The sequence below is a fragment of the Pistacia vera genome, unplaced genomic scaffold, assembly GCF_008641045.1.
Source record: "Pistacia vera cultivar Batoury unplaced genomic scaffold, PisVer_v2 Contig591, whole genome shotgun sequence".
Taxonomy (NCBI): domain Eukaryota; kingdom Viridiplantae; phylum Streptophyta; class Magnoliopsida; order Sapindales; family Anacardiaceae; genus Pistacia; species Pistacia vera.
The window spans coordinates 231517-303605 of NW_022196436.1; the positions used below are offsets into that span (position 1 = coordinate 231517).

Sequence of the window (72089 nt, forward strand, 5' to 3'; positions counted from 1 at the left end):
CAATCACAAACATTTTATTTGTTCGGACAGGCGTTGATTAGCAATTGGCCACTTTTCAGATTCTAAATCTTCAAAAAGCAAAGGAAGATGCAAAGTAATGCCATGCCACAAGCACAAGTAGGCAAGCTTAAGAGTTAAATCAAAACGCAAAATACAAGTACAAATTTCTCTTAGAACATAATACTTTGAAAAATGATTCACAATTAAACATTTGCAACTACGATCGAGAGTGATCTAAAGAAAAATGTGCAAGTATTGTGTTGCTACAGTAAATCATACTATTTGATATCGTATAACTCGCAATACACATTCCAGCTATAACAGTAGGTAAATAATTCATAAAATTAAAAACCTAAATCTACAATTATCAATAAGAGTGGGCAATCCTCCCACTCAATAAGGCCTTTTGGGTGAGGAGTTAGGCCCAACTCCAAGAAATGGTATCAGAGCCAGCCCCATGTGAGTTGAGTGATTGACCAACGATGGGCTGCTAAATTACCTCCATTCATAGGCAAGTGGACCATATGGGCTTGACCNTTTTAATACCGAACCTCGTTAATTCCTGGTATTCTTTATTTTTGCATTTAATTTTGGCAATTTATTTATGCTTTATTACTTGTATTATTATATTCAATAAGCTAGCGTTAGAGTTTATGTTTCCGTTGCATAACACCCCAGTCACCTTGAAGAAGCTTTACGTCCTTTATTTTTTCAGGAATAATCTTGGGCATGAGCTGAACCTCATGCCTAAAGACATTATAAAACTTATCGGCGGAGGAATTCACCTCCGTTTGGACCTCCATCTACGACATTTTGACCATAGTTTTTTTGTTTTTTAACTTAGAAATCAAAGGAACAAATAGATTTGTAGAGGCCAAAGGATGAGAAAAAGAATTTGCAAGCTCTTAGCCTTATATAGAGAGGACGACGTAGCTTTATCCATCCTCATCTAAGCTTGCGTTTGTTGATTCTATGCCTTTATTCAGTGTTGCAAAAGCGCAAAATTTCGGATAAGATTCTTGAAGTTGTCCACAGAATAAGTACTTTATATGAATCATGAAATAAGATATTCACCTCATCTAAGTTTTTTAAATCCTGAACTTTTAGGGATTTTGTGATACAAATGTACTTTAATTTATTTATGGATTTGTTTGTTATATTCCAATTCTATACCTATCAATCACAAACATTTTATTTGTTCGGACAGGCGTTGATTAGCATTTGGCCACTTTTCAGATTCTAAATCTTCAAAAAGAAAAGGAAGATGCAAAGTAACGCCATGCCACAAGCACAAGTGGGCAAGCTTAAGAGTTAAATCAAAAAGCAAAACACAAGTACCAATTTCTCTTAGAACATAATACTTTGAAAAATGATTCACAATTAAACATTTGCAACTACAATCGAGAGTGATCTAACGAAAAATGTGCATGTATTGTGTTGCTACAGTAAATCATACTATTTGATATCATATAACTCGCAAACACAGTAAATCATACTATTTGATATCATATAAATCGCAATACACATTTCAGTCAATAATTCATAAAATTAAAAACCTAAATCTACAGTTATCAAAAAAGAAAATTCAAAACCTAAATCTACGTAAAATTCAAAAACTAAACATTCAAAGGCATGGAAGTCCCTTTTCTTTCAATTAATCTTAACGTTAAATCACATTAAATTGTTTTTAAGTTGTGATATTTATATTTTAGAGTTAATAACATTAATCCCCTTGAGTTATGATAGAAATAACAAAAAATTCCCTGTCATTAATGAATTTTTAATAAACCATAAAAATTTATATTATTATACTTTCTCCGTTTCACAATAATAATCATTTTAAGATTATTATCTTTTTCCAAAATAAAAGATGTTTGACCAACTCAACCATCTCTCTCTTTCTCAACGAATGACCCTTGTCTTCCCTCTTCTACTTTTTCTTTGGCCCTCATCTCCTCTCTCTTTTTCTATCTCTGCCCATCATCTCCTCTCTCTCATTCTCACTTGTATATAGCGGGAAAACCGAGAATTTCACACATGCAATTTCAGAGGGAGTCAATAAGAGGGGAGAGAAAATTGTTTTACTAAAAAATGTACATAGCCTCAAAACGTCTACTATTGTNGAGTTATGATAGAAATAACAAAAATCTCCCTGTCATTAATGAATTGTTAATAAACCATAAGAATTTACATTGTTGAAAGATGTTGTTGATAAAATTGTAATTGAACGAAAAATTGCAAAAAAAATCTGTTGAAAAGTGCAAATGGTTTTCTGTTATTGAAGAAGACAAGTACCAATTCTTTTATAGTTGGCGAAGACTGTAATCAAACGCAGCGTTTTGGTCAGACAGACACTAAAACGCTGCGTTTGATTTACTTTGAATCATTACAAAGTAAACCCTCCTTTCTTTACATCCTTACAGATTAATCCTACATCTTATCTAATATTCCCTCTTAAACTATACTTTCTAAACTTTTCTACACCTTATCTAATATTTCCTCTTAAACAAAAAACTTCTCTCCTAACATTTCAGATCAACTCCATTCTGACAAACAAGAAAAATTCTCCTGCACTATATCTAATATTCCCTCTTAAACAAGACTTCTTTCTTCTAATTACAACTTTCTTTTACGGTTGCATTTTCTGCTATATCAGTAAACTAACACATCTAGCGGCTGCATTGGTCTCTTATCAAACTAATATCCCATTTAGCTTTCTGCATTTTCTGCATTGTACTTCTATAGCATTCAGCTCACAGATTCACTTTTCTGCATTTTACAAACACATTCACCTTTTTGCATTTTCTACATTGAACATCGAGCATGACCTGCAATATCATTCTACTCCCACATTCATTCTATAAACACATTCAGTTTTCTGCATTTTCTGCATTGTTCTTCTACAACATTCTACTCACATATTCAGCTGTCTGCATTTACTAACACATTCACCTTTCTACATTTTCTACATTGAATTCCAGCATGACCTGCAATATCATTCTACTCCCACATTCAGTTTTCTGCATTTTTAGCTTTGTCCTGCTATATCAGTCCATTAACACAGTCAGCTTCGACATGTTTTTCTTAGTCAATTTTCTGCTGTGCTTCTACTGCATTATTTCTAAGTTAGTGCACTTAGGTAATTCTATAGTTATATTTAACTTCTCTCTCAACATTTGAAACCTAGCTCTAGACAAAGGTTTAGTCAGAATATCTGCTTTTTGGTACTTAGACGCAACATATTGCACTGCTACAACCTTCCTTGCAACTAGTTCTCGCACATAGTGAACCTCAATTTCTATGTGTTTAGTGCAAGCATGAAAAACAGGATTTGAGGAGAGAGCCCCTGCACTCATATTGTCGCACCAGATCACAGGAGCATGCTTGCTATCAACATTTAATTCTTGAAATAACTGCTGTATCCAGACAACTTCTATGGCAGTTTGACTGAGTGATCTGTACTCAGCTTCTGTTAATGAGAGGGACACCACTTTCTGCTTTTTGGAACTCCATTGAACAAGATTGTTACCAAGAAAAATGGCATAATCACCAGTAGATCTGCGGTCATTAATATCGTTTGCCCAATCAGCATCGGCATAAGCTTCGAGCTCCAGATGTGAGTGTTTTTAAAACTGCAAACCATGGTTCAGTGTTGCTTGAATATACCGTAACACCCTCTTGCATGCTACCCAATGTGCTATGGTTGGATGCTGAAGAATCTGACTTAATTTATTCATCGTGAAGGCTAAGTTAGGCCTGGACAGCGTTAGGTATTGTAAACCTCCAATTATGCTCCGATAAAATGTAGGTTGGTCAAACAACTCTCCCTTTTCTTTGCTAAGCTTAGTTCCAATAGCCATGGGAGTTGAACTAGGATTACACCCTACCATATTTGCCTTTTCTAGTAGATCTTTTGCATATTTGGACTGAGTAAGAAGTAGACCAGAAGCATTCCTTTTAACCTCAAATCCAAGGAAAAAATGAGCTGGACCCATCACCTTTAGTGCAAACTGACTGTTTAGCTCTTGAATCACCTTAGTTATAAGTTCATGAGCATTTCCAGTCACCAAAATATCATCAACATAGACCAACAAATAGACTACAACTTATCCAACATTGTAGAAGAACAGACTCACATCCGAAGTGCTGTTTTTAAAACCTCAAGACAGGAGGGCTGTTTTTAGTTTATCAAACTAGGCCTTGGGGGCTTGCTTCAACCCATATAAGGCCTTTCTAAGTTTGCAAACTTGTGTTGGATAAGTATGTTCAGAAAAACCTTCAAGGGGCATCATGTACACGTGCTTCGTAAGATCCCCATTCAAAAATGTGTTGTTCACATCCAACTGGTGAATCTTCCAACTGTGATGAACTGCTAGAATGAACATTATACGAATTGTAGCAGCCTTGACCACTAGTGAAAATGTATCAAAATAGTCTAGGCCAGGGGTTTGTTGAAACCCTTTAGCCACAAGCCTAGCTTTTTACTTCTGCAGAGTTCCATCAGAGTTAAGTTTAGTTTTAAAAATCCATTTGCAGCCAACTATGTGCATACCTTCCTCATATGGACCAACTTCCATGTTTGATTGTCAAGAAGAGCTTGATACTCCTTCTCCATAGCAGCCTTCCATATAGGAATAGACAAGGCGTCTTCAACTTGGTGAGGTTCTTTGAAAATGGTTTGAGTAGTGAGGAAAGCTTGAGCTGATGACTGTGCATTCTTGGACTTAAGTCGTGTGACCATAAGATATATATTAGTAGAAGAAACTCCAGGGTCTGGTGCTATTATAGGTAGTACGTCTTCTAGATTAATACCATGATGAGTATTAGAACTTATATCTGAAGCTATGACGACTATAGAGTGTGAAGGTTCAGCATGTACACATACTAGAGAGACAGAGGATGTTACAACCTGTTCATGTTCTTGAGATGCAGTAGGTAATTCTCCACTTATATCCTTCTCAGTAGCACTCTTGGAATACACTATGTTTTTATTAACATCTCTACTAGTACCTACTGGAAATTCAGTAGGTAAGTTTGCAGCTACAGTTAGGTCAACAGGTCTGCTAGAAGAGACTGTTGTACAGCCAGGAATGAACCATGCAGAGGATGATTTTAGAGGAACAAAATTAGACTGTATGTTTGGTACAGAACCAGAAGAATCAGATTCTGCAATACCATCAAAACCAGATTTGAAGGGAAACTCCTCTTCATTAAACTTCACCTGTTTGGCCACAAAAATTCTTCCAGATTTGATCATACATTTATAGCCTTTATGGGAAAGACTGTAGCCTATAAATATACATTTTTCAGTATGAAATGAGAGTTTATGTTTACTATATGGTTTGAGATATGGAAAACAGCTGCACCCAAAGACTCTAAGATCATGGTAATTAGGTTCATGCTGCATCAACACAGTGAGAGGAGACACAAAGTTGAGCACATTGGAAGGCAGTTTATTAAGCAGATAGACTACTGTGGAGAAGGCCAGCCACTAAAAATTGAGTGGCATGCTAGCATGAGCTAGGAGAGATAGGCCAAATTCAGTAATAGATATGTGCCTTCTTTCTATTCTTCCATTCTGCTGGTGAAAATAAGGGCAAGGATGTCTAAACATTATACCATGGTTGCTGAGATACTTAGAGAAAGACCGAAAATCCCCACCCCAATCAGTTTGTAGACTTTTAATCTTAGCATTGAATTGTTTTTCTACAAAAATATGAAACTGAGTAAATACTTCAAATGCTTCAGCCATGTAAATCTGCTGAAATTGTCCAAGAAAATTATATAATAACGATACCCTTCTCTGGACAATATTGGGGTAGGTCCCCATAAGTTAGAATGTATTAATTCTAATGGAGCCTTTGCTCATGATAAAGACATAGGAAAACTGCATTGTTTTAACTTCCCAAACAAACATGCTTCACAAACAGAATTTGCATTGTAATCAGACGAATGTTTTACATGCAGTTTATTTAATACAACTTGAAGTGACTTAGCACTAAGGTGCCCAAGTCGAGCATGCCACAATAATGAAGAAGCAGATAGATCATCAACACTATTGTAGGCAAGAATTTTATTTGATACAAATGATGAAATGACAGCCTTATTAACTACTGGACGTAAGACGACTTTTGAGTTATTATTAGAGTGCATTTGAGAACCAAATAGAACACCAGGATTGTCAACAATAAATAGAACACCAGGATTTGTAGTACAGTGGCAACATCAGCAGCAACTGTAGGACATTGAGATAGAACATCCAACTAGTACAAACCATCCTTAACCATACCTTGAAGTAGTATCAATTTGCTGCTTCTATCCTTTATCACACAATAATCATAATAGAACTCTACTATCACATTATTGTCCCGTGTTATTTGTGATATACTCAATAAATTCTTGGCAATGTTTGGAACACATAAAATGTTTTGAAGATGTACAAGTCTGTTTGAATTAAGTGATGGGAGTAATAGTGTACCTGTATGAGTAATCTGCAGAGATTCACCATTCCCAACCTAAACCTTGGAACCACCTGAATAGTTGGTCTTGTTCACCATTTGAGATGGATCAGTAACCATGTGATTGGATGCTCTTGAGTCCATGTACCAGGACTGATCCTTCACAGTCTGTGGTGTTGCCATATGAGAATGTGAGGCTAAGTTCACATCAAGGTTTGCAACAGGATTAGAATAGACTGTATTAACTGGAGAACCAGCAGAATGCGGTTGATGTTGATTAAACCTTTGAGAAAGATAAGTGGTATCAACAGCTCCAAGTGCAAACTGATTTCTTAGAGGACCTCCATAAGTAGTGTAATCATGATGAGCTCTAGCATCAATATGAAAAGACCTATCTTGAAAATTTGTTCCAGCAAAAAGAGCTTGTGCATGCGTAGGATCATTGGATGCTATTAGAAATGGGGAATGAGTTGAACCAGGTACTGAGTATGATTGATTATGCCCTGCATTAGGAAATCCAGTTGTAGAAATACCCTGATAATTCTTATCAAATCTATGGTAGCAGTGAAGAGCTGAATGGCCAGGCTTCCCATATACTTGACACATTAATCTTGGCTTACAAAAGCCTTTTTCCTCTCCCTCGGCCTCTGGGAAAAGGAATAAAACCTCCTGAGAAACCTTGAGGTGCACTGTTGTAAGCCATTAGATCATACTTAGTTATGTAGTGTCCTAGTTGATTCAGTCCTGAAACTCCATTGTAGTGTTGAAAATATCCTGGTCCGAAATTAACATTCTAAGGAGGTTGTGATTGTTGAACTATCATTCCACCTTGAGGATAGGCATTTGTTGCTAAATTTATCATACCAGGAGAGTGATTTACCACACTTCCTGAACTATTTTGAGCACTAGAGGTAGGTCCTTCAACTACACAACTTTTAGAGGCCATTAATGCTGATGACATTTGTTCATGAAAATGCAGCAATGCACTGTTCCGTTTCTCCAAACGCATTTCATGTTTATGGAGCAAAAATTGCGCTTCTTGAAAACTTGTATGACTTACATTGGATACAAGATTGGCTACTACTGCATCATACTCTGAGCCTAACCCATCCAATACATATAACAACAGTTCTTCATCACTAATGTGAACTCCACTATCATTCAATTCATCGCCTAACTCCTTCATTGTTAAAATATAGTCATTCATGCTTTGTGACTCTTTTTTAGTAACTTGCAATAAGTTTCTAAGGTGGAGTGTTCTAGCCTTTGAGATTGATTGAAAATTTAATTCAAGTGTATGCCAAATTTCATATGCACTATTACATTTCGATACATGTCTAAACATGGATTCTGAAATTGATGAGAGTAACCAACTTACTAAGAACTGATCAATTTTCATCCAATTAAAATACTTAGGGTTTGATTGTTTAATAGAATGTTCAGTACCTTCTACATTCTCCATTACAAACAGAGTTGGGCAAGGATTCATACCTAAAATGAAGCTATCTAGCTCGTGAGAGGCTAAAGTTGGTAAAATTTGAGAGTGCTAGTAGTTATAGTTCTTCTCTACCAGCTTTACGAAAAAATTTGGAACTGATGAGTGACCTGTGAATTGCTAAGATCTGCCATTACTTAGCTGTTCTGCTTCAATTTTGGATGAATTAACAAAGGATTCGGAGTTCATGTTCGCCATCGATGTTAGTCTTCGGCTCTGATACCATGAAAGATGTTGTTGATAAAATTGTAACTGAACCAAAAATTGCAAAAAAAAATCTGATGAAAAAGTGTGACTGGTTTTCTGTTATTGAAGAAGAAAAGTACCAACTCTTTTACAGTTGGCAAAGACTGTAATCAAACGCAGCGTTTTGGTCAGACAAACACTGAAATGCTGCATTTGATTTACTTTGAATCATTACAAAGTAAACCCTCATTTCTTTACATCCTTGCAGATTAATCCTACATCTTATCTAATAATTGTTATACTTTCTCTGTTTCACAATAATAATCATTTTAATGTTATTATCTTTTTTCAAAATAAAAGATGTTTGACCAACTCAACCCTCTCTCTCTTTCTGGACGAATGATTCCTGTCTCCCCTCTTCCACTTTTTCTCTGGCCCTCATCTCCTCTCTCTCTTTCTCTATCTCTGCCCATCATTTCCTCTCTCTCATTCTCAATTGTATGTAGCCGGAAAACTGAAAATTTCCCACCTACAATTTTAGAGGTAGGAGTTAGTAAGAAGGGAGAGAAAATTGTTTTACTAAAAAATGTGCATAGCCTTAAAACGTCTATTATTGTAAAACGGAGGGAGTAAATTAGTAATACAGTTAAACCTCTTTATAGTGATACTCTATATAAGAATAAACTCTACATAGTCATAAAAAATTCTATTCCCAATTTGGGATAGTTATAAATAAGAATAAACTCTATATTGTAATAAGTTATAATTTTTTTAATTCCTGTCTTAAGGAAAGTTGCCTCCACATAGCAATAATTATTTATATATTGCAAAAATAAAATTTATGCTATGTTACATTAAAGGTTCATGATGAAATAAAATATTTATCTAAAGTTGTTTGGGACAATGATTTATGCTTTAGAGTTGTTACCAAATCTTCTAACTTGCGGGTATGTAATAACTCGCTAGGATGGACACCTTCTTGTTAAAGTCAAAAAATTTCTAGCTTCTCAAGCATGTTTAGAGCTTCATGGCATGAAATTTTTTGCATTTCCATACTATCATCATTAGGATTATTTCCTTTCTCTTCTTGTCTAATTGCAGCAATGATTTCTTCTTTAGTTAAAGCATATACAACTTGTTGCTTATTTGGATGATCGAGGAAGACATTAATATCCATTCGATTAGTGTAGTGAAGTTGTCGAATCTGATCACTCAATTCTACAATGACTCTTCTATTCTCCTCATCCACTTCATTTGTAACTTGCAATTCATTAACATCGGGGGCCCTAATTTTGTAGTGCTTAAAACAATTGATAATTGTTTGTGGCTTCACATCAATTGACCATGTAGCAACTGCATTTACAATTACATCAAGGATACTTATCTTTTCTGGTTCCAATACATGATCTTCTATCCGTTTCAAAAGTAAGCGATTAAAGCATTGCCGATAATAACCTTTGAAATTTCTAATAATGCCTACATCATATGGCTGGATTTTGGAAGTGCTAGCTGGTAGTAGGAACAGAACAGTTGTGTGATGAAGTGGGGGGAGATTCTCCTTTTTGCCATGTGCGGTACAATTATCCAATATAAGCAAGACATTTCTATCCAAACGACTATCAAACCACTTAAGCCATTCCATAAAAAACAAAGATGTCATCCATGCATTTCAATTTGCTCGATACTTGCAATTGAGATTATCATGGTTAACATTATTAAAGCATCTTGGATTAAGAAACTTACCGATGACCCAAAGCGGAAGTTTGTCAGAGCCATCGCCATTGCCATTGGAACAAATAACAATTGTAATCCTCTCTTTGTTTTGCTTTCGGCCCTCCAACTACTTTGTTGCAAGAGAGTTATCAACTTGCATTCGATAAAATAAGACAGTTTCATCCATATTATAAATGTCCTTCCAAGCCCATTTGTCTAATTCCTCTCTTATTGATGGCAAACTAGCTTCAATTTTCTCCATATTAATTGAACCACTTTCCCCAAAACGATGAAAGGAATGAATTGCATGTCATTGCTTGAACTTTTCTAACCATCCATTTGAAAATTCAAACAAGGTAGCTTCGGGATAGAGTTTCTTAGAAAAATATTTCCCTTCTCTTTTAACAATTCACTATTCATATTGACATGCTCTTGATGGCATACAAACCATTCATAGAGGGCAGACTCCATTACTGGATACTTTACCTTCTTTGAACGTTTTGTGTTTGGGTTCAACAATACTTCTACTTGAAGGAGGTCAACTGATCGTTTGAGTGTCTTAGATATTGTTGCTTGTGATACCTTATAACCATGAGTATCTTCTAACCACTTCACAAGATCTTTCGGCTTCTAACTAGGGTTTGATTATTTCATTTTGCACAACTCAACATGAATACTTTCGGTCAATTGAGTTCGTGTATTAACTTTGGGTTTCATGATTGATTTGCTAGAGGAAGAAGAAAGGTATCACTTGAATTGGTGTTAGATTTTATTGAAAACTTGACTGAATAAGTTGAAACATAACAACCCTATTTATAGCAGGCTAATCATAATTCTACTAGGATAAGTAAATAAGAAATCCTAATATTACTACTAAAACAATGAATTGAAATCCTATTAATACTAAAACATGAATTGAAATCCTAGTGCTACCAAAACATGAATTTTAAAATCGGAAATCAAGTAATATTAAAAGTAAATAGGAAATCCTAATACTACCAAAACAATTGTTGTAGATTTACGCAAGTGTACGAAATCGTGCAAGTAATAAAGTGTATAAATACGGATATCGAACCCAAGGGAATTACTATTATCAATTACCAATTAAACTATCCTATTACTATTTGATCAATCCAAATTGTATCAAGAAAAACCTAAATTTAACAAAATTAACAATTGAAATTAAAAAGAGAATAATTAAAATAAACCTTTGGGTAAAAACAAGATGACTAGACCTAGGGCATAGACTTCACACCAACTCTTATTCATATGTATCGATCTCTCATGCTAATTTGATTAAGCTCTTCCTACAGGTCAAAGTCCCTAAATTTTCAATAACTTTCTCTCGAACAATTATCAAATTAACCCCTAATTACTAACCCGAATTATCTCTAATCAGATTTAAGCAATTGGGGATCATTACGCTCTATGGAATTTACCAAAACCTCACAAGTCGCGGCAACCTATCTCTAGCGTTCGCTTAACCTATGGTTTTACTACTGTAGACCAACTAAGTATCATCTCTCGATCTCAACTTAGTCCATTAGTTCATTCAATTCTTGGGCCCTCAAGAATCAAAAGCATTAGGAAAAATAGTAAAACTTAGGAAGAATTCTTAATAAATTTTAACAATCAAAGATCAATACATAATTAAGAGATTGGGCTACATCTTAGCCCTAGAGAATAAAGTTAGTTCATAATCAACATGAAAGAAACAATCATCTTTATTAAAACATTCATCATGAGTTTACAAGAAAAGAACAAGGAAAACTTCTCTATATTGTGAATCAAAGCTCCAGAATTTCTGTTACTTCTTTTCTCTATAGATTTTTCTCTCTTTCTTCTCACCTAAGAATCCCCAAAATAATGCTAAAAGCTTTACTTTTATATCCCAAAAGGGTTAAGGTTTGTTTTTTTCCTTAATTCTATTTGATTTGGAACCCTTAACCCTATTCTCCTAGCTAAAAACGAATAACAAGTTAGTGACTTCCGTGACTATGCCATGGCACTGTGCTGCGGCACAGTAGCTGCTAGAGAAAGTGTGCCGCGACACAGTAGCTGCTGTCATTCTTCCCGCATCATTCCAATGTTCTTCAGAGATGTTGATATTTGGACTTGATAACGATGGAATTTGGAAAAGTTTTAAACATATTAAATGTATACCTTTGAATCATCTTTCCAACGTCCAAGAATCGTCTAAATCCTAGTTCTACATCTCAAGATATTCTCAAAATACCGAGGCATGCGCAAGTTGGAACGTAATCTAGAATCTTCTCTTTACTTCAACTTCCATAACTTCTTCAATTCAACTCCGATTCTTGATCCGTTTGTTTTCACTCGTCACTCATTCTGTTTCCAAAATGATTCTTCATCTGAGCATAACATTTAAGCACTAGTAACCTAAAAAACACTCAAAAACACCCGTGATCTCGTAAAAGGCAATTATGAAAATATTAAGCAACTTTACCAAATTAACCCTAATTTCCCACAATTAATCCCCATAAACCACTAACAAAATGTGTAGTTTCAAGCTCTTATCACAAGCCCTAACCAGCTTCTTGCTAGTCCCTAGCAAGCTAAGCGATAGAACAAGTCTTTTAGCTTGAAAACACAAACAAAATAAAGTCTATATCTAAACTATCCTAAATCACTTATGTAGATGGTCACGGTTGCATTTAGCATATGCAACAAGCCTTTCAACCCTAGGCGGCCCTAGTTGGACAAGTTATAGTCTCGTGAGGGTTTCCAGCGATCCTTCCCACAAACATCCAAACCTAAACTCACATAGACTCAAAACTAAAGACTCAAACACGTACACATTTTAGGATTCATACATATGATCGTCTCAAAAATTGTGTCAATGTGAACAAATCGAATAATTAATAACACGCAAATGCAAAAAAAATAAGTGAATTTCAACTACACTTTTGTTATTGACTCTCTCATAATCATTCACAAACCATTCATCCAAAAACCCAGATGATTTTATGCATAGCTTCCATAGGCAAAGTACGAAAATAAAACAAATGTGCAATCAAACTCTATAGGCTCACTTTTCAAACCACTCTCTACTAATGTAGAATCCAATCACTACCTCGGATCATTAGGTCTTTTTCATGGTTGTAAGGTTAGGCTAGGGTAATGGTTTATGAAAGAACAGAAAGGAATTTTTAACAAAATATAAGAGACTTAATATTTTTCAGTAAATGACCATGAACCATCTCTTTCTTGCTTCCCTTCTCATTCACCCTCTACCCTTTCACATTGATTGAACTCTTCCTTCTGACTTTAGCACAAACCCTCATGTAATGTACCTCATTTCAAGTTCTTCTCCCCAGCTACTTCTTCTTATTTTTTTGCAATTTTCTTTTTTTTTCTTTTTTTTTTTTTTTAAGGAAGATAGTAACTCAACAAAAAAATTCGTCTACCCCATCTTGCTTCTACTATCATTATTTTTTTTTTTCTTTTCACAACCCCCAACCTATCTCATTGCACATACTCAGGTTGTGGTCCAAAAAAATATATTCATTTTCTTCTACACACTTCTTTTCATGAGTTTTTCTTATAAGGTCACCCTAAATTAAGTCTCTCACAATGAGATGGGTCGGAAAGTGTTTTAGGCTTCATCGTCAAGGTGAGATATAGTGGGTTTAAAAATAAAAAAATTAAGGTTTACCAAGTGTATATATAGGCTCAAAGGGTTAACTAGGGATAAAATAATATAGGTTGGCTTGAAAGGCTCAATCATTCCAAACAAAATTGCCTAAATCATATCCTAAGCAATGCAAATTCTAGGATTTCACCTCAAGTGGTTATCAAATGAGTTCTAGAGTTTATGCACAATTTTCAAAAAAAAATTATTGCCCATAAAGACACACATAAAACGTCTCTAAGTTTCTGAATTATTCAACCAATCAAACCCATTCCCAAGAGAGTCAAAACTAAATGCAATTGTCATCTACTATTATCTTTACACTACGCGAAAGTTAATCAAATCTCAATATTACAAATTCACTATCATGGTCTTATCATTGACTTATGTATGAGAACCATACCTAAAACTATTTCACCCAAAAGCTATTAAAGAGATAATTCAAAGCACAAAAACAATTTGACCTTTGACCATAAGAAAATATTCCTTACGCCCAATGTTAGAGATGATCATTGTCCTCAATGTGTAGAGAGAACAACTACACTACCTTTCGTGCGCAACATTTATGTGAAGATAATCTTGTGAAGACATGCATATTGTTTGCTGTATCCAATAGTCATCGGGTATCTAGTTAAAAGAAAACAAACTATGCTCCTTTCTTGGCTAATTTAGTGTGCATAAAAGAAATTATGGGTGAAATATAAACAACTAACATATCAAACCAAACCAAAGTTATCACAACTTAACACATTAAACAAAAATCTAAAATAAATTCAAAACAAAAACCAAAATTAAAGTAAAGAACTTGGGTTGCCTCCCAAGAAACGCTTTATTAGAGTCGTAAGCTCGACTTTTTGACTCCTTCAATCTGGATCATCTAGGAAAATCCAAACCCTTCTATCCTTAATGCCACCATCTACATAAAGCTTCAACTGCTCTCTTTCCCTTTTATTCTCAATTTCCTCCTCCATAGTCCTAAAATTGACAACACATTTTTCTAGGAGTAAACGAGGGTATTTTTCTTCTAAGGTCTCAGCTACTTTATCATCAAGGATGCTAATCTCAATGCAAGTGTCTAACTTGGGTGGACATTTCATAGTATCAAAAACATTAAATTCAACTTTTTCATTCTCTACCCTCAAGATTAGTTTTCCTTTATGAACATCTATCAGCGTTCTACCCGTGGCTAGAAAAGGTCTTCTTAAAATTAGAGGCACCTCCCGATCTTCTTCCATATCTAATACAATAAAATCTACCGGGAAAAATAGTTTATCTACTTTTATTAAGACATCTTCTACTACTCCCTTGGGGTATTTTATAGACCTATCAGCTAATTGAAGATGGACTATGGTTGGTTTTACTTCCCTTAGGCCTAGTTTCTTATAAATTGAAAATTGCATGAGGTTAACACTAGCCCCGAGGTCACATAAAACTTTATCAAAATGAACATTACCTATTGTGTAAGGAATTGTGAAACTCCCTGGATCTCTGAGCTTTTGTGGTAATTTCTTCAATAACAAAGCGCTACACTCTTCCGTAAGCATCACCATCTCATGTTCTTCAAATCTCCTATTTTTGGTGATAATCTCCTTCAGAAACTTCGCGTACTTCGGCATTTGCTTCAACATGTCTACAAAAGAAATGTTAATATATAAAGTTCTAAACATGACCATAAACTTATCGAATTGCTTATCCAATATCTGTTTTTGCACTCTGTGAGGATACGGGAGTGTTGAGTGATTGTTTGTTGAAGCTTAGGCATTTTTGGCATTTTTTTTCTCCTATGCCCTTTTTGTCTTCTTCGAGTTTTTCCTTTGTTTCTTCTTCCTTCCTTACCTCCTTCAACTCCTTACCACTTCTCAGTATGATAGCACTAACTCTCTTCTTCGGATTCTTCTCTTAATCGCTTGGCAATGTCCCTTGAACTCTTCTCGCTAAAATATTGTGGATTTGCCCAATTTGAGTCTCAAGGTTCCTAATAGAGGCTAATTGATTTTGAACCAGGACGTCAGTCTTCTCAAACCTCTTGCTTGTCTCTTTAATGAACTTGGTCAACACATTCTCTAAATTAGATTTTGGCTCTTGAGGTTGAAAAACAGGAGGTTGTTTTTGCTCATTGTTGTTGCTCCATGAAAAGTTTGGGTGTTTCCTCCATGCTGGATTATATGTATTGGAATATGGATTCCCTTGTCCTTCTTGAAAATTGTTGACATAATTTGCTTGTTGAGGTGGAGCAAATGGATTCCCTACTTGACAATCTCCTGACAAATGGTTCCCTGCACAAAATTCACAAGTTAGAGAATGAGTTTCAATAGCATTTACCTTTAAGGCAACTCCTAATTGCTTTTGGATGGTTGAAAGTTGAGCAGCCAACGCAGTGTAGCAATCAACTTCGTGCACTCCCGCTGCTTTCCTTGTTGAATTTCTCTCTGAAGGTCTCATGTAGTTATTGCTTGCCATCACTTCAATCAGATTATAGGCTTCCTCCGGCATTTTTCTATTCAAGGCTCCCCCACTTGCAGCATCTACCATGGCTTGTATATTTGGCATCAACCCATTGTAAAATGTTTGCACTTGCAACCACATTGGTAACCCATGGTGAGGACACTTCCGTAAGAGATCCTTATATCTCTCCCAAGCTTCATAAAGTGACTCTATCTCTTGTTGGAAAAAATTTGTGATGTCACTCCTCATCTTGGCAAACTTGATCGGTGGAAAATACTTCGCAAGGAACACTTGAACTAACTCATTCCAAGTAGTGATGCTTCTAGGTGGTAGAGAAATTAACCAAGCCTTAGCTTTATCCCTAAGAGAGAATGGGAAAAGCCTTAACCTAATTGCATTATCAGATACCCCATTATGTCGAAATGTATCGCATAGCTCCAGAAAAATTGTGATATGCAAATTAGGATCATCGTTAGACAACCCTGTGAATTGAATCGAATGTTGTATCATCTGAATAATGTCTGGCTTTATCTCGAAGGTATTTGCTTGAATCAGTAGTCTCCTAATACTAGAAGTGTATCCCTCAATTGTAGGTCTTGAGTAATCCTTAAGTGCCCTTTGAACTTCTTCTTCTCCTCCTGTATCTGCCATTGAACCTAAATCCTCTGTGTGGTCCAACACTAAAAATACAGAAATAAAAATTAAAGCACTAAAAACAAAAATAAATAAATAAAAATAAATTACAAACTAAATTAGCAACTAAATAGCTTGTATTGATATTGATAATATAAAAGCAATTCCTTGGCAATGACACCAAAAACTTGTTGTAGATTTACGCAAGTGTACAAAATCATGCAAGTAATAAAGTGTATATATACGAATATCGAACCCAAGGGAATTACTATTATCAATTGCCAACTAAACTATCCTATTACTATTTGATCAATCCAAATTGTATCAAGAAAAACCTAAATTTAACAAAATTAACAATTGAAATTAAAAAGAGAACAATTAAAATAAACCTTTGGGTAAAAACAAGATGACTAGACCTAGGGCATAGACTTCACACCAACTCTTATTCATATGTATCGATCTCTCATGCTAATTTGATTAAGCTCTTCCTACAGGTCAAAGTCCCTAAATTTTCAATAACTTTCTCTCGAACAATTATCAAATTAACCCCTAATTACTAACCCGAATTATCTCTAATCAGATTTAAGCAATTGGGGATCATTACGCTCTATGGAATTTACAAAAACCTCACAAGTCGCGGCAACCTATCTCTAGCGTTCGCTCAACCTATGGTTTTACTACCGTAGACCAACTAAGTATCATCTCTCGATCTCAACTTAGTCCATTAGTTCATTCAATTCTTGGGCCCTTAAGAATCAAAAGCATTAGGAAAAATAGTAAAACTTAGGAAGAATTCTTAATAAACATTAACAATCAAAGATTAATACATAATTAAGAGATTGGGCTACATCTTTGCCCTAGAGAATAAAGTTAGTTCATAATCAACATGAAAGAAACAATCATCTTTATTAAAACATTCATCATGAGTTTACAAGAAAAGAACAAGGAAAACTTCTCTATATTGTGAATCAAAGCCCCAGAATTTCTGTTACTTCTCTTCTCTGCAGATTTTTCTCCCTTTCTTCTCACCTAAGAATCCCCAAAATAATGCTAAAAGCTTTACTTTTATATCCCAAAAGGGTTAGGGTTTGTTTTTTTTTTTATTATATTTGATTTGGAACCCTTAACCCTATTCTCCTGGCTAAAAACGGATAACAAGTCAGTGACTTCCGTGACTATGCCGCGGCACAGTAGCTGCTAGAGAAAGTGTGCCGTGGCACTGTGCCGTGGCACTGTGCCGCGGCACAGTAGCTGCTGCCGTTCTTCTTGCATCATTCCAATGTTCTTCAAAGATGTTGATATTTGGACTTAATAACGATGGAATTTGGAAAAGTTTTAAACATATTAAATTTAGACCTTTGAATCATCTTTCCAAAGGTCTAAGAATCATCTAAATTAGAGTTCTACAGCTCAAGATATTCTCAAAATACCGAGGCATGCATGAGCTGGAACATAATCTATAATCTTCTCTTTACTTCAACTTCCATAACTTCTTCAATTCAACTTCGATTCTTGATCCATTTGTTTTCACTCGTCACTCATTTCGTTGCCAAAATGATTCTTCATCCGAGCATAACATTTAAGCACTAGTAACCTGAAAAACACTCAAAAACACTCTTGATCCCGTAAAAGGCAATTATGAAAATATTAAGCAACTTTACCAAATTAACCCTAATTTCCCACAATTAATCCCCATAAACCACTAACAAAATGTGTATTTTCAAGCTCTTATCAACAATGAATTGAAATCCTAATACTACTAAAATATGAATTGAAATCCTAATACTACCAAAACATAAATTATAAAATAAGAAACAAGTAATATTAAAATTAAAAAAGAAATCCTAATACTACTAAAACAATTAATTAAAGTTCTAATACATACTACTAAAACATGAATTATAAAATAAGAAATCAAAATAGTTTTTTTGTAACTACACCTCTATTAAGTTATAACCTCCTTATAGTAATAAATTAGTTTGATTCCAACATTATGACTATAGAGAGGTTTTACTATATTACCAAATTACTCTCCTATTGTATATTTTAATACAAAAAACTTAATAATAGGGGAATTTTTTGTTATTTCATAAACCTCAGGGTGGATTTGTAATTATATTATACCTGAGGGGAATTAAGATTTTAAGTCTATAGTATTTTAATTTATTTATGGATTTTTTTGTTATATTTCAATTCTATAACTATCAATTATAAATATTTATTTGTTCAGGTGAAAGTTCAAATAATAAAATATGCTGGATGATATGGAAATTAATGAATCTGGGGACGGACAGGGTTGCTTAATAATTTGCCAATTTTTTAAGATAAAAAATAAATCTTCAAAAAGAGAAGGAATATGCCAGGTAACGTTTCGCCACAAATAGACACGCTTAAGACTTCAACCATAAAGCAAAATATAATTTAAAATCATTTTTAATGAATAATCTAAATACAGTCTGATAGTAATAACTATCTTTTAAATTGAAATTTTGACTTTATATTTTAACTTAAAAAATTAATTACTTAATCCCATATCATATGATCTGATATGTTTAACATAACGTATCTAATGTTGCCAAATTCTTCAGCACTCTATATCTTCACATTTAGAGAAAATGCCCTAAATTTGTAAATAAGTTTACGTATTCCAAGTTTTTATCCTAATTTATGGCTTGCAAATAATTTGTAATTCTTTAGAATATATGATTATGAGGCTCATGATGTATGTACTTCTAAAAGACAAAATTTAAGCTCTTTTGCATTAGTCTTAATGAGAGATCGAAATCAAAAGGAAAATAGCTGAGAAAAGAGCTGAGAAAGTGCAAGAAAGTGGAAGAAAATGAGAGAAAAAATCTGGATATTTCCGTGTGTAATATTTCTTATTAATGCAAACAGTTACAAAGTTTGTTAATATACAAACTAACCCCAGTCAACAAGTCAACGGGTTAGCTTTCATGAGATTACAAATTTACCCTTAAAGGCATCAATAAAAGACCCATGTTCTAACATTCCCTTGTAAACAAAACCTCCATTGAACCCTTAAATGCATTAACAAAACCATATTCTAACATTCCCTTGTAAACAGAACCTCCATTGAACTTAGTAGGATTCCTTAATAGCCTATTTTATTCATCCTTTCATTCCCTCGCAAATTCAACCTCCATAGAACAACTCAGATGCCATTCAAAACAAGGCACTCAGTACTTCCAGTACATCTGGTTAACCAATAGCCAGCATAACAAAAAAAAAAAAAAAAAAAAAAAAAAAGAACTCCCCAGCAATGAGCTTAGCTTCATGTATTTCAGCTCAGAACATTATCTCCATGTATTTCAGCTAAACCAAACCATAACATCAACAACATTCATTTTTTAGCATAACAACAGTAGTCAGCATCAAAACATTCATAACAGCAGTAGTCAAGTAGTTAGCATCAAAACATTTTTCAGCAAGGAACTTCATGTATTTCAGCTCATAACATTAGCTCCATGTATTTTAGCTTAGAACATTAGCTCCATGTATTTCAGCTCAGAACATCAGCTCAACTACTTATCCAACCAAAAGACAACAACAACAGTCAACAACTTACCAAAAACAGAACATCAACAACATTCATTTTCATTTTCCAGTATTAACAACAGTAGTTAGCACCTCAACCTCAATTACTTATTCAACCAAAAACAGAATAGAAACAACATTCATTTTCATTCTCCATCATAACAACAGCAGTTAGCAACTTAACCTCAATTACTTATTCAACCAAAAATCAGAACAATAACAACATTCATTCTCCAGCTTAACAACATAACAACAACAACATTCATTCTCTAGCATAAAAACAGAACAACAACAACATTCCTTCTCCATAACAACAGCAGTCAATAGCTCATACTCAATTACTGCTCAACCAAGAAACATATCAATCACTCACCAAGAAGCATATTCATACACCATTTTCAGTTTAAAACAGTAGCTCAAAGCAAGACAAATTACCAAGAATTATAAAACAAACTCAGACAACTATTCTTTTCGTTTTGTAGGTATATCAATAGATATTTTTGAAAGGGAAACAGAAGCAGCTGGAATGGTAAGATTATCCCTCAAAATTTCAAACCTGGAAGTGGATAGAGCTTTAGTGAATATATCAGCCTTCTGATATTCAGTAGATACATACTGAACTTTAAGTTTATTTGTTGTAACTTGTTCCCTCACATAGTGAGCATCCAACTCAATGTGTTTAGTTCTTCCATGAAAAATAGGATTCAAAGCTAATGATCCTGCACTTTGATTGTCACACCAAATAATAGGAATTTCACTAACTGGTAAGCCAATTTCAGTAAACAGACTGTAGAACAAGGTTATTTCAGTGGGCCCTTGAGCCAATGCTCTATACTCAGCTTCAGTTGAGAATAGAGAGACAACTTTCTGTTTTCAAGAAGTCCACTACAGTAAATTAGTGCCAAGGAAAACACAACACCCACTGGTCGACCTCCTGTCATAGAGACTGCTGGCCTAATCAGCATCTATAAAGCATTCTAGATTGAATCTCTGAGTTTTACTAAAAAAGAAACCAAAATTAGAGGTGCCTTTAATGTATCTAAGCAGTCTCTTGCAGGCTTGCCAATGCATTTGGGTGGGATCCTTTAAAAATTGGCTTAACTTATTCACTGCATAGGATATATTTGGCTTGGATAAAGTTAGGTACTATAGAGCACCAATAGTGCTCCTGTAGAGAGATGGATTATCATAAGATACACTATCGTCCATAGAAAGTTTAGTACCAACCGCCATAGGTGTGGAACATGGATTGCAATCAATCATATTTGTCTTAACTAAAAGATCCTTAGCATACTTTTATTGACTCATATGGAGACCAAATTCATCTCGGGAGACTTCAAAACCAAGAAAGTATTTCAAAGAGCCTAATGTTTTCAATGCAGACTGAGTATTAAGATGTTGAACAGACTCTTGAACCAATTGAGAATCATTACTGGTAAGGAGAATGTCATCCACATAAACTAATACATACATAATCTTCTCCTTATTTTGGTAAATGAACAGACTAGGATCAGTAAACGAGTGAACAAATCCCCATTGAAGAAAAGCCTTTTTCAACTTATCAAACCAAGTCCTAGGGGCCTCTTTAAGACCATATAATGCCTTGGTCAAATGACACACATGATGTGGAAATTGTGAGCTAGCAAACCCTTCAGGCTGAACCATATACACGTGCTCAGTAAGATCACCATTCAGGAATGCATTATTGACATTCACTTACTGAATATCTCATAACTTACAGCCAAACTCATGATTACTTTAATGGTAGGAGATTTGACAACATGACTAAAGGTTTCTAGGTAATCAATGTCGGGTGTTTGTTGAAACCCTTTAGCTACAAATCTTGCTTTAAACCTCTGAATAGTGCCATCAGGATTATGTTTAATCTTAAACACCCACTTACATCCTACAGTATGCATATCTAAAGTAGCTGGGATCAATTCCCAAGTACAGTTAGCCATCAAGGCATCAAATTCAGCTTGCATGGCAACTTTCCAAGATGGATGAGAAAGTGCCTCCGCAACTATAGTTGGTTCCTTATAATCCAGATAAGAGGAGGTGACTAAAGCTGTGTTATGTGCCTTGGCTTTGGACCTAGTGATCATAAGGTGTACATTTTCTGCTGAGGGTAATTAGTGGATATAAGGTAACTTAACTACCAGTGGAACAATGTCAAAGGAAGTGTTTGATAGGAGAGATATTGGTGAAGGGTTGGGAGCAGATATTGAAGATATGGGTTGTGTTTGGTGCTATGTTTTAGATGTAGGAGAAGGCAAGACCTGGGATATAGACACAGGTGAGGATATTGACTGAGAATGTTACTGATTTTGTGTGGTAGAAAGCTGAGGAATGTGGGAAGAAGTGGACTGTGAGTTAGACTGACATTGTGTGGCAGGACAACCAGAGGACAGACAATTAGTATGCTGTTTTTGAGAGGAATGTAAAGGTGGGAGAGGAACATGCCAAGTATTATAAACAAGAGAATATGTTGAACTATTAGGAGGGGCAGAGACAATGATAGGTCTGGAATTCTTAAAAGGGAAATCAAGTTCATCAGATTTAGCACTTTTGCAAATGTAAATCCTGCCAGAAACATCTAAGCATTTATATCCTTTATGATGCAAACTATATCCAATAAAAGTACATTTGGAAGTATGGAAATTGAATTTGTGTGAATTATATGGCCTAAGGAAAGGATATACAGCACAACCAAACACTTTAATGTTAGAATAATTGGGAATATTATGAAACAACTTTTGAAAGGGTGATTAATTAGATAACACTGGTGAAGGCAACCCATTTGTGAGATATGTGGTAGTTTGGAAAGCATGCCACTAGAATTTCAGAGGCATACAAGCTTAGGCAAGTGGAGTCAAGCCTTGTTCTAGAATTTGTCTATGTTTCCTCTCAACTCTTCCATTTTGTTGATGAGTGTGAGGACAAAGATGCCTAAAATGGATTCCATGAGCCTTAAAGTAAGGTACTAGAATTTTATATTCCCTACCCCAATCAGTTTGAACACATTTGAGTGTAGTGTCAAATTGTCGTTCAACCAATTTATGGAATTATGTGAACCCTGTATAGGTTTCAGATTTAGCTTTTAATGGAAAAATCCATGTAAACCTACTATGAACATCTAAAAACTGTATTTAGTATTTGAAACCTTTAGGTGTAGGTACTGGAAAAGGTCCCCAAAGGTCAGAGTACACTATATCTAGTGGCTTAAGGGTCTGAAAAGTAGACCTAGGGCAAACTAACTGATGTAGTTTACCATACTGGTAGGCTTGACAAAAAGGAACATAATTTGTGGCAATATGTGGTAAGTTCAGGTCTTTAAGCATTTTAGTGAGAACTGAAATATTAGGATATCGTAACCTATTGTGCCACAACATAAGATTCGTTTTTTGAGCAGGAAATGATTCAAAACCATGAGTTTTATTGAGTACAGTTATAGCACCAGGATTAGATACATTGCTAGTCATAAATGTTTCAGTGCATGCATTATTTAACTGAGCAAAATGAGAATTACAATCTAAATTGAACATATTTGAAATAGGAGCTAACAAAAGCTTATTGTTCGAAGAAACATTATTAGACTTAGTAAAATGATTAGACAAAGAAACATTAGAATTATTAGTAAACTTGGAATCAAAAGAGACAGCCAAATTTGGAGAGGAGTGAGGAGATGAATGAGCTGGAACCTGAAGTTGATACATACCAGCTTTAAGTACTCCTTGAAGCAGAATTGTCCTGGAGGTTATGTCCTTAACCACACAATAGTTAATATAAAACTCAACAAACACAAGATTATCCCTTGTCAACTTAGACACACTGAGCAAGTTTTTGGTAATAGTAGTACACATAACACATTCCTAAGGTATAAAGGTTGAAAAGGACAATGTAAAATTGTTGAACCAATATGGGAAATAGATAATAACTCACCATTACTCACTTGGAGCTGCTCACTACTTGTGCAGCTGGAGCTTGCTGTCAATTGTGAAAAATCAGAGGTCACATGGTCTGTAGCTCTAGAATCCATGTACCATACAACATCCTGAAAAGTAAAAGATGTAGCTATATAGTTGATTGCTGTAGAAGTAGGCAGATAGGACTATGATTGCCTTATGAAGGCCTGATTCTGCCCACCTGTAGGACCTGTACTCAATGGAGAACCAATGTTAGGATTGGATGAATGTGAGACTACAATGTGTTGAGGAAAAGACTGTCTAGAGGGTTGCACAGAAGTCCCAAAATTAACATTATGTGAGTAAGCATGGGGAGCTGTGGGTGAGTAGTTGTTTGACTGAACTCAGATGATCTGGAGAAACCAACAACATTAGAAGGACCAGAGTTATTTGTAAAGCCAAGAGAGCTGCTTGTGAAGCTAGGGGAGGGAGAATGTTGTCCTGTAAAGTGTACATCGAACCTATGATAACAGTTCAGTGCAAGATGCCTTGTTTTTCCACAAACTTGGCAAACAAATCTGTTTTTTCCTCTAGTCCTACCTCTACCTCTACCTCTACCACTACCACCAGAGTAACCATTATGAAACTGCTGATTATAGTATGAATTCTAAGCATATCCTGGTGTAAACATGGTCTGATTTTGAGTAGGTAAGGCATATGGTGAAGTGAAATTATGATGTGGTTGATCAGTTTGAGGTAAGGTATTGTACTGAGGTTTTCCAACAAGATTTTGAGCATCCTGATGTAATTGGGGTTTCTTATTGCTAGTATCTATAGCAAGGTTAGCAACATTAGCTAAAACTCCATGGAACTCGTTATGAACAACTGAATTCAAAGCAAAATTTGCCTTTTCCAGTCTTAACTCAAATTTTTGTAGGATTATTTGACCTTCTTGAATGGAAATTGGTTCCAGTCTTGATTCTAACCTAGAGGTTATATTGACTACAGCAGCATCATAATATGAATCAAGACCGTCTAATATATAATTCAGAAGTTCTTCATCTATGACACTAACTCCACTAGCCGACATATTTTTGGCAAACCCTTTCATTTTAAGAAAATAGGCATGCGTGCTAAGACTATCCTTCTTAGTGTTCTATAGCAAATTTTTAACATGTAACGTTTTGACTCTAGATTCAGTAAGAAATTCATTTTCAAGTGTAATCCAGATTTCAGTAGCATGTTGACGTTTAGCAATTACTGTAAACATTGATTCTAAAATTGAAGATAGCAACCAACTGACTAAAAGTTTATCAGTTTTCTTCCACAAAGTATACTCAGGATTAGGTTTATTGATTACCTTAGAGCTTGAATTTTCTGGTTGAACTCTAATGAATGGGGCAGGGCAAGAGACCAATCTAGTGAGATGTTCCTCAAGATCGTGAGAGCCAACAACGAAGATTATCTGGGACTTCGAGAAGTTGTGATTATCTCTCGTCAGCTTGGGTGAGATAATTGGAAGTGTGGAGGACGAAAAACCATAAGAATTGCCAGGATTAGTTGAGATGGTGCAGGGTTTTGAGTTTGGATTTGTTTCAGATTTGTCAAAGGAAGAAGAAAAAGAAGTTTGATCGGCCATTATTGACATTTGTCAATGGCTCTAATGCCAAATGAGAGATCAAAATCAAAAAGAAAATAGCTAAGAAAGTGCAAGAAAGTGGAAGAAAATGAGAGAAAAATTCTGGATATTTCCGTGTGTAATATTTCTTATTAATGCAAACAGTTACAAAATTTGTTAATATACAAGGTCAACGGGTTAGCTTTAATTAGATTACAAATTTACCCTTAAAGCCATTAATAAAAGACCCATGTTCTAACAGTCTTTTATCAAGTCCTTCAGGAGTAGAAACTTACACTAGAATAAAAATTTTAGCCGAATTTCTTGCATTAGTCTTTTTATCAATAGATATCCGATGCAATTTGGCATTAATTATCAATGGAGATTAATTGAGTGTTACATGCAATAAATGGTTTATCATGTCAATTAATTGACTATGTTTTCGTTTTAAAACAAGTTTTTATCCTTCACTCTTCGTAAAAGATTTTGATTACGTTCAAGAAGCATTTCGCTTATTAAATCACGAATCAATTACTTATTTTATTTTAAAAATAAGCAATTAAAAATAAATTTTACCTTTTATTTTTTAGCACAATTTGCTTGTAACAGAACCAAATATCGGCTTCAAAATAATAATAACGATAATGAAGAGAGATATTATCTACATCATTCTCTAACAAACCAAAAACTTGACAATATTAACATAATATTATATGTATATATAACAATATTTTATTGTAGCAATTGCAGCGACCCCAGAACCATACATATGTCCCTTGAAAGCACAAATTATGCATGAAGATGAATCAACCGAAATAAGAAAAGAAAAACCCCAAGCACTTATTTATAGATAAATACTACTAGGATAATAAATTACCAGTAACGTTATGCATACAAATTAAATTGAGTTGAGATTCCAACTTTGGATCCCAATTGATGTGGCTATTAATGTATCTCTTAATTGTAAAATTTTGTGTAGTGTTCTTGTTATTCCCGCAATTACTAGAATTCTTGATATACCAATAGCCACATTAGTTGGAATCTAAAATTGAAATATCAAATTTGTAAACATAATATTACTGTTAATTTAATTAAAATTTGCTGCGAGGTGACCATCCATATCTCTGCACTTCTTTGTTGCTAATTCCCTGTAGTCAACTGGATCTGGGATATTTTGACTCCGTTTCTCATATTCCACAATCCACTTCACCAGGCAGCTCTCTTCCTTTGGTATTGCTTGAGCAGTTGCCTTGAAGTTCTTGAAAGCCTTCATAATTTCTCCATCCATAATTTTGAATGTGATCATCTTTTTACTGTCATCTGCTGCTTCAATTGTTTCCGTGGCGCTTATTTCTTCTCCATCTACATAATTTAACATAATTAATAATTGTTTCGTCAATATGCATGCCCCTTTTTAATTCTTTGCATGGATAAAGTTTATTTAAGAATCAATGAGTACATGCTTGCACTTAATCAATATAGAAATTCTTCTGTAAGAATTAGATTCGATGAAATATAAAAAAAATGAAAGACTTCAATTAATAAACTAATTTAAATAAATTAAATTCGATGACAAAAACAATAATACATATGCAATATTGTATATAAAATTTTATGTAAACATGTTTATTAGATAAAAAAAAAAAAATTCTTGTTTTGATCGTTAATTTATTTAATTATGAATATATATATATATACACACGAGAGGCTGCGTTTGATTTTTAAAATAATTACAAATTAATATAATAATACAAGCTTATAATAAATAATGAAATTTAATTACCTAAGGTATAATCCCATTTCTTGACAGATCCCTTGGACTTCCCATCTTCTTTCTGGATATGAACACTTTGTACTTTGTCAGGGGACATTCTGGGAATTTCACGGCTTTGTCTTCTAAGGGTTTGGTAAAATTTGATCAGCCTTTGCCTTCAATTTCACTTCAAACTCTAGCTTGCCCTTTAAAGCCATCTCTAATTATTGATAAAGATTAAGTTCTTAAGTTTCAGAAGAACTTGATGAAGGCAAGATGATGGAAAATGGTTCACTCCTGTACCCTTATAAATAGTTGAATATTTGAGGTCTTTTTGTAATTAAGAACAGCATATTTTCATATCCTCCGCTGCTTTAGCTGCTAAATGTATAAGTCCAAAGAGTTTCAATCAATATATTTATTTTAAATTCATGTATGGTCAAGATTTTTGCTTTTTTTTTATTTATTTATTAAAGATTGTGAAGTTAGAATGGAACTTGTAAATCAAATGAGATATATTCTCTCCAATTATTATTAGTTTATAATCAATCAAATCAAATTTATTAGCAATTTTCCTGCATTCTCAAATCATCTCAACCCTCTAAAACATTCTCTAATGTTCTCCCGATTATCTCTGTTCAAACAATTTAGATCAAGGAAAAAGCTACTAAAACTAGTGAAAGGAATCTGTATTTTGCAAATTTAGTTAATTTCTGAGGCCTATATTAAGAGAGAATGATGAGGAAAATATCAAGATTCAGAAGTTCTTAGCCTTACAAATATGGAAACAATCGAGATTTTTTGTTGCTATTGTAGATCAAAATATTCTTGCATTGATGCTCATATAGTGTCTTCACATGCAAGATTTTAAAGCAAAAGGGAATATTTGAGCATCCTATCCAAAGGGATCGTTTCAAGTGGATGAGATTCTTGCAATGTTCTGCAAATTGAAGAGGAAGGAAGAGTACTGCCCGGTAGTTATATGAAAGAAGGAATCTTGTAAAAGAAAGTCGTTATCGGCCGCAATCATAAAGGTAAATGAATCAATAATGAGATTGAGGCTCAAGGCATAATATTCACCTAGCTAATAAAAAGTTTAATGATCAATGTCTGGTACGGTAGATTTTTCTATGTTAATTTTTTTTTCTGCAGTACAGGAGCTGTGAACTCTCAGTTTTTCTTGATCTATTTTACTATCATTTATTTATTTATTTTTATATCTCAGCCTGGCCCTGGAGCAAGGCTGGTACTGTAGTGTTCCCTAATTTTGGACGTCAAATTTGTAGGGGAAGCTGAAACTGACGGCAGAAAGAGTTTTAGTTCTAAGATCAAACACAATTTTGATTCTTCAGAAGCATTAAGCCGAACACTGGAAATGCAACTGCATTTTACTTCTGTATTTCTTCTTCTTCGATATTGAGTTTGCAAAATCACAGCACTTCCAAAACGCAGCACTAACTAACAACTCTGTTAACTTCCGTTATTGCATTTAACGTTTTCTGTTAAACGAACTTTCCCTTCCCGGAGTTGTTACGGCTAGTAATCATTCATTAACTCTAATAAAAAATAACATATTACTAGGGTTGTGTTTGATTCAGGGTGAAATATGATTAATTCTGCAATATTTGTTTATTTTTTAAGATTTCATCATTTGGTTGTCAAGTAATAAAATATTACGATAATCTTTTATTACAAATAGTGTTTATTATTGGTAATATTAAGGGTAATCAGATTAACTTTCCAAGGAGTGTTATTATAAGATTATCAGGGTAATCTTAATTTTGATCCTATTTTGTCTTTAATCTTTTATCATTTTGGGCACATTTGCCCTTATATGTCTATCAAATAACCATTACCATACCCCTCATATTTGAGAATTTAGCTAAAACATCCCAACCGCAAAAAAGTTAACAAAATACCCTCAATCACCCAAGACCATTGCTAGCCGCCGGCAGAAGTCATCATATTGGCGTAAGACTGGTGGGATCTTGCTAGTCGTGCGCCGATAAGAACGTTTCTGACCATGGATTTGTGATCCATGGTCGGAAATGGGCAGATCTGGCCGTGAAACGGTCATAGAAATGGCCAAATCTGGCTGTTTTCTGATCGATGGCCGGAAAAGGCCTTCCTGACGCACAAACAGCTAGATCTCGCTAGTCATGCGCCATTACGATGGCTGTTGGCAGTGGTGGCTGGCTGTTGGCAATGGCTTAGGGTGGGTGAGAGTGATTTTGGTACAAATTAAAGTTTTATATGGATGAGGTGTTTTAGCAAAATTTCAAATATAGGGTGTTAAAAGAAATGATTCAAAAAATAATATTATATTATTATTTAAAAAGGAGGGCAATTTAGTAATCTATATAACATACCCACTCATTTATGATCTTAACCAAACATGTTAATATAACACACTCACCAATTTATTCCAACTAGCCAAAGACATTTCTCTAAACATTTCTTGGTAATCTATCTTTCCATTAATATAACATTCTCCAGTAATATAATATTTCTTAAACCAAACGTTACCTAGGATTTAAAAAAAAAAAAAATACAAACAATTTAAAATAGTACGATTATTGTCATTGACCTCCTTTGAAGTCTATTGTTATTTTTAACATAACTTTGACCAATGATATAGAGAGTTAAGCAAAATTTTCAGAATTACATGTAGGTTTTAATATTGGGATGAAATTGAGATGAGGTTAGCGATATAAAAAATACTATATTTATAACTCAATCTCACAAGCTTCTCTTATAACCCTAACATGATAACAAAGTTATTATTACCACGTCAATTGACGAAGTTAACTAAACATGAGTGGCTACTCCTTTGGAATGAATGGTTGTTCGTTAGGGACGAACGACTGTTCATTCATAAGGAACAATCATTCTTTATGAAGGAATGATCACCTTATGAAGGAATTATTGGCGTGCTGTCGTAGGCACCCAGAATTAAAACCTAAGAATACACGTAGTAGTGTAAGTCAGGGTCGATCCCACGAAGAGTGTCTAGCTGAATTTTCTGTTATGTGAACAAGGCTGGGGGGGGGTTCTGTGTAAAACAGGAAACGTTCTTAGCAAAGACCAAAAACAAAAACAGTTCAATTCGAAATCAATTAATATAACGAAACTTGGTCTCCGTCAACATCCACCATCGGAATCTCACAACTGATCATTGATGCAAAAATAATCAATTCATACATTGAATATTCACCGTTGGAACTATTTTCCTATCTCTCCTTAATTTTAATTAATTAGGAAACAAGCGCTCTTAATTAATCTTACCACTAAACAACCCTAGACAAGCGCTCAAGATTTAATCTAGTGGCAGCCTTAAGAATTAGAGAGATCGATGAAGCTAAACAACACAAACACAAGCGGTTGTATTTAATTTAGTTGAATGTTCTTCGTAAGGTTACTAATTCCTGACGCAGCAAATTACTAACCCTAATTGCTTCACAAGTTGGAGGGATCAAACAATTACGGATTTGATATCAAACTTAGCAGTAGATTTCAACAAATAATACACTAGTAGGCCTCCTAGTAATTAAATGCATCAATCATAAAAATATGCACAGAATAACATTCAATACTCAAACATGAATTTAACACTAAAAACAGAAAGATCTCACAGTTTATTTGATTCCGAGGTTTCCGTTTCCTTCGACCAAGTTACAAAAGTTCTAGCCGCTCATGGCCATCACAAAAACTCAAGAGAAAGAAAATTCCAGAGAGGAAAAGAGAGAGAGGCGTGGTCCCTTCAAACCTAATCTGATCTCCCTTTTAAAATCTAATTTTAGAATTCGAATCCCACTCAATCTCCTAAAAGAAATATTCTCCTATCCTAAAATAACATTAATCCTAATTTAATTCTAATTGGAAATAAAATAAAATAGAGTCCTAATAAAATAGGAAAGTGGTGTTTCCAGCTGTAATTTTCGTGCAGCATGTATGTCTTCAAAACGTGCAATAATAGACTGACTTGCATAACAAGTCAGAACGCTCCAGGACGTCGGCAATGCAGGTGCGTCAACTTCAAGCTCGATTACAACCTTTATTCAGCCAGTATCTCTAAAAACTCAAAACATGAAAGTTGTAGATCTCTTTCTTAGCGTTCCACAGCATTTTGAATCATCTCAATCGGAGCTCGGATGAGAGAATTATGCCCAGAATACAAAGCAGTGGCGAAACTGTCCGAATTCCCCTAATTAATTCCGTTTTTCAATTAACACCTCCATTTGCTTCCTAAACCAAAATAAAGTAATAATGAGTACAATTAGGAAACAAATATGTATAAAAGACTAAACATTAAGGGGGTTAAATATGACATTTTGCATTCCCATCAATTATCATTCCTTCATAAGAAACAGTCATTCTTTATGAAAGAACAACCATTCGTCCCTAAGAATGCCTTGGATGTGGTGGGAGCTAACGTAACAGTTGTCAACTCAGCTACCATATTGGGGTTATAAAAGAAGGTTGTGAGATTAAATAATGAACGTAGCATTATACCCAAACAATATTATTAGAAAACTTTAAACTAAGTGGGTGGCGGGTAGAATACACAACACATAATTTTCAATAATATACTTTGGATTAAATTAGTGAAAGTAAGAAGATATAATTGTACATTAGATCACACAACACATAAAATAAAAAAGCACATAAAATAAAAAGCACAAACATTAATCACACAACTAAAAACTAAAAAGCAATTACCACTTTATAAAAATAATGTTAGTGATTCTTGGTGAAAAACAGAGCTGTACGGTTTAAGGGGAAGTGTTTGTCATAAAATGAAAAGTTGAGGGTCTTCTTGTAATTTTTCTTTTGCATTGTTTGTATACGGTGTCGTTTTGCACTTGATGGTTTCACATTGTTTGTAACGACACTTTAGCAGCTTACTTTAGCTTATCTTCTTCAGCTCATTTTTGCTTAAGCTCGTTTTGGAGTATAAAGCATGAGTTGATTGTAACTGATTTCAATTAATGAAAAACCAATTGAGATTCTTCTCTCTTTCATCATCTATTCTTCTTTGAGATTTACATGGTATCAGAGTCAAACGACTAACGTCAATGGCTAGAGTTCCTTGTAACAATCTGTCAAACAAGAGTGTAGAGAAGATGCTTAACGGCTCAACCAGTGCTCACTCTTTCGATTTTCAGTTCCAGTCTTCAAGTCATCACTCCAAAATTGACTAGAGATAATTACGAGACAATTATTGATTTTGGAGGTCTCAAGTTCTCTCTACAGTAGGAGCTCACGATCTTGAAGAACACCTAACAGGTTTGATTCCATGTCCAGAACCTCTTATTTCTTGTGATGATGATTTGAAAAAGCTAAGCTCAAGTGAAATTAAGGAAACCCTAGGAAAAGAGAAGATTAATCCGGAGTATATAATCTGGAAAAAGACTGATAAGTTTCTTGTAACCTGGCTCTTAGCGTCAATTTCTGAATGCATGTTTAGTCAAGTGTCGAAATGCAAGTTTTCTACTGATATCTGGTTCACACTTGAAAACGAGTTCTTGGTTGATTCTAAAGCCAGAGCTCTGAATTTGAAAAACCTGCTTCAAACCACACAAAAAGGCAATTTGAGTGTGAGTGAGTATGTGAAGAAAATGAAAGGAATTGCTGAGAGTTTATCGTCCAGTGTTCAGATTGTTTCAGATGAAGAAGTGTTATAGTATGTCTTAGATGGATTAGGTCCAGAGTTTGATGCAGTTGTCGTCAATCTGACTTATAGGATTGAATCCAAGTTTGATTCAATTACTTTACAAGAGGCTCAATTCCTGTTGCAGAAATATGAACTGAGACTTGAGAAATTTAATTCTCCTAATTTTCCAAATTGCTCAGTCAATGTGGCATCACTTAGTCCAAACTTAACTAAGTCTCAGCTTCCTTGTCACAACTCAGCGTTAGGACATTTAAATTCTGTTGAAGGTTTTTCTAGAAGTACTAGATCTGGATATTTTGGATCAATCAACCATAATGTTCCGCTGCAAAATGCTTTGTCTGTACTATCACATAGTTATCTATTGACTGTTGGAGGTCTGCCAATAAATCAGAATTCTCCTCATTTCTTATCTGAGGTTATAAGTCAGCTTTCAAATTTACCTGCCTATAGACCATTTTGATATGTTGGAAATGGCAGAGGCAGGGTAGAAACAATGGGAGAGGAAAACCAATTTGCCAAGTTTGTGGTAAGATGGGACACACAGCCATTCAGTGCTATCATCGTTACAACACCAGCTACAATGGCTTTTCATTCAACTATAATGGTTATTCTCCACAGTTTAATACCAGTTATACTGGTGGTACCTCAGCTCACTTCAATTCATCATGGCAGTTTAATGGTTTTTCTCAAGATCTTGGTGCTGGTCTTAGCAGTGTTAACACTAATTCATTTGGTCAGATGTTTGGTCCTGGAAATAGCTCTTATGACCATCATACACAACAACATGGAAGCCACAATCACCAGTCTCAATAGTATCAGTTTGATCAGCAAAAGCAACTTTCTTACTCAACTCAACAGCCAGGCTTCAGGGTTCCCAATCCACAAATGCAACCTTCAAACCAAGCACAAATGCAACCCTCACAAATGCAACCTCCAAACCAAGCCTTCTTTGCTACCCACTCAGCTACATCCTTTCCAAACATGAACTCATTTTAGCCTACTACCATCACTTCCAACTCACCACGTGATCTAGCCTGGTATATGGACTCTAGTGCAACTGATCATGTTGCATCAAATCCAAATCAGTTAACAGCCAGCCATAACTATGATGGTAATGATCAACTACAAGTAGGCAACCGTGAGTCTCTAAACATTTCTCATGTTGGTTTTGCTTTGCTTCCTAGTTCCTTGCAATCTAAATGTGTTTACTTAAAAAATGTGCTTTGTGTGCCTAGGATTACAAAGAATTTACTTAGTATCTCAAAACTTACCAAAGATAATAATGTTGTTGTTGAATTTGATTGTGATTATTGCAATGTAAAGGACAAAGCTTCCAGAACAGTTCTGTTGTAGGGAGGACTTAAGGCTGGGCTGTATTAGTTGCAAATACCATCTAACCTGTCATCACATAGTTCTCCTTCCTTGCTGTCACTTACTGTTACATCTAGTAGTCAGTCTGTTTCAGTTCCTCAAACTTATGTTACTGCTATTACAAAAATATCCTTAGGACCTACTTTACATGAAGAAAATAAGGCTAGTTCAATTAATAACAATTGTACTGTGACTGAAATACAGTCTTCTAATAACAGTTGTAAGTCAGAGGTCACTGACTCAAATCCTTGTAAACCATCTCTATCTTGTAATGTTTCATCTTTAACTAAAACTTTGTTGCAATTACCTTGCTTGTTATCTCGACAGTGTGATAAATTGAATAAAACCACCAATAATGCATCTTCTTTACATAATGCAACTCCATTTCATGATACATTTTCATTGCATAATTCATCATGTGCTTTTCAAGTCAGCAATAGTTCAGAAAATCAACTATCATTTTGGTACAATAGACTAGGACATCCTCATGCTGAATCATTACATAAGATCCTATCTTCTATGCAAAAAAATTATGCTGGTCATATGTCACAGTTACCCTTTTGTGATGCTTGTAAATTAGGTAAACTTCATAGGAATACCTTCCCAATTTCTCACTCTAAAGCCACTCATACTCTTGAAATTGTTCATATTGATGTTTGGGGTCCATCTCTAGTCATTTCCTTAGAGGGATATAGATATTATGTCTATTTTATAGATGATTATAGTCGATTCACTTGGTTATTTCCCTTAAGAACAAAAGCTGAAGTTTATTCTATGTTTGTCAGGTTTCATCACTTGGTCGAAAAGCAGTTTAATTGCAAGCTCAAATGCTTGCAATCAGACCAAGGTGGAGAATATAAGGGTCTCATTTCTTATCTCACCACTGTTGGCATTCAATTTAGGCATTCGTGTGCATATGTTCATCAACAAAATGGGCGAAGTGAGAGAAAACATAGACACATTGTTGAAACTGGTCTTACCTTATTAACCCATGCATCCATGCCTTTGCATTATTGGTGGCTTGCATTTGATACAGTAGTGTTCCTTATAAACAGAATGCCTACATTTGTATTGAATTTTCTGTCACCACATGAACTCTTGTTTGCATCAAAACCATTATATTCTTCTCTTAAAACCTTTGGATGTGCTTGCTTTCCTTACCTTAGAGATTTAATAAACACAAACTGAGTTTTCATTCTTCCAAATGTGTGTTTGTTGGTTATAGTCTTATTCACAAAGGATATAAGTGTGTCAATTCTGAAGGTAAAATTTTTATCGCCCCAAATGTCCACTTTAATGAGTCTGAATTTCCATTTAAGAAGGGTTTTGAGTCTCACTTTCCTGGTATGTCCTCTTCAAAAACATCCTTAGAATAAGTCAGCCATGTCATTCCGATGATCCAGTGACACATTTTCTTTCACTGTAATGCCTACTGCAACTGATCACAGCTTCGATAGACAATACTCATTGCATCATGATTGTTCTATAGCTGATCCTTGTAGTGATAGTTCCAACAAATCAATCATTCTAACCCATGATAATATCTCTTCAAAAACAGATAGGTCTTAAAACTTAAGCACCTCTCAAACTGTTTTACACACTTCTCCATCTGCCTTTCATAAATCACCCACAAACTATTCTTTTGCAATTGATCTCACCGGTTACAAACGAGCAAATATTCCCAATTTTCAGTCAACCAACCCAAGGACGTCATCCTCTTGTCCACTTGAGTTGATCTAACATCATCACAGCTTCAAACAGAACACATTAATCAGGATACTTCAGTCACTAATTTACAAAGCCACACTAATCAACCACCTTCCAATGAAAATCCAACAATCTACTCTTACCAACATCACACAGAACCAGCCTATTCTTACCAACGTCTAACAGAACCAACCTACTCTTCCCAACATCAAACAGAACCAGCCCACTCTCACCAACATCAAACAGAACCAGCCCACTCTCACCAACATCAAACAGAACCAGCCTACTCTTACCAACATCACACAGAACCAGCCGACTCTTCCCAACATCAAACAGAACCAATCGACTCTCACCAACATCAAACAGAACTAGCCCACTCTCACCAACATCAAACAGAACCAGCCTACTCTTCCCAACATCAAACAGAACCAGCCCACTCTCATCAACATCAAACAGCACCAACCTGCCCTCACAAGTCACAACAAAATCAGACTCAATCTTCCAACACTCATCCTATGCTCACTCGTTCAAAGACTGTTGAACAAACAACCACAGCCTTCCTTTCTTCCAAACCATCAGTCATACAACCAGAACCTAATTCCATACCTGAAGCTTTGGCTAGTGTTGAGTGGAAAAATGCTATGCAAGATGAGTTTGATGCACTCTTAAGGAACAATACTTGGACTCTTGTTCCTAAAACTTCTGATATGAATTTTGTTGAAAATAAGTGGGTATTTAGAACCAAGTTTCATGTTGATGGTACTTTACAAAAATATAAAGCTAAGTTGGTAGTAAAAGGGTTTCAGCAAACTCCTAGGTTAGATTATTTTGAAACCTTTAGTCTAGTCATTAAACCATGCACTATTCGCATTATTTTTATGCTTGTTGTTTCTTATGGCTAGGACATACAACAAATTGATGTAAATAATGCATTTTTGAATGGAATATTGAGTGAAATTGTTTACATGCAACAACCTCCTAGGTTTGAGAGTTCAACCTGTCCTTTACATGTTTGTAAGCTTAATAAAGCATTGTATGGCCTGAAACAAGCTCCAAGGGCCTGATTTGATAGATTGAAGCAAGCATTACTGGAAAAAGGTTTCCAAAATTTAGTTTCTGACTCCAGTTTGTTCATTCTCAAAGAGCCAGGCCAAGTTCTTTATGTGCTCATCTATGTTGATGATATTTTGATAACTGGATCTAACAACTCTTCCATTAGCAAGTTGCTTCTTGATTTAAATTATCAATTTGCACTAAAAACCTTAGGATTAGTCACATATTTATTGGGGTTGGAAGCTATAAGAACAGATGAAGGAATTCACTTAAGCCAGTCCAAATGTGTCACTGATTTGCTTATCAAGACAAAAATGCAAGATGCTCATTCTTGTCTTACTCCCATGGCTGTTGGGACAAAAAAATTTGTTGGTGATAATGAATTATTTAAGGAGCCCAGTCTTTATCGTAGCACCATTGGAGCATTACAGTACTTAACATTAACAAGGCCTGACATTAGCTTTACAGTCAATAAGCTAAGCCAATTCCTTCAAGCTCTAATAGAATTTTAGTGGCAAGCTTGTAAACGTGTGTTGAGATACATTAAAGACACGTATTTTCATGGTCTTCTTTTCAAACCAGTTGCCTCATTATGTGTTGAATGTTATGCTGATGCAGATTGGGGTAGTAATTTGGATGATAGAAGATCCATAAGTGGGTATTGCATGTATCTTGGTCCCAATCTAGTGTAATGGAGTTCTCGTAAGCAAAAGGTGGTTGCACTGTCATCCACCAAAGCTGAATATAGGGCTTTAGCTCAAACAACAACTAAATTAGCATGGCTGAATAGCTTGTTTTCTGAATTAGATGTGAAGTTGAACTCCATTCCCATAATTTGGTGTGATAACATAAGTGCAGGAGCTTTGGCAGCCAATCCTGTTTTTCATGCTAGAACAAAGCATATCGAGATAGATGCCCACTATATAAGGGATCAAGTATTAGTCAAAAAGGTTCTGGTGCAATATGTTCCGTCCAAGTTACAAATTGCTGATGTTTTGACAAAGGCTCTTTCTATCTCACAGTTTCAGGAATTGAAACAAAAGCTTACAGTGGTTTCAGTACACTTGGCAACTAAGTCATGAAGTGCACTGTTTTTTTTTTAAAACCTGTCTACTAATCTGTCTGCTATTATGGTTGGTTTGTTGAGTTGCTGATGTTGTGTAGTTGTTGTAGTTTGAAGCTCAGTGTAGTAATCAAAATGGCATGGTTATATAAATTGCTCAGTTCAGATGGTGTGATATAGATTTGGTTTTTAAACCTGTCTATTGATCTGTCTGCTATTATGATTGGTTTGTTGAGTTGCTGATGTTGTGATGTTGTTGTAGTTTGAAGCTCAGTGTAGAAACTCAGTTGGCATGATTGCATAATTTGAGTGCAGGAACTACAGAAACTCAGTTGGCCTGACTGCATAATTTGAGTGAGGGAACCTTGCTCTAAGTAAGAACTGCATGGTTTACTGAAATGAGAATAGAGTAGTGCAGAATCTGCATAAAGAACAGTCTGTTCATGGTTGGTTATTACTGTTTTAATACAGAGCAATCTGTTGAAATGCATAAGTTGAAGCGTATGAATTTTGGCTTGAACTGCATAAGTTGAAGTGCAGGAATTTTGTGACTGAACTGCATAAGTTGAAGTGTAGGAATTTTGCTCTGAACTGCATAAGTTGAAGTGCAGGAATTTTTGTTGTTTTAATTGTTGTTGAGTATGCCCTTTTTTAATCTAATGAAATGAAGAACAAAGAAGTGTAGAAACTGAATCCAAAACAGAGCAGTGTTATTGAAACAAGACTAGTGGTTTAATTTACGAGAGGATGTTAGTCACAGCAGTTGAGTGGTTTGTTCTACAAGGGGATGTTAGTGATTCTTGGTGAAAAACAGAGCTGTGTGGTTTAAGGGGAAGTGTTTGTCATAAAATGAAGAGTTGAGGGTCTTCTTGTAATTTGTCTTTTGCATTGTTTGTATACGGTGTCGTTTTGCACTTGATGGTTTTACATTGTTTGTAACGGTGTTGTTTTGCACTTGATGGTTTTACATTGTTTGTAACAACACTTTAGTAGCTTACTTTAGCTTATCTTCTTTAGCTCATTTTTGCTTAAGCTTGTTTTGGAGTATAAAGCATGACTTGATTGTAACTGATTTCAGTTGATGAAAAACCAATTGAGATTCTTCTCTCTTTCATCATCTATTCTTCTTTGAGATTTACAAATAAAACTAAGAAACTAAAATTAAAAAATAAGCACCACTTATGCAACTAAAATTAAAGAAATAAACATAATAACTGGACTGATACATGGCATATACAACACAAACTGAAAACAAATCGCACTTATAAAGATAGTAAGTCTTCCAGTGTGCCTTTAGGATACACGTGAAGATCACTAAAGAACAAAATCTAAAAAATATATACTACATCATATAACATTGATATTGATTCAATAACATTATTGACTTATTGGTGAGGTATTGAGGTAGACTCTTTATTTGAGGCTGTGAACATTTATGCGTTTTTTGATGACATTCAAGCTAAATTCCAGAGATAGGAATTTGGGACAAGAATATTTTTAAGAAGTTAAATTCACATTTCATGTCAATTAAGCAACAAATTAGTAAAAGTTCATTCTCAAATTAAGTAGAAATATTTGTTGAAAAACCATAATTAAATCTATTTTGTTTTAATGGTTATTATTAGTTTAATTATTATCCATTAAAAAAATATATAAATAAGTGGATGTTTACGGTTAAATAGGAAACATAATATTATGTGGAATGTAGGTAGTTTAATCTAGTATATATATATATGTCATTTTTCCACATTTCAAATATAAAAGAGTCCGGTGAAGAAAAATATAAACAAACTTCTTCATTTGGTATTAATTGTAAGCAATAAGCACAAACGTAGAATTTATTTTTTCAACAGTTTCCTAAACATTAGAAGTATAGCCACACATTAATAAAAATTCTAATGAGGAATTTTCTAATTTTCAAAATTTTAATAAAGGTTTGGACCAAAATTATTCAAAATTTATCCTTTAACAAAAGTCTACAGTCAAGATTTTGCTATATAATATAACGGATTAAGTTAAAAATATGCTAATTAAGTAAGGACAACCTAAAGAACAGTGACATGAAGAGGTAAATTGTTATTTCTGATACCTCTGGGCGAATTTCTCATTTAAGGAAGCCTCAGGGGAAATGTTGTATTAAACACTTGGAAAAATGACAAATTATAGAGAAGAATGTTCCTGGGTTTCTGTTTTGAGTTTTGATTTTTGAAGATCAGTCGATTGGGCAACGGATACATTAACAGCGAGGTTAGAAAAAGTTGTTAAAGTTAGTTTATATCTAACAGTGTTAAGGGTTTCCGTTAGTTTTGTTAGCCAAAATGATGCGTTTTGACAAAGCACGGTTATATCAAGATGAACTACATAAGAACAGTAAAAGTGCAGCTGCTGCGCTCTAGAGCTACCGAAGTGGAGATTCTTCACTCGATCAATTGTGCATTCCATAAATCTTTTATATAGAACTCTTCGAAATTTACTTATCATCCAGACAAGAAATTCTCTGCTGTGGACATTGGATTTTATGTTCATCAATGTCTCGTAAATGTTAAAATTGTGTTTTAGCCTTTATTGCCGTGAACGACACTAAATTGTTGCCTTATGTCCATCAAATGTATCAATCTTACTCCTCCTTGAGAAGATTTGCATCGATGTTTTTAGTGAGATTAGTCACAAAATCCGCGTAATTTTGCTTGGAGTTGGACCATCTTCTTGTAACTTTTCATTTTCCCAAATCAATTTCACCAAGCTTCCCTCAGTCTTTGAAACAACCTGAATTGTTGCCTTATAGCTCTTGTAATGCTGCCTCAGATCTCCCTCCATCACAACCACAGTGATCCTCAATTTTTTTTTTTTTTTTTGTGGGTATAATTCTACCCTTTCCTTCATACTCTCAGCAGCATTTCCATCTGTTAATTTCATATATATAATTAATATATACGACCATTAAAATAAAAACTAAGTCAGTCCATGTTTCGCATTGTTGTAGCTTAAATATTATCTTAAGCTAGCATGTCAAAAGAGTCTGATAAACTAAAAGTGACTAAATTTTTTAATTGTAATATAATTAGTTTTATAAAAGAATTTGTTAGGTATTCGGTTAACACACTTTGGCATTTAAGTATCTGTTATACCTGGAAAAGTAGGGCTGACGCAGAGCCTTATCAGCATGGGTGGTCAAAGCTTAAGAAGGCTCTACAATCGCTCAGATGCGGCCACGTCGCATGATGACGTGAGTGGCATGCTCTTGCCAGTGTAGTAGGTGTACGCCAGGTTGGCGAATGGTGGAAAACGGTCCACATGTCCAATCCTTGCACGAGTCGAGGAAATCACTCGGGCAGGTGAGCAATGGGACGCAGAGATGGATTTGCACAACATCTACCCGACTCACAGATTTGGTAATAATTACCATGGTTCATCCCACTATAAATAGAGGATTTCTCTCCTATTTGTGGGATTGGCTAATTTCACTCTGGAATAGCATACTCCCTCTCTCCCTCTCCCTCTCTCTCTCTCATTTGTATTCTCCAAATTGTAACTCAATTCGTTAAATGCGACCTAACTTCACTTATCAATACAATATCAATGGATGTAGGATTCGCCTTGTGCACATCCAAACCACTTTAAACACTGTTCTTCACCCTTCAATTAACTAAGCACTTCCATAATCACGTGTGACTTCTAAGTTCGCTCAACATTTCCCACATGCGATAGTTGGTATCAAAATCAAGCATCAACAGTTTAGTGCTAGAAGGAGGGCCTGATTTAGTACATGTTCTTCATCAAGAGAATCTCTGACTAATTGGTCCCACTACAGCAAATGGCTCACGGTTTTGAATCTGAGCGAACCAACTATGGCAATGAAGAAATCCCCCAGGTACAGGAGGACACTTCTCCCGAAGTGCCCCTAGCCCAGCAAAATGTAATGGGGGATATCCCTTCAAACTCACGGCTTGATCCAGCCGTCATGAGTTACTTGGAGAGGTTCAACAATACTCTCTAAACGGTTAGCCAAAGGCTGGACCGGTTAGATTGGGTCGTGCCACCCGAATCAAATGAGGTGGTGCAACCACAAAAAACGCCTACAGGTTGCATGAAAGCGCAGAAAAGGGGAAAAGCCCATACCGTTCACTGTAGCGCATCAAAGATAGGGAAAACAAGTGGCGCACGGCGGACCTAAAAGCTCTGAGGGACCGGCGAACACCGATCACGCCCCGGATAGAATACTCGTGGCATTGCGACTCGGTGACATGTTGTGGCCCGAGCTGTCCCGTGCCATGTCGCATGAGCACTCCCACAAAAGTGCAAGGCGGGGAGACTCCCACAATTGCCAAAATGACGACTTTGATTGCTGTCACGCTGGAGATTCCCACCATTCATAGGTCAGTTCGTACCACTGCGGAAGTCGAGAAATTTTCCCGAACAATTCAATGCCATCACACGGCTCTAGCCAGTATGTGTCAAGATTGGCCGGTGACCTACAGTCTTTCCTTAATTGTAACTGTGAGGGTCGAACCCACGTTGCGAAAAGTGATCCCCAGATGGCTCCGTTGCCTCAGATTGAGGAGTTACAACTAGCTCTGGATCAGCGAAATGAGCAAGGGCAGGTCGCGGAAGCATCTCCCTTTTCTCCGGCAATATTAGCCATTCCTCTCCCATCAAGATTCTAAATGCCCGACATGCGAGCATTTGATGGGAATTTTGATCTACAAGATCATCTGTACAAGTTCAATGACCTCATGAAACTCTACCAAGTCTCTGACTTGGCAAAATGTTGTTGCTTGGTAGTAACTCTTACCTCTCATGCCAAGCGATGGTTCAGATCGCTCCCAACAAGATCAGTCAACTTGTAGCCCCAGATGAGGTCGACATTCTTGAGACACTTCTAAGCAAACATGAAGTTCTCATTGCCCCTAAGCTACCTGAACAACATAAGACAAGAGAGGGATGAGCCCCTCTAATCTTATATCGACAGGTTCCATATAGAGCTCCATAAAGTAGCTCACACTCCTGAAGAGTCCGTGCAGACTCTTATTATCGCGGGAGTTCATCCACAAACAGATCTGTGGAAGGAGCTGCAATCTCAGGATAATGTTTCCTTCACCCACTTTTACAACCTTACAAAAAAGTACCTTCGCATTGAAAACTCTGTGGCGGCGCTTAACCGCCACGACCCCGGTCCTTCGGGCTAGTGCTCCCGATTGGGGGGGGGGGGAGGGGGGGGGGGGGGGGGGGGGAAGAATAGGAGGGCTGATCATAGATGGGGTAATGAGATCAACAAAAAGGAAAGAAGCAACGATATGAGCCCAAGAAATCTATGCCCCAGTTCCTCATCATGATCGCGATAAAAGTCAGTACACTCTTTTGAATGCATCAGTCTCCTCTATCCTTGATAAGTTAGAGGAGGCCAGTCTGCTCAGAGAGCCCGAGCCCATGAAAAATCCCTCTTCAACTAGAAACATTAAAAAATATTGTCATTATCATCAGGATAATAGACATCACACCGATGACTGTCAAGCCCTCAAGCAAGCAATTGAGGACCTCATTAAGTAGGGGCACTTTAAAGAGTACATCGATGACTTTGCTCCCATTTGGGAGAAAAATCAAGAGGAACCACTTAAGAAGCATCGTGGTTGCAAGGGTCTCTTCAGTATAGGGATCATCTTTAGGGGACCACATCTCGCGAGGAATTCGTGAGGTGCCCATGAAAGGTATGCTCACGCAACACGTCATGATCCCATAAGTGTGATGAGCACAACGTCGCGACTAGCAAAGGTTCGCAGAGAGGAGGAAATCGCCTTCTTTGAAAAAGATGCAGTATGATTACACCATCACTATGACGATGCTCTCGTCATCACGCTCGAAATAGGACGGTACGAGGTTCATAGAATGTTGGTAGACAATGGAAGCGCTGTGAACATCTTGTTCTAATGAGCTGTCGAAATGATGAAAATAGATGAGGTAGGTCTAAAGCTTGCCTTCATCTCTTTGTATGGTTTCATCGGGGATCAGATAATCCCCAAGGGGACGATTTCGCTCTTGGTCACATTAGGTGACACCAACGAGGTGACCAAAATTATTGAGTTCCTAGTAGTGGAATGTCCGTCCGCTTTCAATGGCATCCTGGGACGACCTCTACTAAGAAACTTCAAAATAGTCACCTCGATCTACCATCCAAAGATGAAGTTTCCCACCCTGATGGGGATAGGGGAAGTCAGCGGATCTCAGCGCACATCTCGCGACTGCTATGTAAGGATAGTGCAGATGGCGTGCAAGGAAAAAAAAAGTCCACTTGGCATCCCTAAACAGGCGATGACAATCAGCCGGATTAAACCACAACTTGGTCCAACTAAGGATAACATGGATCCTCGTATCCAGGAATGCCTTTCTAGTGGGCTGGTTGAGGACCTATCTAAGGTGTCAGTCAATCAAAGTAAGTCGAGCCGAGTGTTAGGAATTGAAAGTAATCTCAACCCCTAGCTCACCAATGACCTGACCAACTTCCTCAAGGAAAATATCAACCTGTTCATATGGACTCATGCCGACATGGTCGGGATCAGCCCGAATGTCATTTTTCATGCCCTGAATATCAATAGTGAGGTCAGGCCGGTCTGTCAGAAGTGAAGAGCAATGGATGTGGAATGATATGCTACCTTGAAAGTTGAGGTAGATCCACTCTACCCGAGCTTGTTTGCCAACCTGGTTTTGTTGAAAAAGCGCAATGACAAATGGCGGACCTACGTTGACTTCACTGACCTCAACAAAGCCTGTCCAAAAAATAGCTTTCCCTTGCCAAGAATCGACCAGCTTATTGATGCCACCTCCAAGCACGAGCTGCTGAGTTTTATGGACGCCTACTCGAGATACAATCAGATTTTGATGTACGCGCCAGACAAAGAGCATACCTCATTTGTTAAAGATCGGGGGTTGTATTGCTACAAGGTTATGCCCTTCGGCCTAAAGAATGCTGGAGCAACTTACCAGCAACTGGTTAACCGGATGTTTTCCGAGGAGATCGAAAAATCAATGGAAGTCTATGTTGATGACATGCTGGTCAAATTGCATGTTGCTTCTGATCACATAACACATCTCGTTGAGATGTTTGGCATACTCCAGAAGTACAGAATGAAGCTCAATCCTCTCAAGTGCTCGTTCAGAGTATCCTCAGGAAAATTCCTTGGGTACATGGTTAACCAGAGGGGAATCGAGATCAACCTCAAAAAGATCCAAGCTCTCTTCAATATGAAAAGCCCATCCAACCAAAAACAGGTTGAAAGTCTCAATAGGCAAATAGCGGCACTCAGTCGCTTCATATCAAAGGCAACAGATCGTTGCTTGCCGTTCTTTAATATACTCAAGGCCAATAAGAAATTCGAATGGACTCCCGAGTGCGAACAGACATTCTAAAGCATCAAAGAGCACCTCGGAAAGCCACCTCTTCTGTCCAAGCCTCTCTTGCAATAAATTCTTCTTCTGTATTTGTCCGTCTCTTAGTATGCGGTCAGTAAAGCTCTAATCCGAGAGGAAGACAAGGTCCAATGGCCAATATATTATGCAAGTAGGTGTCTGCTGGACGCCAAAATATGGTATCCAGAAATGGAGCGATTAGCTTATGCCTTACTGATTGCTTCCAGGAAGTTGCGATCTTATTTTCATGCCTACACAATTCATGTGTTAACCAACTACCCGCTCAAACAAGTCCTTCAGAAACCAAAGGCATCGGGTAAGTTGCTCAAATAGACTAGGGAACTAAGTCAATTTGACCTGTAGTATAGATCGAGAGCAACCATCAAAAGGTAGGCTGTTGTTGATTTCATCTCGGAATTCTCATATCAACTGGTTAATGAATCTAAGCAACAGGCCAGCGAAGTTACCTAGGGAACTGTTCAAAATCTATCGACCTGGAGCCTCTATGTAGATGGATCCTTGAACAGGAGAAGCGCCGGGGCAGGCCTTTTCCTCCTTATTCCTGAAGGGACTCGCATTCATGGCATTCTTGGGTTTGGATTCAAAGCGACCAACAACGAGGTTGAGTATGAAGCTCTGCTCGCTGGTCTACAATTAGCAAGAGAAATGAGATCAACTGCAATCAGTATTCATAGCGACTCCATGCTGGTTGTTATCCAAATCTTGGGGAATTCAGACCAAGGAAGAAAACATGATCAGTTATCTGAAGAAAGCTAAGGTCGTACTCGAGCAATTTAAACACTTCACAATCACGTAGATCCCTAGGGACTGTAATTCTGTCACGGATGCTTTGGCAAAGATAGCCTTATTGTTGGATTCAGACACGCTAAAGAGTATTGGTTCATAGAGATCTGTAGTATCAGCTCGCTCGAATAGGTCGTGAATGTGATCGAGTCAGTTGCCTGGATGACTCCAATCATTCAGTATCTTCGAGATGAGACCTTGCCTAACAACAAGGTCGAAGCAAGAACCATGCGAACTAAAGTTGCTTGTTACACACTAATAGGAGATCAATTGTACAAGTGAGGGTTTAGCGCCCCTCTCCTCCGATGGGTAACCGATGAAGAAACAGACTACATCATGAGGGAGATACATGAAGCAATCTGTGATAATCACACGACCACATGATCCCTCACCAACAAAGTTGTTCATCAAGGGTATTACTAGCCTCTACTCCAAGAAGACACCTTCAACTTTGTGAAAAAGTGTGACAACTGCTAGCGGTTCGTGAACATACTACGAGCTCCTTCCCACCAGCTGGTAACTATGACCAACCCCTGGCCATTCTCTATGTGGGGAATTGATCTTATTGGACCCATGCTAGTTGGTAAATGAAGGGTCAAGTATGCGGTGGTCGTTGTGGATTACTTCACCAAGTGGGCCAAGGCCAAACCTCTTGCCACAATCACCACTAAAAAGCTCAAGGACTTTGTCTTAAAAAACATAGTGTGCTACTATGGAATTCCTCATACCCTCATCTCTGATAATGGGAAGTAGTTTAACAACGAGGAATTCAAGCAGTTTTGCGATGAGCTGGGAATCCACAAAAAGTTCACCTCAGTTGCAAGACCGCAAGCAAATGGTCAGGTTGAAGCTGTCAACAAGACCATCAAGCATAATCTGAAAACCAAACTTGGTACTGCCAAGGGTAATTAGGCTGACGACCTCTCTGAAGTCCTATAGGCATACAAGACAACTCCAAGAACCTTTACCTCAGAAACACCCTTCTCGCTAGCATATGGCTGCGAGGCGATGATCCTTGTGGAGGTAGGAACTGGTTCACTTCAGAGAGACATGTTCAATGAAACAGACAATGAGGCGCTTATGCGCACAAGTCTGGATCTAGTTGAAGAACATCATAGCAAGGCTCAGCTAAGGATAGCGGCCTACCAACATCGTGCGAAAAGATTTTTTGACTCTAAGGTTAGAAGAAGAGACTTCTAGGTCGGCGACCTTGTCCTGAAGGAAGTCCTTCTCAGTACGAGAGAACCAAGTATGGGAGTATTGGGGCAGAATTGGGAAGGCCCGTTCCGTATCCCTAATGTGATAAGACCAGGGACTTATCACCTTAAAAGGCTGAACGGTTTCAAAGTACCGCGAGCTTGGAACACTGAACATCTTCGCCTTTATTATCAATAATTTCGAACTCATTTTTCTAATTTTCTTGTAAAGACTTACTTTTTCAAGCCTTGTAAATAAGATAAGCTCTTTTGTAATATCGTTTCCCGCATGTGTACCTTTCTGTTCGCATAAATATCTTTTGTACAAATATTACTGTAAATGGTTAGAAAGCGGCCTCGTGTCCACATGTGTAACGTTTGTGGGGTACGAAAAATTATAAGTACTCATAAATGATTAAGGAAACAATCTCTTTATTCATTGTAAAATAAAATAAATACATATTGGTGAGCACAGAAATAGTTGTAAAAAGTAGAAGCCATCACTGGCCTTCATCCCCAGGCCTTAGAGGTGCGACCTCAGTATCCCCAGGTTGGTCATCAATCACCTGGTCGGCCGTAGGTTCCTCCGGGATATACTCCTTCGAATGCTTATCCTCCGGATTAGGCCCCTAACCTTCGTCCTCGTCCTTAGTTTGCGCCATTGAAGCAAGGATCCTCTAATAGTCTTTCGGGAGGTTGCTGAGGTCGATATTGGGATTCTTTGGCCAAAGGGCATAAATGGACTAGATCGACTAGTCGGTAGCCCTCCTCTCAATCTCTAGCTCTCATCGCTGCATCCCTTTGGTTAGCAAAACGACGCAACCCTGGGAGAATTAGAGCTCAGCCTCAAGTGCCCACCTTTGCTTTTCGGTGGCTTCCCACAACTACGCTCTTTCCTGCTTTACTCACAAGGCCCACTCAAAGTTCGCTCATAGCTTCAACTCTTTCTCGCCAGCCTCCTTGGTGAGTATGGCCATTGTCCTTTGGAGCTCTTTAACCTCCTCTCCTCTATTCTCCAGCTCGGCCTTCTGAAAATCCACTATGCAAAGCGCAACGTTCCTCTCAGATAGATATTGGTTCGTCTGAATTGTGGATAGATTCTTCTTTACTTGTGCGGCTTCTATGTCTCGTTTAAGCCGTACATTCTTTTCTCTCAGCTCGACCAGCCCCTCAGCAGCCCCCCCAACTGAGTCTTCTACTAGGCCAGGCATATGGCGAGCAGGGATTGTGAAGCGAAAAGAGCAAAGGGTTAAATTCTTTTCCATTAACAAGTAAGAAAATGTAAGAAAGTCCTCGACGAGGACAAATCATTTTACCCGGCTTTGATGCTGGAAGGCCATGGTCATCAAGTCCACGAGGTTAAAGGCCACGAACTGCTCAAATGCCTCTATGAGCTAGCACTCCAGTAGGGTAAACATGACCGGTTATAGATGCTCCGGGAATTGCCCCATGGAGTCCAACACAAGGGTGCCCGTTCCTACGCTAGGTGGCACCTCACCCGCTGGTTCCTTGCCTACTGTCCTCTTGGGATCCACGACCACCCCTTGCCTTGTTGGCGGACCTTCAAGGGCAATGTGGCGCTAGTCGTGCCCTTGGGAGGCCCCCCTGAACAGAAGGCTTGGTAGTGTTGCGACCTCCTAGGCTGAATGCCTAAGCCCTCCGACTCAGACTCTAACTGCTCGACCCGAAGCTGCTTCCTCTTTTTGGACTTATGGGTCATAGTCTTCTGTTTGGGATGAGCAATTACAGGTTGGGGAGCACTCACTGGTCAAACCGACATCGCTGCTAGTGTCCCTTTGACAGGGGGACCGTTGGGGACCACCCCGAATGGTCTTGTGGCACTTACCAAAGGGAAGGTGAACTCCCTCGCTCTCAAAACCTGCGTACCTTGGGTGGCATGGTCGCTACATGCAAACATCATTAGTAAAACAGTTCACCCATATAAATAGCAAAGTTGGCTAAGGTTATGGATACTTACCCGGTAAGGTTTCCAAGGTCGCTTCAGGGTTGAAAAACCCATATTTTCGTAAGTTCGCGGTTGTCATGAGCAGCCTCACGCCGCGACTGTGTTAGAGCAGAAAATCGAAGGCGGTTATTCTGTTAAAATCGACAAGAGCCGACAATCTGGTCGTCTTGTTTACTATGAAGAAACAAAGAAAGCTTGTTAGCAAAGGTTAAAAGAAAGAAAATTTGCCAAGAAAAAGAAAGGAAAACCTACTCGGCTCCTTAAATTGGCAAATGTTGTCATAGTTAAAAAAGAAAAATTTTCACTCATACACCTCGACGTTGCTAGGGTAACTGTGTATTCCTCCCTCGATCGTAGATCGCTTCGTGAGGTAAAAAGAGTCTTTGTCTTTACTCTTCTTCAAATAGTACGAGCATCCGAGCTCTAGCATGGTGAGCTTGCCTAGGCCGTTCTCGCCACATGTGATATACATAGCCACTACTATCATATACGCATTTGGCGTTAACTGTAATAGTGCAACCCCAAAGTGATCGAGGACTGACCTTATGAAAGGGTGAAAGGGAATCAACGCTCTGCACTTAAAAATGTTATTGGAGATCACAGCCATTCCTTCTGGCAGATTCTGAGATGTATATGTCCTATGCTGATAGATGTCTATGCTAAGTGTGTACTAGTCTACTACTCTTTGAATCTCCTCTACTGTGGCTATTGATAGGATTTCTTGTGAGGGACCCGTTGGGGCATCCTACATCGACGAGCTCGTTCCCTCATCTGTCCTGGTCATTGAAGGGTCCATTTCATCTACGGTCTGAAAAAGAGCGACATGCAGGAATTACTCAATCGTCATATGAAGATCCGTACGATGACATGGAAGAAAAGGTAAATACTATCTTCCTTAAACCCTAGGAAACCTTAAGAATCCTTGGGGGCCACCCCTAAAGACTCAAACCCTAGAGGAAAGCTTATTCTTTGATTAACCACTAGCAAACACCCACCGTTATCACATGGTTATTGTCAAAACAGAAAAAGAAAAAGCAATGAAAGAATCATCTTTACCTCTTGAGTATGAAGATGAAACTTCCTATTGTGAACGATAATCTAGGAGGTGGAAAATCTGGTCTCACGAAAAGCCTCTTGCTCTTTCTGAAAAAAGAGAAGTATTGTGACATTGGTTGAGATGAGCCTGGGATTTTATAGTGAAGGAAATGGCGCTTGGTTTTCCTGAAGCCAAGCGACGTTTGAAAGAAAATCATCTCTCGTCATTGATCGTAACCATATGTCATCAATCAATAGGGAAGAGTAATCGCCACGCTTCAAGAAATCAAATCGTCGCTTCCCTCCGTTGAAATAATCGAGCGACGGCTCGTTTCCCTTCTCCACATTAAATGCGTTCTCATTAGCATTTAATGCTCTGATAAGGAATGTCGTTTCAGCATGGCTTACATTTAATGCGTATGGCTGGCACTTATTTATTGCACATACGACATGTCTTTCAAAGCAAAAGGTGTTTTACTAATGTATTAGCTGCCAAAGCGCAACGGAAAACATCTAAAGAGGTCCTTCGATAAAACACTCTTTGCCGCATGTCTGTTGCGAAGCGATGTGACTCATTTCCTCTAGCAAGAAATACGCTAAGTATAACCAGGTTGCAAACCTCGGTCAAGATAAAAGCTGCATCAATATGACACTGAATAAGGTCTGGTCCAGGTCGTAAACCTTGCAGAAGAAGACCATTTCAGGTCGCCCATATGGAAATGTCTTGCGACCTCCTTGCATCTAGGTCGGATTGATCGGGCGTCATTCGACACATATCAAATCAAGGCATAATTGTGTAGTTCTCAAGGTTCGATTCTCAAACCTGAAAAATTGGGGGACTTCTATTATTGACGCAGAGCCTTGTCAGCATGGTTGGTCAAAGCTTAAGAAGGCTCTACAATCGCTTAGATGCGGCCACGTCGCGTGATGACGTGAGTGGCGTGCTCCTGCCAGTGCAATAGGTGTACGCAAGGTTGGCGAATGGCGGGAAATGATCCACGTGTCCAATCCCTGCATGAGTCAAGGAAATTACTTGGGCAGGTGAGCAATGGGACGTAGAGATGGATTTGCACAGCATCTACCCCACTCGCAAATTTGGTAATCATTACCATGGTTCATCCCACTATAAAAAGAGGACTTCTCTCCCATTTGTGGGATTGGCTAATTTCACTCTAGAATAGCATGCTCTCTTTCTCTCTCATTTGTATTCTCTAAATTGTAACTCAGTTCACTAAACACGACCTGACTTCACTCATCAATACAATATCAGTGGATGTAGGATTCGCCTTATGAGCATCCGAACCACTTTAAACATTGTTCTTCGCCCTTCAATTAACTAAGCACTTCCATAATCACGTGTGGCTTCTGAGTCCGCTCAGCATTTCCCACGTGCGAATAGTTGGTGTCAAAATCAAGCATCAACAGTATCCATTTTAAGGTGCAGCGGAATATTACCGAGTTGATTAAGCAATTCCAATTTGAACACATCAAACATAAGTGTGGAAAGTAAAGAACACAGTCATATACATGGTTAGGCTAAATCCACTTTTAGCCTACATCCATGGGACCTTGTCCATATTGAAGCAATCCACTAAGTAAAAACACATTACAAGATATAGTTCAAAGCTGATCTAAGTTACAATAAAAAGAACTCATTTGTTCAACTTTATACTTAGCACCACGCTCTGAATCCTTAACGTTTAGCAACTTCTTCGGATCTACTTCACGCTGGGAACTCACCCATGAACAACTTGTAAACCACCAAGCTTCAAGTGTTAAAGCAACACACCAGCATCAGCAAAGGAACCACATTCCAAGAGCCATCAAGTCAATGTTTGATATGATGAGGTTTTGGCACTAATGGAGAAGGAACCTTGAACCTTTAAGAGAAATAATACTCTAAGAAATTCAGAGTACAGAATAAAAAAAAAAAAAATGTTCAAAAAGGTTAGGTTCATTTATGCAAAAGAAGAAATATATAATGAAGAGTTTTTTTTCTCAGCAATTAAGTGCCATATTAGCCAACAAGGGGCTGACCTATTGTTTGTTCAAATAAGGAAAGTATTACTTCTTTTTGTTTAGACCACAAAGTAAATCGAAAAACAGTGTGCACTGAGAATTGGTGTGCACACATACAATAGATGAAACAATTCAAATAAGAGAATTGACAACCAGTCTGCACACATAACTGTTGTACACACATAACTCATAAGTTTGACAAAAATGAATATTCTACAGAATTTATAAAAATACCATAATTAGCAATGGCAAATATATATGCAGTGAAAGTCCAGAGCTTGACAGAGCAATGGCAAATGAATGTTTCAATAGACTTTCAAACTTCTCACCAGCTAAAAAATAATGACTTATTAAAGAGTACGTCCAAAGGAATTAGGATTTTTTTTTCTTTTCAAGATGTTGTGTCATGTGAAAACAAGAGCTCCACGTGGAAATGGGCTGGAAGTAATATATCTCGACGACATGTTCTCATCTTATATATAACAATTTAGAAGCAAAAATTGAAATAATAGTTCCTATCTTTATTTTTTATTTTTAAATAATTTCCTTTCATTTTCCTGTACCTCTAATGTTACTGAAGTAAAACAGATATAGGAAGAAACCACCAAGCAAACAACCAAGTGACCAACCTATGAAACATGTTTATCACGCCATTAATCACAACATTTATTATATTATATAATTTTCTCGTCACAAGATCTCTCACATAATCTCACACATTATTTAAACCAGCTTACTAGTCGGTTTTAAGTAAACATTATTGTAAATTATTGCACATTATAAAGAGTAGTTATGCATAGTAAAATCGACAAACGTAGTCATTTGAGCTCTTCTAAGCCTGCTTGACAAGATATGCTGCTATGTCTTGAGTAACTTTAACCATGAAATCTAGGTACGCATGTGGCTCTGGAACATTCTCATTCAATTTCTCGTATTGCAGAATATGTTTAACCACGCAGCTTTTCTCATCCTTTGGAGTGGCTTGAAATGTTGCCTTCCAGTTCCTGTAATTCTTGAACACATCTCCATCCAATCCAACAAGAGTTACGGATTTCTTCTGGTCATCTACTTCAATCTTTTCCTTATAGGTCTCCTCTCTTCCTTCTGTAAAGTTGATTTAGAGAGGAAATGCAAACCTAGTGAGCTGAAAAGAAACAGGGGAAGTGAAGAAGAAGACTAATATTTTCGTTAATCAAATAACTGTCACTGTTACAAGCTTTTTATAATACAAAGTAAGGGTAAATCAGTAAATCCCAAACTACTTTAATATCCTAATATGTAATCACCAAGAAAAAAAAAAATATATTTTATGAACTCTTATAATGTGTTAATTAACCTAATTAGTACATTCATTCCAGTTTAGCATGAAATTAAAGCATCTATAATCAAGCAGCTTCATGAAAATTATACAGGTGGATATATATATTGAGAGAGTAATTCTCCAGTCAAGATGTTTTAATATTAATTTTATTAGAACCATGTTTCAATACCGTTAGATTCACTCTTTAAACTGAAATAATATTTTATAGATAAAAATCTAACCGCGATTAAACATGATCCTAACAAAATAAATATAAGGACATCTTAATTAATTTTTTTTTTTGTATATATATATATATAAAAAGAGAAAGTCATTTCCTCATTGGTACATTATAATTATTTAGTATGTTGAGTTGACTATATATATCAAAATCGATTTTTGTTATATTTCTTTTTTTCTTTAATTTCTTGTCACTTGAAATCAATCGATGCTATAATATTGATTACTAGAATTCTAGAAATAATAATTAATAAACATAAGAGTCTAGGTTATATATTACTTGCCTTACCAACAGTATATTTCCAGGTCTTGATGGAGCCTTCCTTGTCGCAATCTCCTTCATGCAAATCAACTCCCTTTACATTGTTAGAAGCTATATTGGGAAGATGGTGGGATTAGATTTTGAAATGTGGTAATATTTCTCCACAGGTGCCTGGATTTCTAAATCAATCTCAAGCTTTCCACTTTGAGCCATCTTTCTCTGTTGACAATTTTAATCTTCAAAAGCAATATTGGGAGAATAAATAGAACGATAAAGGATAGATTGGTCTTCCCTTTATATTGACGTTTGTGGGTCAGGAATATTGTAATGCCTTACCCTCTAACGTTAATGTTTATTAATTACAATTTAAACACGTCTCATGCCCGTCGCTTGATTTAATTTCCCAATTGCAATTTCTACATATTTTATACAACAAAATCTGCTCCCGTATCTATACTGCCCCACTCAAAATGATTTGTAATCTGTTTAAATCTACTGCCGACACTCTATTCTCTATATCCATAAAACCATCTAATATATTTACTTTTGTGGGTCTCACAAACCTATCAAATAAATTGAATCTTAATTTCTTGCAATTATGTCAGAGATCATTTTCTGCATTTAGAAGGCTGGTTGAGATAATGATTTGGAGCATATATCAATCGGGGTGTCCGGATTATTTTTGTTGACTAATTTGCTAAAAGGCTGCAATTGTAATTTGGCTTTGGTCAATACTGTGTCGTTATAGACACATTGACCTTAGTTAGTGTGTGACGTTTCTAGAAACCACTTTACTTTCATTTGTTTATAAAAATAGAGTAATTGATTGTACTTTGTTTTTCTAATGAAAGAAGATTCCACAAATGTTAGAGTAGATGCCCTAGAGCTAATCAATTATTGTAGAATTGACTCTTTGTAATAATGTTTATTGATCAATAAAAGACATTTTATTCTATATCGCGTAAATCATCATTGTATGTATTGATATATATCCTTCGAATGGTAGAACCGTGATGAGGGTATCAAGTGTTTTAAATCTTGATAGTGAGAACCCTATGAGCATATATGGTGGTCATTCTAGAAATATCTATGGCCTCATTATTGTTCTGAAGTAAGGGCACAAAAAATACGGTAAGGCTATCATAGTATTGAACGACTTTGTCGAAAGGCAGTGACTGATCTCACTTGTCAAGGTTGTTTGGTGACAACCTGGTGCAACACATGGGTGCTTGCTGTAGGCAAGTTCACTGGACTGACCCACCAGAGGATTCCATATAGATGGTAACCCCAGTGTCTATGGAACAAATCCTCTAACAAATGGTGGTGCATGTGATCCTTAGACTTGAGATCACCGGAGCGCCTTATGCACCGATTGGTGTAGTTTGACACTACCCCAACGTAGTTCTTTTTAAAGCTGTTAATACGGTGGTGATTGGTTGCCTCAAGGAGTGTATCAAGACTATGGTGGATCGACAGAGGATTTATCACTCTCGGGTATGGGAGAATTTATCTCACGGCGCAATTCAGTAAATGGCAATGACACTAAAAACTGTGGCCATAGTGGGATTGAGTTGTTGCTCTATCTAGAGTTTACAATTCAGGTCATTGGTCTAGTAACTGAATACATAATATCAAGAGTAACTGAGGTTGACACTATTTCTATGCCTCGGTCTCGTCGAGATAACATTTGATGAAAGAATTGGATTGTACGGTAACCATATCATTGACAGGTAGCTGCTTCGCTGGATCCGAATCTATTGGGTGGCCATGATGCCTTGCTAAGAGCAAATGTTGGTGTGTGTGTGTGTAGTGAGAAAATTAATTGGTGTTAATCGCGACACTACACACTGCTGGTATGATAAGGAGCCTACGGGTAACACACATAGAAGATAATTTAAGAACCAATTTGTAAGAAGGGCGTTTCGTCTTTTTAGGTGAAAAAGGGTATTTTGGTAATTTCACAGTGCAATTAAATTTGCTGAGGTCGTAGTCTTTGTTTAATTTGTTAATTAAATAAAATAAGTGAAATTATATTTAAATATGTGTTCGCATATACTTAAATGAATTATTGTTATTGTTAAATGTTTATATATGAAATATATATATTAATTTAATTTAATTGAAATAACAATAATAATTAAAATTAAAATATCTTAAAGGGGCTGTTTGGATACAGGGGGTGTTTGGGTTGGAGCCCAAACCTATTCCATGATGGAATAGGGCAAATGTGCACTATATAAGTGCAACACTTTGTGAATTATTTAATAATTTATTCAATCATTGAAAGCAAATATTCCAGCCCCTTTTTCTTCTCTCCCACGCTAGATTTCTTTTGCTTGAATCAGATATTTCATTTGATTTTCATCTTGGTTCTTAAAGGCTAAAAAGGATCAAGCAAATCCCTCTTTAGTTTCTTAAGGTTGTCTTCGTGTGGACTACATTGGTTCAATCCTACACTTGGGTCGGTAGCTAAACCCATTCCGAGACAAGTTGGAGAAGCCTCCAAATGTGGGTATGGTTTCTTAACCTTGAGCTATTTTTCTACAGATTTTAATATGTTGTATAAACTGTAAAATTTTATTGCCCTGATCTTGGTTCTAAGGAATGATCTATAAGGTTTAAAAATTTTTGTTTCCGCTACCATGTATGATCGTTTCCTAACAACAAATTGCATTACTCAAATTACTCTCTCAAATTCGTCTTCTCATTTGTTCTTTGTCATTTCCACATGGTATCAGAGCATTGACTAGCATCAATGGCAAAAGAATCTGGTAAAGGTTCTAGCTCTTCTTCCTTGCTTAGCAGCTTCGAAGATATGTTAAGAGACTCTGTTCATCATTCCACCTCACAAATTCTTAAAGAATCTACAAATCTCTCCACCTTAGCTCAAGCCTTAAGCTTGCAAGTTATCAATCCGAAGCTTACACCTAGCAATTACCATTTTTGGAGCTCACAAGTCTTGTTTAAGGTTGGATCACATGAGCTTGAGGATCATTTGCTTGGTAAAATTCCATGTCCTCCTCTTCTTTTATTGTCTAATTCTGAAATTGATAGTGGTTTAGGTAAGCTTAGAGGAGAGCTTAAGACTAGTTATGATTCTATTGGTGATAAGTTGAATCTGCATATGTTCTATGGAAACGTACCGATAAATTCCTTTTAAGCTAGCTTCTGGCCTCTATATCTGAGAGTATGTTTGGAGTTGTGTCGAAATCTATAGAAATTTGGATTGCTCTTGCAAGTGAGTTTATAAGTGATTCCAAAGCAAGAGCATTACACCTTAAAAATTTGTTACAGACAACACACAAGTGCAATTTGAGTATTGAGATTACATAAAGAAAATGAAAGAAATAGCTGAGAACTTATCTGCTAGTGGATTGGTTGTCTCTGATGAAGATCTTTTACAATATGTCTTAGATGGTCTAGGGCCTGAATATGATGTAGTAGTTGTGAAACTTACCTGTAGGCTAGAATTGGGGGTGTGTCGAACTCTACAGAAATTTGGATTGTTCTTCCAAGTGAGTTTATAAGTGATTCCAAAGCAAGAGCATTACACCTTAAAAATTTGTTACAGACAACGCACAAGTGCAATTTGAGTATTGGAGATTACATAAAGAAAATGAAAGAAATAGCCGAGACCTTATCTGCTAGTGGATTGGTTGTCTTTGATGAAGATCTTTTACAATATGTCTTAGATGGTCTAAGGCTTGAATATGATGAAGTAGTTGTGAATCTTACCTGTAGGCTAGAATCGAAGGTTGATACTGTCACATTGTAGGAGGCTCAATTTTTATTGCAAATATATGATATTAAATTGGAAAAATTTAACTCCACTAATTTGTATAATAGTTTTGCCAATTTAGCATCTGTTAGCAATCCTGGAGTACTTAGTGATGTGACAAGTGTAGCTTCTTCAACTAATTCACCTTCCAAAGCTAAATCTTCTCCTATTCCACCACCTTCTGCTTTTCTCTCTCATCTCGTTAGGGAATCCACACTATCAGCAACAATATGTTGTTCCAGCAACTGAGAATTACAATACCAACTCAATGCAACAATCTCTTCCTATGTTTAACTCCAAACCTACTGGTTTTCAACCGTATGGAAGAGGCAGAGGTAGAAGTTTTGGCAAAAATAGACTAATCTGTCAAGTTTGTAACAAGGCTGGTCACTCGGCTGTCCAGTACTATCAATGTTTCAATTCAGCCTATAATGGTGCTTACAATGGTGGTTTTAATGGAACTCAATAGCTAGCTCACAATGTTTATGATCCACCAACACAAATGCCTAATGTTCAGTAGCCTTCTCCTACTTATGGTTTATCAGCATATAGGCCTTCCATTGCATATGGATCCTCAGTACCAATGTCCAATTCTCAGTAGCATTTCTCTAATACCTATACTACTACTAATTCAAACCCTACTCATCCAAGACCTCAACAATTTCATTCCTATCAGGTTTTCTCTCCTAGTTCTTCTCATCACAATAATAGTTTTCAAAACCGAGCCATTCCACAACATCAATCTAAAAATGTCCCATAACTCTCTTGGTGTTCCTAGTCAACAGATGACAAGAAACAATCAAGCCTTTCTTGTTGCCACCAGTATAGGATCTTTCATTCAGAATAGTAATGGACCTGTTGGCTCATGCTCATAGCACAATTCCCTAACCATACACTCTGCTCTTGCCACCTCTTTTACTCCATCTAATCCTGTGTGGTATATGGATTCAGGTCCCACAAATCATGTTGCCACAGACTTAAACCACCTAAGTGTCAGTAAGAGTTATGATGGTGTAAGTTAGTTTCAAGTAGGTAATGGTACATATCTCCCTATCTTACATATTGGACATACTTCCTTTCCTAGTACTCTTCATTTTAAATGTTTATATCTTAAAAACATTTTGTGTGTACCTTCTATTACTAAGAATCTCTTAAGCATTTCAAAATTCACTGCAGAGAATGCTGTTGTTGTGGAGTTTAATGCTGATTGATGTTATGTTAAGGATAGGTTGACTAGAGCAATATTACTACAAAGGGAACTCAAGGGAGGCCTGTACTAGTTGAATGTTCCTTTGCCCAATTTCTTCTGTCCACCATCATCTTTAAGGTGTCCTACTGTATCCAAGTCTTGTCCAGTTGTGTCTAGTAGTTATAATGCAATATCTAGCTTTTGTGAAGGTATGTCCAACTCTTGTTCGAATGTGTGCAACTCTCATTTTCATAATAATGTTGCTTTACATTGTGATTTGTCTTGGTCTGTGTTTAATGATACTATTCCTTGTAACACCTTCTCTATTGATAATAATATCCTTGTTTTCCTAAAACAACATTTTCTGATATGAGTGAACTAGTGCCTATCAATTATGTTGCTACTTGTTTCACTACTGATAATGTTGATACTAATTGCATGACATGGCACATACTTTGCTTCTTTCGAGGTGATGCATTTAAGGTATAGACTGAGAAAGATCTTCTGAGTAGGAGGCCGTCATGGACTACTATATGATATCTCCCTCGGGAGAAGTTAGGACCAGCCTTAGACCGCTACCATTGATGTTACTTGGATTGTCTACTGAAATGGCCCACTTGGATGAGATTTTGTTTGTCGAGGATAAGAGCTCTCTCTCTCTGCCTGAATGGAAGTGCTAAGTGCAAAGTTGGGGATGAAGTTAACTAGTCCTTGAGATTTGATAGTAGTATAGGGTTGGAAGGAAATGTCAAACTTTCTCAGCTCTACGGTGCACTGGATAAGCTGACTCAAAAGATTTGGTTTGTGAAGGACCTTCTTGAGGGGGTAGGAAGTCAATACTATGATCGGGTGGCATTGAAAGTACGGTCTCAACTTCTTCGAGGTGGTGATAAGAGTGATTATGAGCTTCTCGAGTTAACTACATCATGTTTTGGCATCAAGTAGAGACTTGCTGATGTAGTAGACCAATACTTGTTTTCCTTCCTCTTCTCAAATCAGTACGGTGGAGGTAGCACATTTAGACACGACTAAGTAGGTGTATAGTTGTTCCATGTTTTAGGTTTAGAGAGTAAGTGAGGTGATATTAGGTACTTTTTTAGATGAGTCAATGCTTCTTCACATGTTGGGGTCCGCTTGAACTTCTTAGACTTTTTAAGGGAAGTAAAGAAGAGGTGGCATTTCTCTATCGACTTGGAGATGAATCAAGTTAGAGTGGCTATTCTTCTAGTGAGGCATTGAACATATTTGATGTATGTAAAAGATTTGATGTTCAAGACTGCCCTAATCTGATCTAGATTGGCTTCGATCTCGCGTTGTGTCACCATGTAGCCGAGAAACTTACTAGATGAGAGTGGGTATTCTTCTAGTGAGGCATTGAACATACTTGATGTATGTAGAAGATTTGATGTTCAAGATCGCCCTAATCTGATCTGGATTGGCTTCGATCTCGCGTTGTGTCACCATGTAGTCGAGAAACTTACCAGATGAGACGCCAAAAGAGCATTTGGTTGAGTTCAGCATCATGTTGTATTTCCATAGCTCCTCGAAGGCTTGTTTAAGGTTTTCGAGGCATTGCTTGGCGATCAATGACTTCACCAACATGTTGTCAATGGACACTTCCATGGAGTCCCCTAGCAATTTGGTGAACATCTTGTTCACGAGATGCTGGTAGGTAGCACTGAATTTTTTCAAGTTGAACAGCATTACTTTGTAATAGTAGATACCTCTCTTGGTGATCAAGGGAGTCTTTTCTTGGTCATCAGAGTGCATCAAAATCTGATTATAGCCTAAGAACGAGTGTACGAAATCGTGATATTAAGACAATTTCTTGGAACTTAAGAATGCCCACTGACACTCACCTAGTGTCATTCACTTGGATTTAGTTGATATCTTCTACTAGTGCTAAATGCACATAAGACATCAATCTAAGTACGTACATAACATATTGCTCACTTGAGCTAGATTGATATCCACTACAAGTGTTGAATGCACATTAGATATCAATCTGAGCATATAAGATGGATCCACTTGCTAAAGCATGCGGGATCCTCTTCATTCTATCTCTCTCATTGTGTAGTTAAAGACACATATCCTTACAGAGATAGACGACATATGCCATCAGAAGAAATCCTTTCTTGGATTTTTTCTATACTGAATGCGTTCAATACCTTGTCTATGTACTCTGACTTAGTTTGAGCAACCTACACGATCTATCACGATAGATCTTTATTCCAAGGATGTAGGTTGCTTCCCCTAAGTCTTTCATGGAGAAGCACTTGGATAACCAAGTCTTTACCGACTGCAAGTTCGGTATATCATTCCCGATCAGAAGTATGTCATCGACATACAACACTAGGAATGCTACTGCGCTCCCACTCACTTTCTTGTAAACACAGGGCTCATCTTCGTTCTTGATAAAACCGAATTCTTTTACGGCTTCATCAAAACGAATGTTCCAGCTCCTTGAAGCTTGCTTGAGTCCATAAATGGATCTCTGCAACTTGCATACCTTATTAGCTTGACTATCAAGAACGAAACCATCAGGTTGTGTCATATACACATCCTCCTCAAGGTTTCCGTTCAGGAAAACAGTTTTGACATCCATTTGCCAAATCTCATAGTCATGATATGCAGCAATTGCAAGCATAATCCGGATGGATTTAATCATGGCAATCGGCGAAAAGGTTTCTTCATAGTCAATGCCATGAATTTGTTTGAAACTTTTGGCAACCAGTCGTTTTTATAAGTATGCACGTTGCCATCCATGTCAGTCTTCTTCTTGAAGACCCATTTACACCCTACAGGTTTTACCCCTTCAGGTGGTTCCACCAGAGACCACACTTGGCCCTGGTACATGGAGTCCATCTCACATTTCATGGCTTCAAGCCATTTAACGGAATTTGGATCCGATATAGCGTCTTTGTAGGTTCTGGGTTTATCGTCTTGGTAGACTAGTACGTCACCATGTTAAGTCACGAGATAACTGTATCTCTCGGGCTCATGGCGTACTTTCCCAGATCTACGTAGCTCCTATGCTACCTGAGGTGGTTCACTTTGATCCACAAGTTGTGGAGTAACCTCCTAATGATGCTCAACTAATTCATGTTGCATATCATCCCATCCTTTGTCTAGTATATCTTGTGGTTCTAGAACTTCATCGAGTTCTACTTTTCTCCCACTAGTACTTCTTAGAAAATATTCCGTTTCTAGGAAGACACCAGATCGAGCAACAAAAATTTTAAGCTCTTCTGGGTGGTAGAAATAGTATCCTTTGGTCTCCTTTGGATACCCCACAAATATACATTTACAAGATTTTGGGCCCAGCTTGTTCGATGTCAATTTCTTAACATAAGCTTCGCAACACCAAATCCTTAGATAAGACAAGTTGGGTTTTTGCCCACTCCATAGCTCATATGGAGTCTTATCTACAGACTTTGACAGCACACGGTTCAAAAGTAAGTCGCAGTCTCTAGGGCATAACCCCAGAACGATGCAGGTAAATCACTAAAACTCATCATGGGCCTAACCACATCAAGTAAGGTCCTGTTCCTCCTTTCTGACACTCCTTTGTGTTGGGGTGTATAAGGAGGGGTGAGTTGTGATACTATCCCACATTCCTTCAGGTATGTCAAGCTCAACTTGCCAAAGTTGGCATAGTAGTCATTTTGAGATTATCCTTGTTGTCTTTCTTAAGAACATATTATTATGAAACAGTTCCATAAAGAATATTATTTATACTCAAGGACATTAATCTATTAGTAAACTAATATTCTCATTTGTCCTATGTGGACATAGAAATATAATTTCTAGAAATCGAAGAAAAATCATAATAATCCACAAGTTCCAAGAAACAAGTCCACCGACTAAATCAGACGATAAGATCCTACAACAAATGCAGCAGCATGTGCTTCATTTCCAACTGATAGGTCCACCTCTCCCTCGGTGAGCAATCTACTCTACGGTAATTCCAGCACATCAATCAAATGTGAGTACCACATCTTGTGTCCACTAGATGTTTACAGGAGAAGTTAATCTCAATGACGTACCTGACGAAGAAGTAACATTCTTCTTCCCTTTTGCTAGGAAGGCCTTGCAATGTTTCCTCCTATGGCTGTGATTCCCACAATGAGGACAAACGCCTTTCCTTTCTGCAACAGTTCTTTCCATTGACTTCTGAGCCCTTTCCTTTTCACTTGAGCTGGCTTCAACCAATGTCAATGTTTCCGACATTCTTATGCCTGACTCAGTAGCCTTTGACACATCTAGAAGCTCGAAAAGTGTATTCTTCTTATCTTCCTCAATAAACGGTCCCATATACGCAGCGAAAACCAAAAAAAATATAATATAGAGATCGTTTACATGAGCCAAGATCAAGGGTATAATTTTACAATTTTATCATAATAAGAATCTGCATAAATATTAATCATGAGTTTAAAGAAAACAAACGCACGTTGGAGGCTCCTCCAAATTTGTCAACGAATGTTTTGCTACCGATCCAAGTGTAGGATCGAACCCACGTAGTCCACAAGAAGATAATCTCAAAAGAACCAAAGAGGGATTTGCTAGATCCTCTTTGGCTTCAAGATTAAGAAGAAAGCAAATCAATTGAATTGATTTTTTTTGAGCCTAAAGTGTTTATGCCGTGGGAGTGTATTGAGAGGGGCTGTGTGTGCTTTTCTTTTAAAAGAGAAATCAATTCATTAAAACAATTAACACGCACCTTTTCCTTTTATAGTTAATCAAGTTGCCGTAATCCCATATGGAATAGGCTTGGGCTTCAACCCAAACAACCCATGTTCCCAAACACTCCCAAATTAGATATTTTACTTATTTCATCATTATCTCAATTAAACTCAATTAATATATATTTAATCTATATATTAACATTTAACAATAATGATGATTTAATTAAATATATACGAACACATATTTAAACGTAATTTCACTTATTTAGTTTTTCTAATAAATTAAATAAAGGCTACGACCTCAGCAAATTTAATTGCACTATGAAATTACCAAAATACCCTTTCGCCTTAAAAGACGAAAACGATCTTCTTTCTTCTTGGATCTTAAATTATCTTCTATGTGTGTGACCCATAGGCTCCTCATCATATCGGTAGTGTATAGTATCGCGATTAACACCAATTAATCGTCTCACTAATACACATATCAAGATTGGCCTCTAGTAAGGCATCATGGCCACCCGATAGATTCAGATTCAGCAAAGTAGCTACCTGTCAACGATATGGTTACCGTGCAATTCGATCCTTTCATCATCCGTTATCTTTCTGAGACGAAGACATAGAAATAGTGTCAACCTTCAGCTACTCTCGATATTATGTATTCAGTTTCTGGACCAATGACCCATATTATAAACTGGATAGAGCAACAACTCAATCCTATTATGGCCACAGTTTTAATGTCATTGCCATATACTGAATTGCGCTGTGAGATAACATCTCTCGTACCCGGGAGTGATGAATCCTCTATCAATTCACCATAGTCTTGATACACTCCTTGATGCAGCTAATCACCACCATATTGACAGCTCCGAAAAGAACTGCGTTAGGCTAGTGTCAAACTACACCAATCGGTTCACAAGGCACTCCGATGATCTCAAGTCTAAGGATCACATGCACCACCATTCGTTAGAGGATTTGTTCCATAGACACTGGGGTTACCATCCATATGGAATCCTCTAGTGGGTCAGTCCAGTGAACTTGTTGCGGTGTATTTGCCTACAAAAAGCACACATGTGTTGCATCAAGTTGTCACCAAACAACCTTGACAAGTGAGATCAGTCACTGCCTTTCGACAGGGTCGTTCAACACTAGATAGCCTTACCGTATTATCTGTGCCCTTACTTTAGAATAACACTGGGGCTACGGACGTTTCTAGAATGGCCACCATCTGTGCTCATAGGGTTCTCACTATCAAGATTTGAAACACTTGATACCCTTGTCACGGTTCTACCATTCTAAGGACATATATCAATACATATTGCAATAATAATGATTTACGCGATATAGAATAAAATGCCTTTTATTAATTAATGAATTACAAAGAGTTAATTCTACAATAATTGGATTGGCTTAAGGCATTACCTAACAATCTCCACTTGCACTATAGCCAATCATTCATGCACTCAACAGAATGACCCAAGTGCCTGCACTATAGCCAGTCATTCATGCACTCAACATGAATGACTAAAGTGCCAATCATGTTGCTACAACAGAAACTTTAATGAGGGTTGGTAGGTATTCTACAAATCTGCACATTCCCTTTCTTATCAATCCTTCAGATCAGATTGAATCAACTAAGTAAGTGTTTAGATTACTGGTGAGACCATGATTCCTCAGCCACAACAATGGCTCTGTTGTTATCGCAGTACAAATATATTGGATTAGCAATGCTTGAAATCACATCAAGTTCAGTAATGAACTTCTTGATCCAAACCGCCTGCCCGGCTGCATTAAATAATGCGTTACACTTAGCATCAATTGTAGAATTCGCTGCAGTACACTGATTCGAGCTCTTCCAGCTCACTGCAGTTACTTGAGACAAATTGTGTAATCCTAAATTGCGAACTATAATCATCCTTTTCCCGTTTGGAAATAGCATCACTGTACTCTCTTACAGTGAGCTCATATTTCCTCCAATCCAAGAATATATATTCTTAAGCCTTTTCAAGTACTTAAGAATGTCCATTAACACTCACCCAGTGTCATTCACTTGGATTTAATTGATATCTTCTACTAGTGCTGAATGCACAAAAGACATCAATCTAAGTACATAACATATTGCTCACTTGAGCCTGATTGATATCCACTACAAGTGCTGAATGCACATTAGATATCAACCTCAACATACAAGATGGATCCACTTGCTAAAGCATGTGGGATCCTCTTCATTCTATCTCTCTCATTGTGTGGTTAAAGGCACATATCCTTACAGAGATAGATGACATATGCCATCAGAAAGAAATCCCTTCTTGGTTTTTTTCCTATACTGAATGTGCTCAATACCTTGTCTATGTACTCTGACTTAGTTTGAAACCTACACGATCTATCACGATAGATCTTTATTCCAAGGATGTAGGCTGCTTCCCTCAAGTCTTTCATGGAGAAGCACTTGGATAACCAAGTCTTTACCGACTGCAAGTTCGGTATATCATTCCCGATCAGAAGTATGTCATTGACATACAACACTAGGAATGTTACTGTGCTCCCACTCACTTTCTTGTAAACACAGGGCTCATCTTCGTTCTTGATAAAATTGAATTCTTTTACGCTTTATCAAAACGAAGTGTCCAGCTCTTTGAAGCTTGCTTGAGTCCATAAATGGATCTTTGCTACTTGCATACCATTAGCTTGACTGTCAAGAACGAAACCATCAGTGTTGTGTCATATACACACCTCCTCAAGGTTTCCGTTCAGGAAAGCGGTTTTGACATCCATTTGCCAAAACTCATAGTCAAGATATGCAGCAATCACAAGCATAATCGGATGGATTTAATCATGGCAATCAGCGAAAAGGTTTCTTCATAGTCAATGCCATGAATTTGTTTGAAACCTTTGGCAACTAGTCGGCTTTATAAGTATGCATGTTGCCATCCATGTCAGTCTTTTTCTTGAAGACCCATTTACACCCTATGGGTTTTACCCGTTCAGGTGGTTCCACTAGAGACCACACCTGGCCCTGGTACAGGAGTCCATGTCAGATTTCATGGCTTCAAGCCATTTAACAGAATCTAGATCCTATAAAGTCTTCGTAGGTTCTAGGTTCATCGTCTTGGTAGACCAGTACGTCACCATGTTGAGTCACGAGATAACCGTATCTCTCGGGCTAATGGCATACTTTCTCAGATCTACGTAGCTCCTGTGCTACCTAAGGTGGTTCACTTTGATCACAAGTTGTGGAGTAACCTCCTAATGATGCTCAACCAATTCATGTTGCACATCATCCCGTCCTTTGTCTAGTATATCTTGTGGTTCTAGAACTCATCGAGTTCTACTTTCTCCCACTATACTTCTTAGAAAATATTCCGTTTCTAGGAAGACCCAGATCGAGCAACAAAAAATTTAAGCTCTTCGGGGTGGTAGATATAGTATCCTTTGGTCTCCTTGGATACCACAAATATACATTTACAGGATTTTGGGTCTAGGTTGTTCGAAGTCAATTTCTTAACATAAGCTTCGCAACCCCAAATCCTTAGATAGACAAGTTGGGCTTTCGCCCATCCATAGCTTATATGGAGTCTTATCTACAGACTTTAATGGCACACGGTTCAAAACATGAGTCGTAGTCTTTAGGGCATAACCCTAGAACGATGTCGGTAAGTCACTGAAACTCATCATGGACCTAACCATGTCAAGTAAGGTCCTGTTCCTCCTTTCTAACACTCCTTTGTGTTGGGAGTATAAGGAGGGGTGAGTTGTGTACTTTCCCACATTCCTTCAGGTATGTTTAGCTCAACTTGCCAAAGTTGGCGTAGTTGTCATTTTGAGATTATCCTTGTTGTCTTCTTAGAAACATATTATTATGAAACAGTTCCATAAGAATATTATTTATACCAAGGACACAAATCCATTAGTAAACTAATATTCTCATTTGTCCTGTGTGGACACACAGAAATATATTCTAGAAACTGAAGAAAAAACCATAATAATCCACAAGTTCCAAGAAACAAGTCCATCGGCTAAATCAGACGATAAGATCCTACAGCAAATGTAGCAGCACGTGTCTCATTTTTGACTGGTAGGTCACTTCTCCCTCGGCGAGCAATCTACTCTACCGTAGCTCCAGCACATCAATCAAAGTGAGTACCACATCTTGTGTAAACTAGATGTTTAGGGAGAAGTTAATCTCAAAACATACCTGACGAAAAAGTAACATTCTTCTTCCCTTTTGCTAGGAAGGCTTTGCAATGTTTCTCCGTCCAGTGGCTTGTTCCCACAGTGAGAAAACTTTCCTTTGCAACAGTTCTTTCCATTGACTTCTAGCCCTTTCCTTTTCACTTGAGCTGGCTTTAACCAATGTCAATGTTTCTGACATTCTTATGCCTGACTCAGTAGCCTTAACACATCCAGAAGTCGGGAAGGGTATTCTTCTTATCTTCTCAATGAAGATCTAGATAAATTGATAATAAGAATCGGTAAAGACTGTATATTAGGTTTATTGCTAAACCTTTTTTAAGTCCACATCCCAAAATCTCAAGCTTGTTCATATACTCGGTCCACTTGAGTATATGATCACCAATTTGGTACCCTCTTCCATCCTACATCTGAATAATGACCGAGACACCATATCCTTCTCATTTCTTCGAAGAAAATGAAGAATAGAAGCTAAATCCATTTTCTGGCACTGCTGTCGCAGTAAAGGTGCCATTGATGCAAGCACAATGTATCTAGTCATTTCTGCTTTTGCTCATGTGTATGATTCACATATACATACCCAGTCTCATGGATAGAACTATCAGCAGGCTCTGGTGATAGAGCTTGCTCAATGGTGTATAATCTATCGCTTGACTGAAGTATATTATTTATACTTCTATACCAGTCAACAAAATTTTCACCATTCCATTTCTTTCCTAGTTTGATGATTTGTCCAATGATGTTGGGATCATTTTGCTCAAATTTAAGTGAATCTACAAGTGCAGGAAAAAGTAACCGTTATTACCATGTTCATATTGTTGTTTAATATGGTCTTTTATTAAACAAAGTCCCACTATTTTTCTCAAGTCAATAGCCCTCACCATTAACTCGGGAAAGCCCGTTGACTTTCCTAGTGGACCGAGAGCCCATCCTGCCCATTCAAACCTTCGCTTTGGCGAACAAGCCAAAATGAGTTGATTAGGTAGGCCAAAATGAGTTGATTAGGGTATTCAATAGGATAAATCGGGCCCATCTTCTTCTATCTAGCAGCCCATTGATAGTGTATTTCTTGGAAAGCTCCTACCAAGAATTAATGGAATCTAGCTTATATATAAACTGGCAAAAAAGAAAGTAGAAAAGGTGTAAAGCTGATGATTAGCTGGAATTGGGGATGAAGCCTATTCCTTTAATGCCGGATCACTTGAAGGACATTGGTAGGAGACTTTCGAAGTCATTTCGTCAGGCTTTGTAACCCTAACTTCTATTTATAGTTATGAAAAATCGATAGATAGGTTGGCCGAGAAGGGGCATTCCCCGGATGAGACTAGAAGAGCCGGAAGGCATATTGTTTGTTAACGTAGGAGGCGATAAGCAGAATTCTCTACCTCCCGCCCTTTGAACAGGAGTATGCTTTGTCCGGAATTGTGATTGAATCGTTGATTGAATAGCCTAGAAACAAGCTATAGACCCATAACGAAATCTCGCTTTTCCATTGTCCAATTTGAAAAAAGGGTGTCATGGTCTGATACTGATTGCCATCTTTGGGACTGATTGGGTTGGCTAGAAAGCACTCATGGACTGCTAACGATATCTTCGATCTCACAGCATACCAAATTGAAGAAAGAGAGATTGTCGATCGAGTTGTTCTCTCTTCTCCCCCCTGTACGAATTCTCTTGCAATTTAATGCCGAGGAAGGCCCCGAAGAGAGTCAAAATGAAGAATGGAAATGCCACGGTATTGTTGGACTTTTTCCTTTTGCAGATTATACTTAGACTTTGAAAGAACTTCCCCAGGATTCCCTGGTAGGGCATCAGGACATCCAGGTCCTCCCCATTTGATTGAAGAGTAAGACTACATTCCTTTGTTATTGAAAAAGAAAGTCAGGACCTCTTTTTTTCTATCTGCTGCACCTATTTCGGTTTAAGCTCAAAAGATCCTCTTTTATCTACTGGTATAGACGAAGCTCTTGGGATCTTATCCGTGACGTGAAGGAGGTTAATCAATAAGGGAATCAGCTGGTATTGAATCTTACTCTATCCATTTCTTTTTCATTTCATGGACATTTGCTTTCGAAACAATAAAGCGCTATAGAGATAGTGATCACATTGAGATTGCTCTAGTTTGACTCCGACCCAAGGCTCATTCACTTCATTCCAGGGACTCATCTTTCTTGCTTGAAGTAAAGGCTATTGTAGGGCTCTTACTATTCATAGCTAAAGTTCTATCACAGTAATGGTTATCCCCTCTCGTTTCTGAGGCATCTAGCTAATGAGCAAGATAGCAGCTTGCCGAAGATCTTTGAGTGGATGAACTCTCTTGAAAGACCACTTTTTGATTTCAACACAACAGCTTTCAAATCGTCGATGTAGCTGAAGCGGATGATGTCTCCGTATCGTTCTGCCATTCAATAGGATAAATTCGTTTGCATCAATTTCACAAGGTTGAATTCTTAAAAAGAGTGAATCCTCTACAAAGAAACTAGAAAGATTAGTGGAAGATGCTATAAATCTTCTTCATCAATTAAAAATACTCATCGAGGTCAGAAAGCTTTGTTGTGAAGAATTAGCCTTTAGTGATACCAAGACTATGATATAGAAGCACGATTGCCAGTTAGTAAGAAATGACTAGAAATATCCTCCTGCAATAATTGTTTCTCTTTTTAAAGTATGCGACACCGACTAAGAACTATATCGACACATTATGCGACAGGACACATGGTGAGATCTAGTAAGTAAACCCACGGGCCACCCAACTAGGGAATGAAAGCTCTGCCATGCTAAAATGTGGGCTCACCACTCGAGGGCGATACCGCTGCTTCTTAGTATGAGCGCTCGTGTCTACTATTATCGTATAAGAAAAAGAGAAGAGTACCTTCTAGGAACTTTCTTTCGCATCTTATATTACTTATAGTAAAGGAAAGAACCTTCGAACTCCAACACCGATACTAGCCTTCTCAGTTTGACCATAAGAGTGCTGTCCTAAAGTGGCTATGCCTAGCTAAGCGCTAAGCGGCTTCTTAAAAGAAGGACTAAAACCCTATCTAAGCCTATGCTTATAGAATGTCTTATCCAGGCCGGGCGGGAGGTAAAGGCAATAAGAGAGCCCTCCCGGCAAGAAGAGAGGAAAAAGGCGCTGTCATCTATCTTGACCAGTTTCTCGAGGCATTGGAAATCCAGACGGCTTAGAGAATCACTGGTAGCTATTTAGCCCTTCATTTCACCAACAAAACAAGAAGTCATCCTTGACGATTTCCCATTCTTCCCTGCTGAGCCACCTCTCTTCACCATTCGAAGTACTACCTCTGCTTCCCTTTCTATAACATCCTCAAATGCCTCCTTTCCAATCATTAAGAAAAAATCAATACCAATCAAAGCCCTATCTAAGTAAAGCTTCGCCGTTCTTTCTCCATCCCCAGGGGAGTTTACTCGACCCATTCCCCAGTCTCCCGCACTGCTCAAGTAAGTGTACGACTCCGTATGAGGACCTCCTTCCCTTCTACCCCTCCGTTCACACGATTCTCAAAGCAGAGGAGGAAGGGTGGGTAGTAGGTACCACGAGGCCCTGTCCACACATCTATTCAAAAGCAAGTGTAGTTCACCGGTTCCACCGAATGTCCTATCTCTCGGCAAAGATCGTGAGTGTGCAGTTATGCTTCGGATGCTCGCCATAGAATAGATCGACCCAGTTCCCATTCTTTTCCAGTGCACTCGCTTTATATCTCCAACACACAGGAAGGATACGGTG

General features: G+C 37.2%; 3 protein-coding genes and 1 non-coding gene across 4 annotated transcripts; 1 reads left to right on the top strand and 3 right to left on the bottom strand.

Moving 5' to 3' along the window:
* Positions 1 to 14367: 14367 nt before the first annotated feature.
* On the bottom strand, positions 14368 to 15132 carry LOC116109930. The gene has a single exon (XM_031396167.1). The coding sequence runs from the start codon at positions 15130 to 15132 to the stop codon at positions 14368 to 14370; it is 765 nt and encodes a 254-aa protein (XP_031252027.1).
* A 962-nt stretch (positions 15133 to 16094) lies between these two features.
* Positions 16095 to 16201, top strand: LOC116109971. Its single transcript, XR_004124817.1, has one exon. It is a non-coding gene; the product is annotated as a small nucleolar RNA R71 (small nucleolar RNA).
* A 10546-nt stretch (positions 16202 to 26747) lies between these two features.
* Positions 26748 to 27531, bottom strand: LOC116109931 (MLP-like protein 34). The gene is made up of 2 exons (XM_031396168.1): positions 27444 to 27531; positions 26748 to 27022 (listed from the first exon to the last, which is right to left on the bottom strand). The coding sequence occupies exons 1-2, from the start codon at positions 27529 to 27531 to the stop codon at positions 26748 to 26750; spliced, it is 363 nt and encodes a 120-aa protein (XP_031252028.1).
* Positions 27532 to 53392: 25861 nt separating this feature from the next.
* On the bottom strand, positions 53393 to 54717 carry LOC116109932 (MLP-like protein 328). The gene is made up of 3 exons (XM_031396169.1): positions 54708 to 54717; positions 54532 to 54615; positions 53393 to 53806 (listed from the first exon to the last, which is right to left on the bottom strand). The coding sequence occupies exons 1-3, from the start codon at positions 54715 to 54717 to the stop codon at positions 53535 to 53537; spliced, it is 366 nt and encodes a 121-aa protein (XP_031252029.1). The 3' UTR covers positions 53393 to 53534.
* Positions 54718 to 72089: the final 17372 nt, after the last annotated feature.

Excerpts from the sequence above, each read along its gene's own strand:
- LOC116109930 (XM_031396167.1), bottom strand. The coding sequence starts at position 15,132 with ATGTTGAAGCAAATGCCGAAGTACGCGAAGTTTCTGAAGGAGATTATC.
- LOC116109931 (XM_031396168.1), bottom strand. The coding sequence starts at position 27,531 with ATGTCCCCTGACAAAGTACAAAGTGTTCATATCCAGAAAGAAGATGGG. Across the intron at positions 27,023-27,443 it reads GAAATGGGATTATACCTTAG|ATGGAGAAGAAATAAGCGCC; the intron begins GTAATTAAATTT and ends TAAATTATGTAG.
- LOC116109932 (XM_031396169.1), bottom strand. Across the intron at positions 53,807-54,531 it reads GACCTGGAAATATACTGTTG|AAGGAAGAGAGGAGACCTAT; the intron begins GTAAGGCAAGTA and ends TCAACTTTACAG.